The sequence below is a fragment of the Aythya fuligula genome, chromosome 11 (assembly GCF_009819795.1).
Source record: "Aythya fuligula isolate bAytFul2 chromosome 11, bAytFul2.pri, whole genome shotgun sequence".
Classification (NCBI taxonomy): domain Eukaryota; kingdom Metazoa; phylum Chordata; class Aves; order Anseriformes; family Anatidae; genus Aythya; species Aythya fuligula.
The window spans coordinates 11,821,558-11,893,646 of NC_045569.1; the positions used below are offsets into that span (position 1 = coordinate 11,821,558).

The following is a 72,089-nucleotide window of genomic DNA, read 5'->3' on the forward strand; positions in this document are numbered from 1 at the left end:
CAGAAGGGAAGCTGCATATCAACCAGTGATCAGAGCTCAGGTGTTTAGGTGTTTTACACAACTGTCTGCCTGTTTGATTTGTAGATTTGATCCAGTCTGGAATAATTCAAGTAACACATGATAATTATCCATAGCAATATTTTATTCACCTAATGCAGATTGCCTTATTCTAGTTCTGTTCCTCACATTACTCTCATCTTCTGCTGTTTCTCTAAGAACTAGCCTCGCAACAAAAATCTTTCTTTTTCCTTCTAACTTGTTGCAGTCCACTTAATTCCTTATAGATCACGCTACTTCAGAGTACTACTCATGCAGGTTAATCAGCTTTTTACCTGTTGTTTTGCTGTGGGAATCGTTATCTTATGCTCTGACATCTAACTTTTATTCTGCAGCCCCACTTCATTTCTCAGAGGAATTGTTTTGTGTGTTTTTTTTTTTTTTTTCTTTTTTTTTTTTTTTTTTCTTTCCCCTAAATGTGTGGTGATTTCCTTACGTATTTCCAGTACCGAAGCAGGAAATGTTTACTGGCCTTACTTCTACATGCAGAGAGAGATTCACTGAACGTCTCTGTGTAAGCTGCAGTAACCATGATTTTGTGAAAAGGCTAATGAAACACAATCTTTTATACTGCACCCAGATCTTCTTCTTGGATCCATATGTTTGAAAACAACAGGGAGGAATAGCCATTGCTGGTAAATCTTTGTATTTCCCCCTCAAAGTCATGCAGCACCTGAAATTGGGTTGTGCAAAGCAATGTTCAGCCCTGCTATTAAATGGGCATTGATGATGCCGTGCTACAAACACTGAGTGTGACAGCTGGTGATACAGACTGCTTACACATTTTGGAATAGTATTTTCATAGTAGTCCTTTAAACTCCTAATATAAAAAAGTAACTACTTTTGGAACTGGATCTTTTCATGTTTATTGGGAACTTTATTCTCTCTGTAGGAATATAAAATCCAATTATCTCTCCTCTGCTATCCCCTTTTAGAAGTCATTGTAATTGTTTTTAAAAAACACCTGTTTTTGGAATCTGCATCACTCTCCATTGCTACTTTTCCACAGTGCAACTCTTTTCTTGGACTACATCCATAGCTTGCTATCCTAAACTTAGGTGCTTAACCTGAAGTTCCCACTGTTTGAACAATTTTCCATTCAAAAGCTCATTTCCTGCTATCAAAGCCTGGTTATCAGGCCAAATCAATAGTAATTATAGTTTTTACTATTGCATAGCCAACTGACTGAAATCTTTTCCAGTCAGAATTTTTGAAGAAGGCTGTTTGCATTTCGTTGCAACCCCTCCAAGCAGCAACTGAAAGGAGGCTGCATTTCAGCCTTTTTGATTTTTTTTTAAAATTGGTGATCAAATGGATCACCTTTGCAATAGATTTTCACCAAGCCTCCTGTGTATCAGTGCTGCAGAACACTACTGAGTAGCTAGGGCAGGTAACAGGTATCAGGTTAGCTCATTTTAGAGAAAATTCTTTGTTCACGGGAAGTTTTAAAAATTCTTCTTAGATTGCTCTGGATTGCCCTGCTGAACTCTGCCGGCTATATATTCAACTTCACGAGCCTTATATAAAAGATCCTGCTGCCTATCCTAAGCTTCAGGTAAAGCATTGACTGTGGAGCGTAGAGTGTTATGAAGTGATTTGTTACCTGGTGCAAAGATGAAGCCATGGGTTGCCACAGATGACAACACCAATAAGGGAAGTATTTGTTCATGGCAAGTTAACCAGAATTCCATATTACCCACTAAACAGCCTTATAGGGTACCAACTCTTCATGGTGATAAGTTTAACTTTGATTCAAATCAGTTACCTAGAGTTACACATCCTAATTACTGAGGATTCTATTAATATATTCCATGAAATAGACCACATACTTTTTAGAATAATTGCCTTTCCTTAGATGGGCAAAGCAGACTTTCAGTCTGGAATAACGGAGCAAGGGGTGCAGTAGAACTAGATTCCTTAAGCTCGCGTTGTGCTTCTGTCACCAGTGACACTCCTTGAGGTAGGATGCTTCTTACAAACCCTATTTACATAAATATTACAGAGAAGGGAATGTTTTCCTTTAGTTACGTAATATTTGCAAGGTTGCCATTCTTTTGCAACCCTGGCTACTGCATAGGGGCAGGGCCTGAAGAAATAAGAGGATTCACTAGTGGGACAATGACCTGTTCTTTCTGGAAAAGGGGGTGGCTTGGGTATATCTCATATTGCAAAACTGAAAGCACCATGGAGCTTGAGAAATGGACACCCATATTATATTGGATAATGAGTTAGGACAAGTCATACTTATTAGATTGGTCCCAAGATGGTAAGCAGTAGGAGGAAGGAAAATATGTCCTGGGACAAAGAGAATTTGGAACAGGTAAAGAGGCAACAGCCATCAATACTAGTGGAGGCCTCGAGATAGCTAGATCTGGTGAACAGCATCCATGTGTGACACTCTTCTCACAAAAAGCTTATAACTACAGAAAGGCCTGGGAATCATTGCTCTGAGGAGTTTAGTTGTGAATAATCTCAAATCTTCAGTCAGCAGCTGGCTAGTTTTTAAATGCATCTCCCTCATATTGCAAAGCAACTAATATTTGTGTTTAAAATGCAGATGCTGGCATACATGTTCTACTCTGTGCCATACTATGTGATTGCTCTGTATGGACTACTGGTACCTGGTTGTTCCTGGATGCCTGATTTAACCCTTATACATGCTGGAGGACTAGCTCAGGTATTTCTTCGTAAAATGTTTACTTTTGAATTACTGGTTAATAAGTAGAGAACTATGGAATGAATAAGGGGACCAGAACTTGATCTTGCCATGCTGGTTTTACACCATTGTAACACAGATCACCTTTTAGATCTGTGAAGAACTAATTTAAGGGAGTGGAGAATCAAACTTATTTTTTTTTATCAGTCTGCATTCTTGCTCTAGTAGACTTTTCTCTTTCTGCAATATCTTTTCATTGGACTCATTTAAACCTTATTAAATGCCATTAATTCTTTAGCTGACACCATGAAGGAAGGCTGTTTCACAGCTGAATAGTGGACCACATAAAAGAGAAAAAAACAACAATGAACAACAAAACATAATGTTTCCATAATATGTGCTGGCCAGCTAGGTGATCTGGGAAAAACAAAACAAAACAAACAAACAAACACACACAAATGGAACAAGAATCTAACAGTCACACGACAGAGATATTATCAGTTGAGGATGGTGAGGTAACTCTGGGAACCTCCTGGTCCACAAGCCGCAGTAACATTAAGATATGCTCCTGTTGCCAAAGGCATATGCATGATCACACCTAACTCATTCTGTTCTGATTCTCTTGAACATTTCCAGTTAATTGCTAGATGGTGCTGATGGTTATAAGAACACTGACCAAAACAGCAACAAAAGTTGACAAGCACTAGTAAACTACCTCTCATGTCACACAGATAAACACTGAACAGTTGAGACTGTGACAAGAATTGATTTGTACTGTATGTAGGGTGTGAAATGTGCTGAGTATTCAGACAATGCAGAAAATACGCACATAATCCTGTAAGAATGATGAAAACATAGGGACACGGAATAAAGGCAGTTAAAGTATTGCTATTAGACAAACACAAACCACTACTTTGTTCCCTATGCATGAGATAGCATTCACAGATACTAACCATAATTCAGTTTAACTGTCCAGTAAAGATGGGGAGAGTTTATTTTCTATTTGTGAGCAATGATTACAGAGATTAACTTTTTTTTTTTTTTTTTTTAATTATAAAGGATCTTGAATCACCAAATTATATTGAAACAGAATCTGGCAAACATTACTGAAGAATTTTAGATGCTCAAAGGTATCATAAGTGTTATACAACCGTGTTCGGCCCAAATCTAATCTAAAAAAAGCACAAGGTAGCTAAAGTGGGCAAGTCAGTGTCAGGAACCTCTCTCTACTGACAGATTACTCATGTTTCATGAATTCCCCAGGCAGTAAGGAAAGAAACTGCTCCTTCAAGGATTATTTAGCACTTCATGAAATAAACCAGAAGTCAAAGCATGCTGACTGTCACAACCATACAAGTTTACCAAAATCTCAGACCCCCCAGAGACTGGAGGTGTTTCAACAAGGTTGTTTATGAGAAACAAATGTTTCTCATAACATATGCTGACTTTTTTTATTTTTAAGTGGCACTTTATACTCAAAATTTCCCATTTTCATCTTTGAAGCTTATCCCAGGCACAAGCACAAATTCTGTAGGTTGACAAAAGCTAATTAAGTGAACTGTATATTGCACACTCCCCCTAATTAATTTTATCCCAATTCAAAGACATTTTGTATAGTTTTTGTGGTTTTGACTGTAATGTACTGCACAATGAACTTCAGTCATCCCACAACTGAGAATGATTTACTTGATTTGCCTTTGTGCAACTTAGGAAGAAAAACATGTGATAATGGTTTGAGGGCTCTTTTTAAAAGCTGTTTTGTTGTTGTTTTTATTTGGAGCATAAAACACATTTCCAGGTTTGTCTACTGTCAAAACAGTTGCAATTGGTAATTAAAATAAATGTAGTACTGAAACACATTTTGCTTTCTGCTATGCGTAAAGGTCCAGAAAAGGTAAACATCTAAAGATGAAAATGGAGCATTGACCCCTGGGAATAAACACTGCTCCTACAGATGGGGGATGTTGGGATTTTAGTTATTTTTATTTCTATCATTATGAAATACATACTTTTGTTTTGGCAAAAACAAGTCTGAAAATGGCATGTGATGCATCCAAACCCTTTACAGGTGCCTAGCCCTTCATACACAATAAGAAATATTCCGCTCTATTTATTGTTTCTAGAATTACACATAGCTCTCAGCTTGGATTATTTGGTTACTGACATTCAGACTCCAAGAACAGGTTGTGACTCTTCTCAGACTTTCTGAAGCTGCAGGAAGAGCTCTTTAAATGCCACATGACTGAAGTACCAGGAGCTTTGATTATAAGGAAGAGTTAAAGTAGCCTCTGTGAACTTGATAAAATTGGCATTCACCTATGCAAGTGAGCCACACGAGAAGTGATTAAGAGCCATGCCCCCGCTACCCACAATCACCTCTGTCTCACTAGCTCTCCATGGCCTTCTTCCCTACGCTGAGATGCAGAAACTTTTTCTTTACTCCTTCTCCACATAAGTGTTTTCCTTAATCCGGCAATTTTTGGTGGCTAGTTTCTGCAGTGCCTCTGATCTACAAAAGAACCTAAACCCAAGGAACTTATTTCTCTAGGTTACTGTCTTCCCACTCCATTTGATGTCTTTCCTTAGGCTCTTAAGACCTGGTCCAAACCCTTACAAAATCAGTTATGATTTTTTCTGATTTTAATCAGACAAAGAAGGCACAGAGTGAAGACTCCTAACCTTTTTTCCCAGGTTCTTCTTCTCTGGCTGGAGGACTTTCTTGATTGCAGAGTAACAAATACTATGATTAGTCTACTAGCAAAAAATAATGTTAAAACAAAAATGCCAAACAAAGAAATCTCCACTATTTCATACAAACAAGAAACTTAATGAGTACTAGGTATATGCAAATTGCAGCTGTCAAGTTGAGCAGTGCCACATCCAGCACCAGGCACCTTCCCGTTGCTGTGGAATGGCCTCGTGAGCAGACTGGTCGAGGCTTTGAGGCCAGTGAAGGCTGTATGTTAATCAGATAAGGCTACCTGAGAAGTTAACCTGCTGCGTCTTATCTGGTTGATTCCTCAGCCAAGGTTTGGAGTTTTGTCAAAATTAACCACTTAAAGAGGGTTCAGTAACAGAAAGCTTAGTCACTGAGAGGCTCAGATCACAGCAAAGTAACAGAGCAGACTCAAGGTTGTTCCCACTTACTGAAATGCCAGCCTAGTGCACAATAGGCAGCACAGTGATATGGAATCACCACCAGCTCCTACCTTTCTAGAAATTAAGGATTTGGTAGGAGTCTGCCTGGCACTTGAAAGAACAGGATTAGGATATTGGTGAATGAGAGACCTGCTTTAAAACACACCCACCCTGCCCTCAAGGGGAACAAATAGAAAAACAACAAACAAAAAAAACCCTAGAAGCTGACTACATTCATGGAAAGGAAATATGTTAAATTAAAAACACAACAGTTCTGTGAAGGCAGATCAAACTTCAATAAATACAAACTGATTTTAACAGACCTAAATATTCTCCCTGGTAATGAGAAGAAAAACATGTTATATAGAAAAACATGTCTAGTAAATAACAACTTCATTTTATGGTGCATCATTAGCTAGTGAGAATCTTCATAGGCTACAAATAGAATACACAATAACAGTCAAGTGTTTCTGCTTTTTCTTTTGATAGCTCACTAACATGCCACAATTCTTATAAGAGACAAAAAAAAACACAAAATAAGGCTTAGATCTTCAAAGGCATCTAGGAGGCTTTGGAGTTCTGGGTTTCAGAAGCTCTCTCTTACAGCTCTTTATGACAAGGTTCTTGAACTTATTATGCTGGACACAGCTGCAGAGATAAACAGGAGAGCCTTGCAGCCCTCCACAAAGAAGCACACAGCTCAGCATTTTGCGCACCCCAGAAGTTCTAAGACACCACAGGGAGGGTCTTAGCGCTTAGGTAAAAATTAGACAGCCCCAAACTTCCTACACAAAGCCTGGTGGTGGCAGCTGGGTATTTTCTTAGGAAACTGTTACCTTGTATAATGGGAGGTCTCTGCTCCTGAGTGCTGGCTGCTTGTGCTGTGTTCCCAAGGTAAGGAAAGGCAGCAGGTATCTGAGCAAGAGCACCCAGCTGCCAAAGGCAGTTCCCATCTGAGACAGGTGAGAACAAACGGGCTGCAAGAAGTGGCTGAATTATTCAGCTGATATAAAAAGGCTGCTGATAGTGTGCCCCTGAACATCTGTTTACTGTGTAATAGCTATTTACAGAAACTTGCTAAGTGGCACTCTGCTGAAGTGTGTTTGTGTTTGATTTCTTTGATTACCCTGTTTCCTGACTCTGCTTTGCTAGATCAGTGCTCCCTGTTAAGTGGAGGTGGTTATAATCTCCTGAAAACCAATTTCCTTTTCTGTTTTGAAGTATGGTCTCGGCCTAACCTTTTGCCAGAGGGGTGTGTATTAAAACACCTGCACTGTGTTTCACTTTCTAACTGTGAAGAGAATTGTGTTCTCTGTGAGTCCAAAATAGCTCGGGCTGAAGCCAGAACAGAGGGCGTGATTTGGCCATAGTGTACTCCTCTGTTACTGAAATGCTGGTGTCCCTTTCTCCTGCTCTGCTTAAGATCAAATTGATGTTTATCTTCTCAGATCTCCCCCACTGCAAACTAACTAAATAAATAAAATTGGACACATGATAGTTAATGTGAACGAGCTGTTGCTTGAAATAGCAGGTAACAGATGGAGACAAAAGACAGCAACTATCCTGACACTTCTATCTTTAAATGTTTGTTTATGCTAAAAATATGCTTCAGCTCAGCAAGCCTGCCTTTGCATATAACCTTCACCGTAAACGTAACCTGTACCTCAGAACCACCCCCAGCCCAAAGGCCAAATTTTACCAACATTTTCTGAAATCATCAGGAGTTCTGGGATTTGTATTTGTAAAACTGGGATTAAGAGTTAAACAAACAAACACCAAACCCAAAACAAACATAAAAGAAACTAACATAGCTTCCAAGTTTTTATTTTCTGACTTTATTTAGAGTCAGCGTCTGTCTGCTTACCGTTGATGCCAAACACAATGTTCCTAGGTAGGTGGGTGCAAGTCCTACCCCCCTTCTGGGCTGAGACTTAGCAGAGACCTCTACAGTGAGTAAGCTCCAGTGGCCATCTGCCTGGGGAAGGATCATGGGCGCTGTTGCATGAATAATCAGCCATAAGCCAAGGGTGAAACCCTACACCTGATGTAAAGATCAGTGCCACCATGCGCATAAAGTACTCCTCCTACCGTGACACTGACAGATCCATTTACGGCTCTTGTACCAAGATATGAATGACCTTAGTTCAGATTTTGTTTTTGTTTACTGCTGTGCTGTTTACTGCTGTATGAAAGAATTCAGGAATAAATGGGTTGGCTTGGAAAACGTCACTGGAGATGCATACTTGCATGCAGATTATGCTGTCTTTCCAAAATATACATCAACTTTACCTTTTTTTTAATATATACATTATATACACACCACAGGCTCAATTTTCCCATATTGGTGCTTCTCTTCATGCTCGAACTCCTTACATCTACAGAGTCCCTGAAGAAGCAAAACAGTTTTTTCTGGTATTGAACATAATGTATGGGATTCTTCCCCAGCTGTTGGCTTACAGGTGTGTCAACATGCCAGAGTTTTTTATGAAAACAAAACAAGAAGAAAAAACGGAATAGCACAACAGTTTTCGGCTCCTCTTTTTGGCTGTGTATATAATTGGGCTTGGAAGTAACTGAACTGCTCAGATGGAACCCAAATGATGTGTGTAAGATGTGTAAAATTGCACAATTGTGTAAAGATGCATGATCTGTTTTGTTTATCCTACTCAAAAAGGGAAAATAAAGACAACTGCCTTCAATATCACTTCTCAACATTCTGACTTAATGCTGTGGTGGGGTTGGTAGTTCCCATATAGTTCATGCATTTTTAAAGCAAGCTTCCTTGACATCTTCAGAAATCCTGCATGGAGTTAAATAATTACGATGTCAGTGTTTTGCCTCTACACACTATCAGTGTTAGCAATCCCTATGCAAAGCTACTGTACAACATGAAGGTCAAGATTTTGAAATGTCAAAAAGTAACGTACATAACTCTGTAACATGCACACGTTTTATTTGTCAAAAAGTATGTCTTGTGGGTCAGCCTCGTTAAAAATCCCAAGAAATCTTTTAAGAAGCAATCAACTGTTATGGTAAGACTCCATATGCAAATCATATAATTTTGTTAATACTTTAAAGGATTCACCTCTGCAAGGACTACTCATATGCTGGAAGTTAAGCATGTGCTTACCTGCATTTCTGCACTGGGCACGGAGTGCTCACTGCTGTGAACAATCAGGCCTGACAAAACAGCATGCGTTTCCCAAGAGGTTCTGCTGCTGTGCTTCTCTGTGCAGCTACTTTTGCTAATGGTGTTAGGTCACGAACAAGTAGCAGCATACACAGAGACCTCGCTTTGTGTGGTTTATGTTTCCATTTGTAATTACAACTATTTATACGACTTCTATGTGTATTTACACTAAAAGCAGTACACTTAGTGCCTTTCTTGCAGATGAAATTAGCTGATACATTTTAGCTGCAAACACTTTATTTTGGGACACTGAATTTTGGGTGTTTTGATTTAGAGAATTTCAATTTTCTTTTTAAATCTAATCAGTAACAAGAAAGCATCAGCTCATGCGCATGCATGTTGCACTCTATACAAGGGGACTGTCAGAGCAGCAAGAAATTCATGCTTTGATGCTCTCCAGCTCAACACTGAGGTGTAGCCACAGCAGTGCTCAGAGGAGAGAACCCATGGTGTTATACCTCCAGCCAAAGGGATAGGTCCAAAATAACCACAACACATCTCAGTCAATGGTTCTTGGTAAAAAAGAACTTAAGCAAGGGTTTCCTTCAAGCACCCTCCCTGGTGTGGACTCCTTCCACATATGTTAGAATTTGGGCCAGCTCCAACCCTGTACATCCTCCCAAGAAACCCCCCGAGCTATCGGGCTGTAACAGGACATGCTGTCTCACAGATATTTGAGCCTCTGATGTTACTTCTAATGTTTTTAAAGAAACTTTGAATACATTCAAGGTGAATTTAATAACCTCCTGTTATCCAGAAAAGGCAAAGTACAGAAAAAATAAAGATCTCACCTGCACTTGTATCTATTATGGTCAACTCATGTTAACAGAATGTTTTGCTTTAATACTTGACTTACATTAATACCTCACATTATTACACGTATGAAGCCAAATATGACGCTAACTTAGTTGCTTACAACCTCAAACCTTACTCCCAATACACATTCCAATAAATTTATTCTGTAAAAACAATACATTTTTTTGTTTTCTTTTTGTTTCATTTTATGTTTTTTTGTTGTGTTTTTTTTTTTTTTTTTTAGTTTTTTACAGTAAACTCGTCAACTACAAACCTTGAATACGCAAAAGATGTTCCAAGGACAAGCATAACAAGGATTGATAAAACCAGACTAAATATGTTTCCACAATAAAAGCTGGCATAAAAATAAATAAAAATCTCTATTATCACAATAGCAACAATAATGTACACAGAATAATGGATTTGGAATGCTTACTTACTAGTCTAGTTCTATTTCCAAAAGGAAAAAAAAGCCAGAATGACAGCATCCTTTTTTAAGCCTTTCATTAATTAAAATTGATGTTTTCTTTTGGTTTCCCATAGGGTTCTATATCACAGTAAGCTTAAAAATGGAAAGCATCCAAATGAATGATTTCAAATTGTGTTGGCATTGGAAAAAATCCTTGTATTAATCTAAAGAAACACAAAAAGACTTTCACTAACTTCACATATAGGAACTAAGTCAGATAGTGTACATTACATCATGATTTTGAGAAGTATTAAGAGTATAACTAGCTAGGTACTTCTAATAAGGAAAGGTATTTTATTACATTATTGAACTTTGTGGTGATCTCAACTGAAAAAGATTTTTTCTTTTATGTTGTAAACTCATCAAAAATCAAGAAAGTATGGATTACAGGGAAATTTAAAATTATGTTTGTAGGTGGAAGAGATTGTAGTATTGTATGAAAGGGACTCGTTTCTACTTGTTTTTTAAAAATGCTGATTTAGAATGATACAATTTGGAGTTACACCTTTTCTGTTTAGAAAAGGAATCTAAACATGTTCAAGTATGCGATATCTTCATAAACCTCAGCCACTGGTAAAGGGCAACTTCATGCAACCAAATAATATGAAAATTGTAAAGTAACCCTTAGAAAAAAGGGTAAAATGTCATTTCTGCAAACACAACAGATAGGAATGTGAATAATGTGCATACAAACTGGGATGCTGCTGATGATACTAATGAACAGATGTGGTGACTCATATCAAATCCAAGAATATTAGACAACCAAACATGGAACCTTCTTGTGTTTTCCCTTAATATTCAGCAGTCATTATGTTGGTTAAGTCTGAAAGAGAAAAAGAAAAAAAAAAATCACATTTAATGTAAGAAAAAGCACACTGCAACAAACTTGAATATAATTAATGCCTTATTATTCTACTTCAAAGTCACAGGTACAAGCAGTTGCCTGGTCTGTTTAAACAGAACTTTTTTTCTAGAGAAAACTGCTTATGTTACATCAACTAAACATACCACTCCAAGATATTAAAGAGCACAGTTTAAGAGTAAACATTTAGAGCTCTATTCAACTAAGTAACTCAAGTCATGTATGTGAGTTGTTTTTTGGCTTCCTCAGTCACTTAATTGTAAATCTTGTAGGACACTTCACACGCACAACCGAATCTCGCATTTTCCCACTTGGCTAGATCACTGATATCGACAGGCTTCAAGCAAAAGCTCTGGCACTGAAGACCTTGTGATGAGAACACTCTTGTTCAAACAAACGAACACTTAACAAGCAAAAGGAAAGGTAAACAGTTTTCATAGCTAAGATGTCTGAACGTTACTTCTGAAAATGAAATAGTTTGGCTTGAGTTCACTGTAAGGTGATGACAGAAAAGGAAGAAGCTCCCCCTTTATGACCAAGTCAAGGTCAGCTCCTGCTTCCACTGACATCGATTAGAATGGGATCAGACTGTCCTCATGGCAAGTGTCTCCCAGTCTCAGTTTCTTCACATTAAACAGAGGCAGCCAGACACCTACAGGCGCATGGACCCACTACTTTTGCCGAACAATGTGAGGTCGCACAATGCCACGTGACTACCCAGCCCCGACCAAGATCTCCCTTCTCCTTTGTAAAGAACCCAGGATGTGAATGCTGGTCTGCCCACACCCTGATGGCTGGAAAAAAATACAACACACAAGCAGCATGAAGGCACTGGTAATGTATCTGGTGTCGTTCAAGAAACAAAGCCAACATCAAGGAATAAGGGGTGGAAGGGGGACAGGTTGAATCCACTGGGGGTGACGGAATTTTCATTTTACACGGGATCTGGAAGAAAATATGCAAAGAAGGCATCTTAACAGCCCTGCACAAGCAGTTTGCTGCCTAAGTTCTCTGGCCCTCATGCCTGCTGCATGTGATGCCACGACTAGAACAGGCCGCACTCCTCTGCCCAAGAGGATCAGTGCATACCAGCACCCACTTAGCAGCCTGGGGTCCCAATCTGGCTGCTGCACCTCTGAACTAAGGGCTCTGCTCAGTCTGGCTTTTCTGTCCTACAACAAGGGGGTTGCAAACTAGTGCAGCACAAAAAGTAATGGAAACCTGCACCTTCCATGTGGGAGGTCCCGGTACATCCTGACTAACGACACATGATAAGGGGTTACTTATTAAAAAATGCTTATGCGTGTAATGATGTCTTACAAGAAACTGCCCGAGCCATGCCTCCCATCAAGAAGTGCAGCGGTGGAGTTCATCCACAGCACCACGCTTCCACTGACCTCCTCTACCCTGTTTAAGAGTCGGTGAGATGAGTATTACAGATGCTTTGGAGACATGGCTTGGAAGGGTTCACTGCCACTTCTGTTCCCCTCAGAGGGAGGTGCAGACACCCATTAAGGCAACTATAAATGATTAAGCAATCGAGCCATGCCTTTGACTCCAGTTCTTAATGGCAGCTGCTAGGCAGCTCTGACAGGCAGGATGGGTGTTCAAACAGCCGGTCCCTGCAGCATCCCTCTCAGACCCCATAAGGAGAGCCATCCTTTCAGAGTATTAAAGCTTTGCACTTATTAACAACAAGGCCCCTCTGGGCTACTGCCAGCAGACTGGGTAAGCACCCTGCTCACGTGGCACACTGCGAATGCTAATAGCTGCACTACCCTGCCTCACAGATGTGTCTGTAGAGCCACAGCACAGCACAGGAGGGAGAACAAAGAGCCAGGTATGCAAATCATCCTCTAGCACTTCAGCAATTTGCAGGAGGCTCTTCCACCACAACACAGGTTTTGTCTTCCACACGTGCTCCCAGCTGTCGAAGAAGCCAGCAGAGCTCTGCTCCCCACACACACGCAGCCCCTGGGATGAGAACCTGGGCCTCTCGAGGCTGCTTCATCTGCCCGGGCAGCATGCGCTGCCAGCTCCCTCATCGGCCGCTGAACAAGGATGCGGCGCAGCCGAGCAGTTTCCATGGTCTCCATGGTTTCGCTTCTCTTCAGAAGCAGATCACATCACATCATCTTTGTTTGAGCACACCACTCAGCTTTACTGTAAGGCAGGGTACAATGTGTGCTGCACTGGCCAGCGCTGCTGCACACAGAAGAAACAGCACAAAATCTGGGTGATGCAAGTGAAAGATTGCAGTCAGCCATAAAATGGAGCTTGGAGCTGTAACAGAAGGACTGGGAGTACAGAGAGCAGGGAATAAAGCTAAACCTCCGTATTGCCTTGTTTTTTCTGGCACTGAAAATTCCTTCCATGACAGTACCTGGCAACTCAGCCACCTTGTACTTTAGGTCTCGTTGGATGAGCAGAAGGATAATTATTTACTTGCTCTTTACAGTTGTTGTTATTCCATGCTGTTTTGAGATCAAAATGGTTACAGAATCCAATGTAGACAGAGATGCAAATAGTGTATTTCATCTATACCAGCTGCTTCAGACATTTATGTTCCCCCTGAATTACGTCTCATTGCCTTACTGAGCAGTGCTGTTCTGAGCTGCGTTAAGGCAGCAGACAACGCACCTCTTTATGCCAGTTGAGAGTATGTCACTAGGTAGTTTTTACACCAAAATTCTTATTGTGCATTTTTACAAATGTTTTTTTGGAGAGGTGAATTTTAATTTACCTAATTCCTGGAAAAAAAATCAGACAGAAACACATATTCTATTTTAGTTCTCTGGACGAATGCCAACATAATGCTTTTACGTAGAATAGAGCCCTAAATGCTATGCTTCTCATGTTGGTGAAACCCCAAAACTGTTATGCAGTCTAGCCAATGTAATTCTTGAGAAATAAAGAAGGAAAAGCTAAGGAACCAAACATCTCAAAACCGCATCAGAAACGAACCTGTATTTCTCTGGCCAGTATGGCTGTAACACTTTTCTTTTACAGCAGTAACTGCAATTGTTGCTACCCCACAAACATCACAACAAAAAATATGTCTTGGACACAGGCTGTTTTAAATATGTTCTCCCAATTGCAATAGTATCAGATGGCAGTAATCTTGGACCAGATTTTGATCCCCTTATTCATGCTGGCAAGCAGTTGCCTCCACAAATAGATCCACTGACTCCCATGTTAACTGATTGTCAGTGTGAGTAAAAAGATCAGAGTCCTTTACTCTACTTCAATATCCTGGCTGTAACAGGACCAAAAAAATGTATTTAATTTCCAACAAATCCAGTACTTTTCTTAGACTCAGTAGTATCATTCACCTCCTGAAAGGCAACCATGTGCCCCCTCACACAAATGAAAGGCAGGCTCACACGAACAGAATGCCTCGCTTACCAAGCCAGTGTCTGGACTAGTAACTAAAATAACAAATACTGAAAGATAAACTTGCCCCATACCCTAAGTGCTGGCCTTAACATTCAAATACTTCCTTATAAGTTAGAGACTACAGTCAGCTTTCAAATGTCATTTTACGGGTATCCAGAGCATTGAAAGTAAAAAGCGATTTAGGTATTCAGTTACAACGTTTCAGAGTTATGCCAGCCAAGAACCAAACACACAAGTCACAAGAGATTTAAATGTGGAATGTAAATCTGCTGCCATGAATTCACTGATTTATGAGCTAATTCTGCACCATAGAAAGTAAACAATACAGAGCCATGAATACCTTTCCACAGGAGTATTCCGTTTATGTGGTATTTTGAGACAGGCAAGACAATTTAATATTTAACAGCAGAGGACTGCCATGGGGGGTCTGTGACTTGATTTGAGCAAGCTGTGGGATGGTACGTCTTAGTTAACATATTATTAGTTAATTAATATTAGATAATAAAACCCTGAGGTTCAGGCTTTATATCTTTTTAGCAAGGGAATCAGCTAAACAAAAGCAATGAGGGAAAGAAACTGAGAACCAGGTAGTGGTGGCACGATGCAATTTTAAGTTGTTTGAGTCTGAGGAAGCTCACGTCTTTTATGATGAGAGTATTTGCAGTACTCAAGAATGGTAGAGAAACTAAGATAAGAAAAGGTAAGAAAAAAAGCAGTTTTGTCAACCCCAGGGATAAAAAAAAATCATGAGTTGAGCCCTTGAAAAGTATGAAATTGGCTGAAAAAAATCATCATAGCTTTGGAAGTACTTTTATTTGCTCTGGGTTTTGAGTCTTTAGGAAGCCATCACTTCACATTTCTAAGCTTTCCTCTACCACCTGGAGGTTAGAAATTTCATTAAAAAAGTAGAGGTGAAGATGCTCCTGCAATCATTTGACTTCAGCAGTTAACCCTTCATGAAGATCCCCATAATGCTGAGGTTAAGAGCGTGATTAAAAGACAAGGTACCCTCTGACACGGAAAGGGGAGATGTGCCTTTAGCTTGCAATGTGGGGATTATAAAACATAACCACTACATCATTATTATTAAGAGAAAAACTCGTGTCTTTTAGCCAGCTGTGCCTGGTCAGGCACTGGGAGGTGCAGAGCAGCCCTGGGGAGCACTATGCGGGGTGCCTGAGCTCACAGCCATGGCCCCTCACAGCTTCCACCGTGAGGCCTCTTCCAAGTGGCCGGTCACAGCAGCAAAACCAGTACAGGAGGAGACACGCCTGTCCTTGAGATCTGGGCTCCGAGCTCTTGCTTTTCTTTCCTCTTTGCCTTCACAGCAGCTCTCAACGAGCAACCTTGAAACAAGCTCTCTTCTGGTGCCAGTCTCACACAGCCCCCTGATGCCTTTGGGACCGGGGGCGCGGCCTGCACCCACAACCATCTCGGTGTGCTCTTGGCGCCATCTTATGGCCGAACGGCCCGAGCCCGCCCGGCCTCACAGCGCTGGGTGCGAGGGGGAAGCCCATTTTCTTCACACTGGGCATTATCCGTAGTGTGCTTTCCTCACAGCCTACACGATTTTAAAGACAGTTTTAAAGGATTTCACTTACGACCGTGTCCTCTATTTGACCTGGATGTGGTTCGGATTAGTGGGTGTGAACAACAAGGAGAGCACCCCAACTCCGAAGGCGTGCGTTGGCCTTTTCCACCTTCCTTTCCACCGGAGACAAGTCCGAGTGTGTGGGCCGGAGGAGCTCAGGGCCCCTGGCAGAACCAGAAAGCAACTAGCCATGAGCTACGTGACTGCCTGCCTGTGTAATGCAAACTGAAAAAAAAATCCTGATTCCTCTTTCCCCAAGTGCCTTGTGCCTGATGAAGGATACTTTCTAAACAGACACCTGGTCTGGCTTTGAGGACATGGAGACATGGAGTGTCTCCTCGTGGTCCTGAGAGAGAACTGCACTGCAAATGCAGAAGAGGTTTTACACGCGAAATGCTGAGTCTGCAGCAGAAATGGGCCCAAGGTAAAATATTTGGATCAGGATGTGAATTCCTGCAAACATGGCAGTACTTTGATCTTCAGTTGCCCTTAAAACCACCTCTTCTTGTACCTGCTACTAAAACTTCACCTTTCCCATAATATCAAAAGCATCAGAGATCTGGTTAAAGACTGGTCATTCATGCGTGATGTTGAGCCTGAACGCTGGGGTTGCAGAAGTCAGAGCAGAGTCAACTCCTCACGTGGGTACAATGTTTACTGTGAATATTTCTGCAGAGTTCGTGCTGGCAGGCAGGGCACAGAGACTGTTGACTGCATTTCAGCACAGGGGCTGTGAGATATCTGCAGTCCTGAAAACGCTGCAGAGCAGCACGGCATTTAGCACGCTGGGCTCCTAAACCAGCAGCTACAAGCATGTCACATACAGAAGAAAGAGCTATAAGAATATCACCAGCCACAGAGCCAACACTGTGGGACTTTTTAGCCACTTAATCTGTGACTGACCTAACTCAGTAAGCATTTGGTCCTTACAAGAACATGCCTGAAGTTCACAGACATCCCCTGTCATCGCTACAAACATGGGAAACAAAGCAGGCCCTCCTGAACCTCAGGGCACCTTCCTCAGGCCTCCTGCCACCTCAGACAGAGCTCATGGCCAGTTTTTTCATACCAATGAAAAAAAATCTCTGAGGATATTGAAGTGTCACAGGGTTAACTAACCAGAACATGCCTGTCCTGGTTTCAGTTAGGACAGAGTTAATTTTCTTCCTAGTAGCTGGTAGGGTGCTATGTTTTGGCTTAGGATGAGAAGAGTGCTGATAACATGCTGATGTTTTAATTGTTGCAGAGCAGTGCTTACACCAAGCCAAGGATGTTTCAGCTTCTCATTCTATCCTGCCAACGGGCAGGCTGGGGGTGCAGCAAGAGCTGGAAGGGGACAGACCCAGAGCAGCTGACCCAAACTAGCCAAAGGGGTATTCCATACCATCTGACGTCATGCTGAACAATATATAGGGGTGGCTAGCTGGGGGAGGAGGGCCGGACTGCTTGGGGTTAGGCTGGGCACCAGTCAGCAGATGGTGAGCAATTGCACTGTGCATCACTTGTTTCGTACACATTATTATTCCTAGTACTATTATCATCATTGTTATTATTATTATTTTTCTGTCTTAATAAACTCAACTCACAGGCTCCACTTTCCCGTTTCTCTCCCCCATCCCAGAGAGGGAGGGGGGAGGGTGGTGTTTAGCTGCCGGCTGGGTTAAACCACAACAATGACCAACACACACACTGTGCACTCACAACATACATCAGCCCCAAACTCTCAGGTTATGTGGGTGAGGTGTTGGGAAGGTGTAGCTGGGTGCAGTGGCTCCTTGCACCTGTCTGTGGCTCAGGCCAGCAGCTCCTTCGGAGTGAACGAGAGGGTCCAGGCCCCAGAAGCCACACACCAATGTCTTCATAACGCCAAGAGCCACAAAACAGACACTCAGTACCTCAGAGAGACAAGGGGACAGGAAGCTCTGGGGAAAGTCTTAAGCACGAGATGACAACAGCTCCCCAGAGGTTGTGTTTTGTGAGAAAGGGTTGAGGCTGAGCACGCAGCTGGGTGCTAAGGCACCTCGGCAATGTCAGATGAGAGCCTGTGCTGGCTGGCTCCCTCCTACACCTGGGAATTCATGTCACTCAGCAGCTCCTGTGACAGCCCAGCCCAGCTGCTGGCCACATGGTAGGGCCCTGGCATGGGTACCAGAAAGGAACTGGTTCTGAGAGGAGCTGTAAGTGCTGGAGCACAGAGGCTTGTGTTGCTCTGAAGGCACAGAAATAGTACTGGTTGTTAAAGGAGGCTGACAGTTAACCAATTCCCATGCCAATACCCTGCTTAGCAGCCTTCCTTTCTGTTGCTGTGGTCACAAAATAATACTGACACAAGCACACGACTGACACAAACACACAGACTATCTGAAACTGCATACAATTATATATGCACTATCTATATGATCATATATATGTACTTTTATACCATTATATACAGCAAACCCTTTCCTTGGAAGACCCTATCCTAAGCCAGGATCTGCCCTAAAACCCAAAGTATACAGACTCTGTAAGGCACACAGGAAACCTCATGAACTCTAAAGAAATCAGTGGGATTTACACAGGTTTCAAACAAGTGTGAAAGGATAAGCAGGTTCCCACTGTTTAGTGAGCCAAAATGCATTGTGCAAACAGTCTGCTTCTGCTCTCACATCAGTTTTGTATCATTCCAGCTCATGGTTTTCAAAAGTTACTCTCAGCTGACATCCATGCAAGTGTTGGAACAAAACAGTGCTTGTAGTATCTTTCCTCATTCAGTCATTTCCCTAGAGCAAAATCTGTACCAGGGGAGAACATGGAACAGAAACCCCATGTTTCTGTTCTAGACACATTCTGAGCACTTAAACACAATATGGAAAGATCTGCATGTGGTATACACACTGCAGCACAATACCTTTCACCCCAACTTCAGAGCCCAGTGGTAGCAAAGTGCATGTGAAGTGAATTATATTAATGAAAGATTACCCCTTCACTGGTTTTCTGCAAATCTGAAGAAGTGTTTCTTGTGTCGTTGCCTGCGTCCCCAGCATCAGAGCTGCTCTTATTTTCTTCCTCTTTGCAGTCCTTATCATCTTCATCTCCAGGAGATTTCCGTGACTGCTTGGAGGATTTCTAAAATGATTGACAACAAAGTTATAAAGCAAAAACAAAGCTTCAGCCATAGAAAGACATTTTTGTAACATATCTGCAATGCTGCCTGATCATGTGCTTCATTGTTCAAGGTGAATACTGGGTAGGAAATGCAGGGTGAAAAGCATTTCTCAGATTAAGTAGCTGGAGCAAAAGCAGATATTCTGTGTTCAACACAGGCTGGCAGCACAGTTGACTGTAAGACAGACACAGTAATAGGAGGTGGGTATTAGTGTTGGGTCACCTGTAGGTTTTGCTAGTTAATGAAACAGATGGTGCCAGCTTGACAAAAGTTTTGATTAAACACAGAGATGTAAAATGAGAATAACATTAGCAGAACTGCTTTCCATAGTTTTTTTAGTGCTGTCAGCTTTAATATATTAACATTAAAGCCATGTGGAACCAATATATCTTTCCTGCTCCCTTTATGTTATGCAATTCTACAGTACAAAAGGATAAATTGTGGCATTAAGCCACCATTTTCCTAATCCTCTGTTTGCCCAGAGTCTTCTGGAAAGAAGATGGTAGACCAGACCTGAATTTCTAATGTAAAACACACAAAGAGGGTGAAATTACTTAAAACATTTTGTTCAGTAGATGAACCACAAAAACTCTTGCTCCCCCCCCCTAAATTAAGCCTGGATTAGATTGTCTACTTGCTCCTTTTCATTTCATTTATTTTTCACTTTCAGAAGAATAACATGAATGTGAAGGAGTGTGACTGCCACACCTTCCACCATTTTTTAAGCAAAGGACAGACCTGGAGGTGTGCACAGAGCTGGAGAAGTGACTATAATGTCACTCCCTACCACCCAGGTGACAAGAGGAATGTATTTGATACCCAAATTGCCATGTACACAGGTGATTACGTTGACCAGCCATTATAAGGCAGTCTGAGACCCACTACTCTTAGCTTTCTTATCTATGTGGTTACTTAGATATTCACAGGGTAGGCAGACACTGTAATGTAAGTCTGTTATCTACTAATTAAGTACCCTACTCCCTGATTACAGAATTAGCTCTTTCTCTCTCCTGTTCTGTATCCTGTACTGAAGTGTTTTAAGCACAGCTACAGCAGGAGGAACTGAGCACATCTGACCCTACCCTACCATTTATTACGGCATCTTGGGCACTCACGCTGGGGATGGGAGAGGTAATCTTGAATTCTCGCAGACAGGGACCAACCCTGAACTCATGTCTCACAGGAGACACACTTCTAAAGCATTTTTATTGTTCTTTATGGGGAAATACCTATTTGAGCTTATCAAATTTCTCATTTTCTTGAAGATCTGAGAACCTTGAGGCTAACTTTGCATGGATTTTCTTTACAGATCTTCTGAACTCCTTCCCATTCTTATGCCTTCTCAAAGTGTGGGCACAAGAACAGGGCAGAGTATTTCAACTGCTGTCTCACCAAGGCTGTCTACACCATCAAGGGCCCGTTTGAACACCATCATTACAGTACTGGAATCAAAACACTAAAGAAGGAAGGACAGATAGCCACAAGGTACACAGTGACTTGGTTATTAATGGGTAACATATATATGGGTAACAATAGAAAAACTCAGAAGATAACCTTTGAAGTGTAGGATTTTTTTCGTTTTGAGCCTGCTTTTTCATTCTTTCTTTTGCCTTTTCCATCCTCTTCTACCCGATCACCTTCCTCCTCACTACTGGCATCTGCTGTATTTCCTCCTTCTCCCTCAGTTTCTGATGAGCTCTGTTGCTGAATTGCCTTTAAAGTAACAATAATGATAATAATAATAATATAAACAACAAAAATATCACTAAAAGCTACCGCTTAATTTTTGTTCTGTATTTACAGAGAAACACTGGGAATAGAGAGCTTGCACTTTAAATGTTCTAGACAGGAGGAGCCCCGGTTATTCTTACAATTACCAAGAGAAAGGGCTGTAAAGGTAATTTTCTCAGTCACCATGTGAAAACAGTTATCAGATGCAGATCCTGGGATAGTATGTTCTGAAGGACTTAAACAGATACAGAAGATCTGATAACAGAAGTGCATTTGCTAGAGAACCAAGGGTTGTTCAGTGGAGAGATCTGGCATGTAGCTTTTTGGGCAAAACTATGGAAACTTCTAGACTTTGGCTGCATTTAGGACAGACTTATTCAGGAGAAAAGATGGCTGTTACAAACTCCCTCAAAGGGCAAGACCTTTGTGTTAGGAAAAAGCAAACACTGACCAAAAGGCTGAGAGCTCTTTGACAGTTCATCTCCCACAGACTATTCACTAGATTTTTTTTTTAAATCCGCAAGTGTATGCAAAACATCTGTAGGGCTGAAAATGTAAAACAGGAACAGAGAGGGGCAGCAGCTTGTCTGCAGGTGGTCCGTATCTTTGGTTTGTAAGGTTTTGTGCTAATAATGTAATAGGTGTTCGCCGTCTTTTCGAGGTGATTTCTATCTTCAAAGGACCACACTTTTTTAATGAGCTAAGTTCTCTGGTTTTATACAGCCCACCGACTACATTGACTACTCTTCTCCCTCCCCAGCTGCACTCACTTTTTGCTCCTGATATCCAACAGGGAGAGCTGTTGTACAACAGCTATTATCTGGTAACAGCAGCCTAAACCTCCACCTTCTCACCCCTCACTACTTTGTCAGTGGCATTCTGTGTTATACATACCAATGTAAAAATCAAAAGTGCAGTGACCTTAAGGTCTGTGTAAAATACACTGAACTTGATATAAAAATAAACAACAGAAAGAAGAAGTCATGTTTATAGTGGAGTAAACAAAACCTTCCATTTTTAATTCAGTTAAATCTGCTGCAGAACTTTCCACTTCGCCACCCCAGAATATCACAGAAAGCAAAGGGCCCTGCAGTATGATTAAAGTTCAATTTGTCACCCAGCGCAGGACCACAGTTGTCTTTATACTATATGATTACACTCTAATCACCAGCTGAGAAACTTTCTAGCTCCACCAAAACCAGGACCTTCCATCATCACTCATACAATGTTTACATAGATAAGAAGTCTTCAAAGAAAATAAGAAAGATAAGGAGGAATAGAAGAGAAACTCATTTACCTGATATCCAGTAAACTTTACTCCAGGGTTGTTTTCTATTTCCCACAGGCCTTCATTAAATCCTTTTCGTTTGTTCGACTTCCCAAACTTATCTTTATATTCTTTATATGGGAAAAGGTCTTTGGGCCCCAGGAACGCACTGCATTTTAACAAAGGTAGCATTCAAAAAAAAGGACTCAAATTCCTTTTCTTCAAATTAAAAACATTAACAGTGCAAATGTTTTCCCTATTCTTCTGCTCATTCCATCATTGTGTTTTTCATTTTTATTTATTTATTTATTTATTTACCACTGGCTTTGAGTTACTGCTGTGAGTCTGATTTTATGGATTGGCTCGCCATTCCAATGTTTGATGTTGCAAAACCATGCTGTGTCTCTCTAGAAACAACTAAAACGAGTCTCATTTATTATATTAACTACTGCTGGGAACTGGCACTTGAACAGTTTATGAAAGGGATTATATGACGTAATTGCCTGCAACAGCAAGGGACCAAACTTCCAATCCTATGTGTTACAAATCCAGAAAGGCCTAAAAATAATACCATATGAAAAGCCAAAGCATTTAAGGAATGCCTAGAACCCATGAGCAAAAAACTTATCCCTTGTACCACTACACAGAAAAAGCAGGGGCACTCAGTATTATTTATACTGTAAGCCTGGGAGTGTCTTCCATGGATCAAGTCCCCCACATACTAGATTCTGTGCAAACACAATAAAAATGTTCTCTTTCCCAAAACTCTTATAATTTCATATAAGACAAGAAACAATGGGTGAGTATAGACAGATGAGTAATACAAGGAAACAATGAGACACACACGGTGCTTGTGGCCAAATTGGTTTTTAGACAGCACAGCAAAGGAGGGATTTTGTGCTCTGCTGCTGCATGTCAGCTACGCACTGCACCAACTAATTTCAAGCACAGGCACCACAATGCAGGGAAAAATAATAATAACAAAAAAGACCGGTCATTTATCCTCCTTTTACATAATTTACAGTAAAGTTCTATGTTCTTATGTAAAACTGAAGAAAGTATAATTTACTTTTCACTGGCTATCTATATCTGGTGTGTTTACTGTTCTCTGTATCACAGTACTGGGATGCCTAATCATACGTTAAATTAAAAACAGTGAAGGCAAAAAAAACACAACACAACAATACTTCATTCCCACATGGAAGATTCCATGTCACCAATGGCCAGAGCTGAGCATGTCACATTGTCCCTCACTATAATCACCACCCTACTTTCCTGATGATCTCTGCAATTGAAGTTAACTCTGTGGTCTCTACTGTCACAGGATCTCAGAGCTCCACCTCTCTAAATGCATTTATTCTCGTAACATAATTGTGAGATAGGAAGTTGCCCGTTCTTGCACATGGGCTTCTGCAGGCACAGAGATCTGCCCAAGATCAACAAGAACAGTTCTAACACAAACAACAAAGGAAAACCTCATGAAATTTACCAGGACCTACCTTAATTTAGCTCAACAGTAAAGTATGGAAATGTTTCTACAGTCTTTTATGTATGGTAAACACTGAAAAAGCGTCCACTTCTTTGAAATACATTCATTGCCACTGGGAGAGTGTAACAGTTTCTACTACTCTGCTATAAAACTCATAAACTGCAATCTACAGTTCATTTTTAGCAGTTATGCTTCTTAAATTATTAAGGTAGTAAGTATGAAATGCTTTCCTGTGTCAGATGTTATAGTCAGATCACAGGCTAATAAAATCCAAAACAGAAGAGATTAGCAGTCTGTGATTCATTCATTTCAGAATAATAGTGGTCAGTTTTCTTTTTCTCAAAATGTTTCTAAGAAAAATGTTTTCATTAAGAAAAAATGAAATTACATTTTGGTTTCTGATTTTGAGGCATCATAAGTTTATTTTAGCTTATCCTTATTCTTTTTAGACTATTACACGACGATGACAGTAGCAGTGGATCACAATATATCAAAATATCAGATTGTTTCATTACAGCAACAGTAGGAAAAATTTTAACTAGAAGAGAGACTATTTTGATCTTGATGAAGCAGAAGCTGTCCTTAAAGATTTTAAAAACGAAACATAATGCATGAGCTATGGGCCTTATTATACTGTGGAAAAACATTAAAATTCAAAAACAATAATTTGTGAATAAAACTTCAAACCTCTGAAACTGAATTTAAAATGTCATCAGAATTTCATTTTTTCATGTTTCCATTTCTTAAGGAATTCTAGAAAACATGTTGCCTGCAAGTGGGGAAGGAAAAGCTTTAAAATGTAAACATTTCACACAAAATTGAATGGAAATTGTGATAAAAAAAACAAAACAAAATTTAAAATTTAAAATAGACTAGAGGCTGGTTAAATTGTAATGTTGAAAGTCTGTACTTTGTAGCAATTACTATGAGACCTAACTTACCCTCTCTGTTCTAATCCCTTCTCTCCCTACGAGGTCAGCCAGCTCTGTTCTTCCATCACTTCTGAAAGCTCTATCCTACAATATCCCCAGCACAAATCTCAAAGGAATGCATACATTGCAAAGCTATGTGAGGCTTGCGTGAGACTCCGGGGTCTGCTTCCTTTCATTTTACCAACCACTAAGCGAGTTCTCACACAGGACAAGAACCCAAATGTGCCCAGATACAACAGAGACAGCCTGGTCTCCGCTATCATGTACACCCAAGTATAAAAGTTTTGTCCCTGCATCTCAGTTCACATGATCCTGTAACAAATTTATGGCAACACTTTACAAGAAACACAGAAACTGATTATTAATTATCCTTAGACCATGGTATAACATCCACACAGCAGCATCCATGCCTACTTTCAGGTTTCACTCTTGTATGTTAACACAAATAAGCCAGGCTCGTAGGACCTCTCTCTAGTCTCCCAGTGGCTTCAGGTAGGATTTGTTACAATAAAATCTGTGGAGATGACATCAGCTGAAGTGGAGGAAGACATTTCACAGATCGTGTTCATTCACTTACGTTTCATGAGTCCCAAAAAAGAAGATGGGGTATTTATTTGCTGGAGGCTTCACGGCTCCTTCAGGGAGTTCATCAATCTGTAAGACAGAAACGGACACAGGATTACTACAGATGTGGTGCCCCTCATCCCAGAATCCCTGCCAAGCCACTGGAGTGCTGGAACAGGTACCCTGCATCCCTGGGGGGAGCCCCATGTGCAGGGGTGGGAAAGGGAGACGGCTGCTGGTTTTCAGGCAGGCCGGTCAGCATACTTAGTATCAACAAATGTCAGCATATGACAGAAACACTTCAGGGAGACACCAGAAGACCAACGAGCAGACAAAAAGTTTTGTTGATTTCATTCCATGGCCATTATAACACATGAAGGCAATAAAATTGAGCCCGCTTAATTTAAGTGTTAAACTTGGATACTGCCTCATCAGAGGCACCGAAGCCCAGAGGGTAACGCTGTCTGTCTCACATGGCCACCTAAATAACTTCTGTAATAAATGGGGAACAGATGGCATCTTTGAGACTCCAGAGCAGGAAAACCAGACCAGCTCACACTGGTGCTTCCTGGTGGTCGTGGTGTTACCCAATGTAAAATGTGTAACGCACACCAGGAGGAAGGTCTGGCACTCTCCTTCCCCCGGCGTGTCCTAACAAGTGCTTTAGGCCACCATTCCCCCGTGTGCTCCACCTCTTCTTTCAAGTTTTCTTCCTGTCCTCGTATTTCTCAAGATACAGATACACAGCAGCTAAGGGAGGAGTGGCAAGGATGCTCTCCTGAGAAACAGCAAGGAATTGGGACTGGGACAGTGCCCCCGGCTCAGCAGTGCTTGGACTCTGGACTTGTGCCTTTGAGCAAGGGCACTGATCACAAGGCCCAGGCAGGCCCAGGGCTCGGTCTTGTCCATACCCATTTCAGTCTTCTGTGACACAGTAACAGAGCCCAGGTGCCTGCTCACACCAACCAGAAACACAGAGCAGCTTTAAATAAGATCTGAATACCTGCCTTACCAAAAATGGCACTTTGGAGCATACGTGGGCGTCTAAAACTAAGTGTCCAGGGAACTCTCTGACTAAGAAAAGAGAGCCTAACGAATCCAGACAGCTACAGGGCAACACCAGAGAGCAGGTGAATGGCTTGCTGCCTCTCAGGGAACTCGGTCTCAACATAAGCACATCGAATCCTGCCAAATGTCACTGGAATTGAAAGCTAGGTGCTGACATACCAGTGCTATAAGAAATCTGCTCTTCAGAGCAGCAAGGAGAGGCAACCTGCATGTTTTCACTCAGGAGGCCAGGCCCACATGTGCTTTCCTTCTCTCTTCCTGCCGAAGGACCCCAAACACTGAATTCTTGTTGATTAATAAACACCAGATTGTTTTCAAAGGATGTTCTCTTTCACTGTAAAGCATCTGCTGGCTATGTAGCTCTCAAAGGAGCATGAGCTCTGATACCAATTCGAGCCCTTTTGGACTTGCTGAAAGGACGCTAGTAGGGGACAGAGAAACCAGAGCAACGTTTGGAGCACCACAGGCTTCCTTTCTGCAAAAGGAATGGGTGCTATCTTTTAGGCCTAGGTGGAGTATTCTCAGAGTTATGCCTAAATCAGGGGCTGTACAAGCACTCCCAGACCATCCCCTGTCCCTTTCCTGAGGCACCACCCAGGAGCGCAGCAGCTGCCACCCAGCAGTGGGTGTTGGGGCCCTGTCACCGTGCTGGCACGGGCTGCAGGAGACGATCCATGCCTTGTGGGCGCAGCAGACACACACCTTTCATGTAACAAAGCCAATGAATTAATCAATAAAAGGAGAATTTATATGCATATAGCAGATACACACTGGTGGATGATGGAGGCTTGCATTTGGTTTTAGTTCAGCTGTGTGTAAGCAGGAACAGGAACAACACCACGGGCTGTTTGGGGTCCTCTTCATCACCAGGAGTATACAGGGGAAAGAGAGCCAAAGATATTTTTCCAGAACTCATTATTTTCTGACATTCGCTATTTGTTTTTAAGTAAGTGCCCATAATGTGATTATTGGCTCAGTAATTCACGGTTTAAATACAGGTATTAGACTGTAACGGTGAAAGAAAGTATGAAGGGGAAAACACTCCAGCTCACTTTACAAGCTGATAGCAAATCAGGGAGATAATGTGTCCCATTCTGCAACACAACATATGCTTGCTTAAAGCTGGAAGTATCTACATTTTGGACCAACAAAGGCTATGCTGGCAGTTTACCAAGTACTGGGGTAATACACCTCAACTGTCTGAATGCCATAGCTGTCTTCCCCTTCGTTATGACAAGGATGATGTCCAAAGAGAGACGAGATCCGAGAAAAATGTGGACTCCTGTGACTGAGACAAACAACGTCTGCTGGGACTAGACTGAGAATCTCATTTGGTTGCTTGAAATATGGAGCCAGCTCTGGGCTGCATTACAGAACAGCGCAGTCCAGTTACTGTCTCAGCCCTTTAAGAATTTCTCATGAAATAAAGCTAACAGCTGTAAATGATCAGTAATGCAGAGGAATGAAGACATGCTTAGCAGGGAATGCTGACCAGAAGGGAATGGGGATCTTAGATCGCACAACGTGCTGCTCTTCGAAGCGGTGAGGATCTTCTCCTAAGCAATGTCCCAAGCGCAGCTAAGCCCCATGTCATATTCCCAGCAATGCCGACCGCTAGCTAAGGAGCAGCACCAAACACAGTAAAGGTCAGCACAGGCATCTCTCATGCAGCTCACCTGCTCCCCATTTTGTGGCATATTTCTTTATTCATCCGAGTATCCCCCTTGACTATGTATCATTGCAGGAAAGCATAAAAAAGCTTTTCATAGCTTTTGAAAGTTGGCATAGAGGTACAAACACATGCAGTATAAATCTGCACTAAACAGCTCAAGGATGGGCTGATAATGCTCCCACTCTAACACCGCACTGTGCAGCTGAGGTCAAGACTTTCCTGCCTTTGCTGATTTTGCTGCGAGCTCCCCAGCTCTCAGGCTTATGTCTTTAGTATTATAATGAGGTCAAAATACGAAGCGACAGTGTTACAGCAATTCAAATCTGTGGCAAGAACCCTAGGGAATTTAGGGAAGAACGAGACCCTCTCTGCCATTAGGAAGGATCCCTTCTCTTTTTGCTTGTTCCACCAGAATCCCTGCATCAGAGACCAGGAGAAGCGAGCTTTGCACACCCCATCCATTCCCAGCAAAACCACTTTAGCCCTCCATGAACGCCGAGGCTCTAAGTGCTTATTTAGCTGCAGAACAACCCCAGCACTCCTTGATGATTGCTGCTGTTTTGTAGTAATGGAAAGCAAGCAGTACAAGCAACCATACTGCAGCCCCCTGCTGCTGTACTCGGTCACAAATTATTCCCATCCTACAATATGTTTTGGTTAAATATGCTGAAGATTTGGATCTGATATTTTTTCCCCATATCAGCAAGATCAAAGGCAGAGAGGGAGGGAGGGAGGGAGAGAAAGGGAGCGGGCGCGTGAGCACAAGAGCGAGGAAAGCATCACCGCTTCGAACCAGGAACAAAAGAGATAAGTGCACCCATACTAGGGCACAGTGTTGTAGTCACAGAAACCTCACTAATGACTAAAGCATCTGTCTATCGGAGAGCCAGACTGCTACTGCATTTTGCTCCTGGAAGGAAACAAACAGATTCTAAAGTGCCCGTTATAACCTGCAATCAAACAGGAGATTCATCCCCTCCTGAAGCAGAGCAGACAGTGGGCTGGAGCTTGCTGCCACAGAAATCAGGGAGAGCAGCGCATGGCGTGCAAATCTGATATGTGCATCAGCAACATCATGGGCAGCCGCTTCAATTATGGCTAAAATTAAAGCAGGTGGTTTCAGATTTCGAGTTTTATCCCCTTTACTCCCATTGCTGTCATCTGCTTAATGAATAACAATTGCTTTCTTTTTGCACAACCTCAGCAGAGCTGCACTTCCCAGCATTTGTTTGCCAACCAAGCAGCAGAGCTTTAAAGACGTAACTGTGCTTTTTTTTTTTCTTTCTTTCTATTTTTTTTTTCTTTCAGTAAACAAATGCCAGGCTTCTAGGGTCAGGAATGCTGAACAGAAAATTCAGCCTGGACCTCTCAAACCAGAGCAGGGCTTTATCAAACGGTGTTGCTAGGGACTACCGATGGGGAAGCAAGAAATCTGCCTACTTACATTGCAGTTTACAGGCTAGCATGTAAAAAGCAGCATGAATATTTTGCTCGCAGTGCTGCTGAGCAATTGCTGACTTCTCAGGTAGTGTCTCCAACTGGTTCTCCCGGGCTGGATTTGGCAGCCCTGGTACTGCAGCCCCTTCCTCCCATAGCGGCTGTGCTGAGGCGAGGGAGCCTGCGGAGCGAGGGTGGGTCAGGCTGGGGCTGCAGATCTGTAGCCCTGCAAGGAAGGCAGCGCAGAGCTGCCCTCCGAGAACAACGGGGGCTCCCAGGAGCACAAATCATCCCCCTGCCTGCCTGTGGGATCAGGCAGCGTTTTCCAGGCAGGCGGAGGAGCTCCCTGGGAGGGCTGGTGCAGAAGCAGAGGAGGCTGCACTCCCTCCTGGGTGTTCTGCTCTGCAGAGCTCTACATTCCCTGCAAAATGGGAAACATGTCTCTCGGAGACACGCAGAGAGGAATGGCAGCCTAGTCTCTGTTTGTCTACGGCGAGCAGCTTTCTGCAGAGGTTTACGTTACCGCAGCAGTCACGACAAGGGCAGCGCTGCCCGCCGCAGCTGAAGGGCATCCCGGATGCGTCCATCTCCTTCCACTTGGAGGGACAGCAGGTGTCATGTTGTATGGCTGGCACACAACCTCCATGCTGTGGGTATGCTGCTGTTCAGAAGCAGCACTTCCAGGCTATCAGGGTGGCTTTTGGACCACAGCAGCTCCCAGACCTTGCTCCATTTTGCTCCACCACAATTCTACACTGACAAAACCCCACATATCGTGCAAAAATACCTATCAGCTTCACATGCACGGACAAGAAAGCTTTACTTCAGCATGCAGAGATGCTTATGTGGGCACTGAAACCACAAGAACAAGTCCTTTTATTTTGCAAAAGGAGGGAATTAAAACTGCAGCACAGTAATCACTGATTGTTTTGACATACTGTAAATGCCTTTGATTGGCAAAAGCACACAGAAGCATTGCAGAGATCTGTATCTCCCCCTGAAATCCCTGGAGTCACTGCACAGCAGTCAAGCAAAGGCCTATAGTATTTTTTGCTGGAAAGTGGTTCAAGTTGCTTATTATTGCCCAACACATGCAAGCAGCTTGATCTTCTGCAGTTAGCTTATTAGCACAGCTCTAAATGGATAAAAGCAATACTCTTCAAAATACATTATTACAATAGGGTATTTTGCTTCTCTGTAACGTGTCATTTTTATTCACGTGGACTTAATACACTTTTTAATAGCTAGTGCTACTGGGAGTTAGCAGTATGGCAGCATCTTTCCTAAACCATTGTTTAAAATACAGCTCTGCAAAAATGTGAAATACTAATTTTTTTCCCCAGAGGATCCTAAAATGAAAAAAAAAATATCCAACCTTCTCCAACCTAAAAACTGTGACTCAAATTCCGTAGTACTTATATTTTACAACAATCCAACTAAAGCTGGTTGGAGACTGCAGAATTTCACTCTCATTTATCAGGACTACGAGATATTTGAAGCAGAGCACAACTCTTTCCCTGATGTACATCATACACGAGAACTCCTGGTGTGGAATGCTGGCATATGCACTTTTTCACCCATTAAAAAAGATAACTCTGTGAAGGGTGAGACTAGAAGCAGAATCCAACTTAATAAGGTAGAATTGCACAGCTACAAAAGTAAAAATTAAAAAAGTCTCTGGGCATGGAAGAGTGCCACCAGCAAAAACAAAAAGCAAAATAAGATTAAAAACAGCAGAGCATACTTTTGAGCACTGCTGAAAATGGCTGAAGGGTATCCTGCAGACAGCCAGAAATGACAATATAAAGACATCAATCCTTTTTTTCTGTGCATGCTCGGGACCTCGTCGAGATAGAAGACAATGAAGGGTTAGTTGGAGTCCAAACAATGCTGGCAGGCAATGTCTCACTAGGAAAGATCAGCAGTCCTGCAGCTGAGTTCAGCCCCTTTACATCCCTAATTAGCAGCATATTTTTTAAGACATAAAGTTGAAATACACTTTCTGCAGAGCTGCTTTCATCTTCAGTATGAAAATGGGGCCGAGGCTTAGTTCTGCATGACTAGTATCTATATGCATGACTTTGTAGATAACCAGCCTACTCATGTGATTCGAGCCCTCCGCCAGCGTGCATGGCTGGGACAGAAAGATGCCAGACGAGGGGACGGGGGAGCTGCCTCTGCCACTGGCCTCTGGGCTGCCCTTGGCCACATCACTGCACCTCCTTCACTCTCATTTTACAAATGGGGACGATGGTACAGTTCTTCCTATAAAGCAGATGAAGCCCAGAGATGAAAAGCTAGGCATTACTCCTAACAAACACTTTCAGCTTTGTTGGATGAAGATTTCAGGTTATCAAGCTGCAACCCTCCCAGTCAGTGACCACACACCAAAGTTGGACTGTTGCACAACTGCTCCATTTTCTCCAAATGAAATGTTTCCCTGCCACTTTCAGTGAAGCAATAGTGCTACTATTAGGATATGTTTTTTTTCCAGGCTGTAAGGATAGGATGTGATCACACTATTTTCAGTCAAACTCTCACCTGCAGTAACTTAGGAACACGCCAGCTCATTTTGCCACATCAGACAAAAGAAGAAAGACCAGAGATATTAAGTTTCCTCATGTTTTGTGATAAACAAGCCGTCCATCCGAAGATGGACAGACCAGTAGCCCATATGCTGAGAGACAGCTTGCAATGCAAGCTTAACCGCAACACTAGACAACGGGGAATCCACATAAAGGCAAGCCAGAGAAAAATAATCTTCTTAAGTTTCATGGCTCACAAAATTACTTTTTTATTTGTGGATAGGTGGTGAGAGGTTGTTCCTTTTCAACAAATACTGCCAGCCCTGAGGCATTTTGTGTTTACTTCTTTAAGTAAATTATTCCTCAGGTATCAAAATACTGTTTGCAATGTACATCCACTTGAGCAAACCACAGTGAGCCCACTAACACCAAATTAAAGCATTTTCTGATGACAAAATTTGGTTATCCTTCTTTATCATCTTACTACAAATATTTTTGTCTTGAAATATTAAAGGTGTGCAAGAAATGCACATACAAAAATGTGTTTGGAAGACATACAGCAAATAAACACTGATTAAACAGTCAAGACATCAACACATGAGAAATTCTGGGGACTGCACATGCACAAACACCATATTTCTCTCTTGCCACTCTCTTCTTGTAAGAAGGGACACTAAAATCATGCCATTTCCTCCCCCCCAAAGTACCTGGATGAATCCTGCCACCTGTCATATCAGCTCTGTTAGAAAGAGTGGATGAATGGTACAAGAATGCGAGAGACTGTTGCATATTTTTGGGCCTTCCACATTTTACACTGGAATTTTACTCTTTCATTGATGGTTTTTGTTTTAAGGAAAAATGTTTTATCATGTGATAGGATGTTTTGGCCAGTCAACTTGATCAAAACCTTTTCAGTCGGGTGCAGCCTGCCTTGGGCACTGACATTTGGTCAAATCCACACAACCAGTTTTTATACTCAAGGCTCATCTGCTTCACATATCCGAAGATCCATTCTGTGCTGCTCAAGCTGTTATTAAAAGAAGTGTTGCTGGTTCTTATGCTCATATTGACACACTTAAAGCCAAAAGGTAAGCAAATTTCTGGAAGACTGCAATCTCCAGACTTGGCTGGCTTAATTTACCATTTCTCTTCCAATGCAATTTACTTCCCTAAAAAGTCAGTTAAAAAAACTGGAACGGCACAAAACTTCCAGGCTGAAGAACACCAAGAACTGCTCTGCAGGATTTGGAACAGCTTCCCACAAAGTACACAAACCTTGTTGACACAATAGCTTGCAGCTAGAATTGTTGTAAGGAAATCTGACTGATGGAGATTGCAGGGGCAAACCTTCAGTTTATGAAGGGTGGACACAAAGATCCAAGGTGCAGAAGGGAACGACCGCTTCACTTGCTGCTTCACTTGCTGCACCTAGAAGGCTCCTGCTAGGGAGGTTCCAAGGTTGACACTTTGGAGTGCTGCAACCATTAACCTGGGCCTTTGGGAACAGAAAAACCTCCTGCTTGTGTCCTCTGTGACCTGTTTTGTTAGCCTTACTTGCAGCTAAGGATTACATCAGGGGACCAAAATGCTCCTTACCACTGAACAAGTGCATTCAGACTGTGACTCCTCAGCAGCACAAAGGTCTAAATCCAGATTTTGGCGCTATGGGATGAGTAATAATCACCAAATATCATCAGCACCCAGGCCAATTATTTTGTTGTGACGCAAATCACATGTACAACAACATGTGCTCCGTCTAGGGAGAACGAGAAACCATGAAATCTAATTGCAGAGCCAATGAAATAGAGTGACTTGCAATAATTTTTCATTCAAAGTCAGGATTTCCTGTTTACTCCACTGACAAACTGCAAATTCGTACCTGCAGAAGAGCTCGGCATTTGTAGGAAGCCTTGGGTTGCTGTAAGCTGAACAACTGTCTGTGAATAATTGCTGTCATTACCCCCCAAGTCTTAGCCCCATCTATGGTGCAAGCCAACTGATGAAACTAGCAGCCTGTTTTGCTAACTAACATGCAACTTCTGCCTGGATCAGCTGGTTCACTGCAACAACAGTACTTTTTTTTTTGAAGAAGAAGAGATTCATGCAGTCACAGTGGTCTCTGTGCAGCAGTCAGGCCCAAACTTGGTATTTTTACTGGGCTTGCTTAGATTCTGCTGTCATTACAGTGTCAAATACCTTCTCTGCAAAGTCCCTCAGTCTAGGTTAAACTCTCAGGAATTTTAATCTGTCTGCCTAGAGAGAGTTAGGAATGAACTTTTCCAAGCCAAGTCATACTCCTTCCCACCTGCCTGTTTTTTCAGCTTCCAAAACCTCAGAATGACAGTTTTCATTTAGCCTTCATTTAGATTCAACCAAAAACATAATGTTGCTTATATTTACTTAGATACTCCCTAAAAAATTAACAACCTTGTTTATCAAAATGAACATTTTTCTCAAAACAAAACAAAACAATCCTCAAGCAGCAACCTACAGGAATGAAACTCTTTGCATTAAAATATTTGAAGCATTCCCATATGTACATATGGACCTAGGAACTTAAATCCTAATTGCTAATCCAGATTAGAAAAAAATCACTCAAACAAAAACATGACAGACAAAAAGACACACTTTTTTGGAGCTGTAAGTGGCATTAACCTCAGAGACAAGTGGGATATATCAGTATGGTAGTGACCAGACTTGTAGGGTGGCATGCCCATTATTATAAAAAATATGCTTACTTAACAATTTCACATCAGAAACCGTAAATGTAAGTTTTAAGCATGCAAGTGCTCTGTTTGATTTAGATTTTAATCTCTACTTATTAATTATGGGCTTGAATTTGCCTACATGTTTACATACTTGTAGGTTTAAGACTTACTTTGGAACATCCTCTCTTTCTATCCACTAAATTAACTTGAATTTGTGTATGAGGTATGTGTCAGTATTTTGTGTTACCTTTAAATAACTTGCCAGAATATGGTGTTTCCACGAACATGAGTTACCTACAAAAGCCAGTGACTCAGGAGCAGTTGTATTACAGAAGTTACAAAACTTACTCCAGAAATCTGCTTTCTTCCAAAAGCTTCTGATTTTCTCTTACTTTCCTTCTCCAAACACCACCAGGGCTTCTGGCCATTACTCTGTCTCATTTCTGTAACTGACTTTGAGGGGCAACCAGAGGATTAATTTTAAAGGAGCAGTGATTTTTAAAGGATACAGGCTGTCAGGGGCAAATTGCATGTGTGGAACGGTAATAGCTGTTTTCCCGCATACATTAATACTAAATTTTTAAAACACCCTTTACCTCCGTATTGGGAATAGCATCCATACTGAGCAAGGAATCTTAGCACTCTCCATTGGCAGCTCAGCAAAAAAAAGTCCATGTTTTACATCAGGTTACCATTTTGTTTTAGAAAGCAGCTGTAAAGAAACAGCGTGTTGTTCTGACTCATCTTGCACAAATAACTAGGAAAAGGCAATTACACAGAGAACTTGGTTAAGGAGACACATATCTGGAACTGGGGAGGACATTAGGGAAGACTAAACACACAGATTTATCCTGGGATCCAGGTACTGTGTTTACATACACCTCATACGAATCAATGAAATCCAGTCATAAGGCTTTCAGGCCGGTATTCAACATTTTAATTTTAGTTATCACTTCCTTTTACTTCTTAAAGCACTGGTGGTGGCACATGACATGCCCAAATCATCTTTCACAGACAAAGAGTTTTAGCTCATGCTGCTCATGCTTTTAATCCTGAAGATCCCCAGCTCAATCTCACAGGAACCGCACATGATGGCAGCCCTTTTCAATAAAATCTGTCATGCAGACAGCACACTTTTGGCTGTAGAGATGACTCTGCCACCCCTGGTACTACACCAGGTCAAGCATATTGCTGACTTTTGACAAAGAAGTAAACTAACATCTTCATCTAGCAGCAAATGTTTTGAAAAAGTAAAAGCTTCTTGTTAAAAAATTGCTCCCCTTGCTCCCACATCTACTGAAGAAGATGGCGTTCTTCTTAACATGTTGCCACTAAAATCTTTATTATTATGGGCTTCTAAAAACGTAACAGCTAGGAGCTGATCCTGGAAGCAGAGCTGGGCACGCAGTTGGCACCATAAACAAAGTCTTTGCCTTTGTGTGATCAGATCCCGTGCAGCACAATAGCACAGCAATTACACACAGGTGAATCCACTCATTTGTAAGGCAGGAGATGGCACAAAGCATCTTGCAGAAGACGAGGAGAAAGCACTCACAGCGTTATAATGCTGAAGAGCCCTGTCTGACAACTGTGTCTCCTCTAATCTGCGTTCACCTTTTAACATGGAATCCTTGCCGTTTTACCAGAAGCACCAATTCAAAAAAAACCTGCTCAGAAAACCAACCTGCTCCCTTAACAGCAATGAAAAGCTCCAAAGCAGCGTCTCTCAAACAAACACAGAGAAAACAAAACATTAATAGACAGGACAGGCTTATTACCGGTGATAAATCATCGCAGACATTAAAATTCTAGCCACGAGGCTTAATAACTTTATGCTACCTTCTTCTAAAGGCTGTGATATGAATACTGACTGTGACAAAGAAAAATAAAGTTTGCAGAAGAGGAAGATTTTGAAAAATAACTCCTGATAAAAAGCAGCAAAAGCGAGTACCTGAAAATGTGAACATATGTGAGTCACCTGATCCAGACACCATACGAAAAGAATTATCTGTTGAGTTCGCTGCACCGCTAATATCTTTCAAAAGCCCTGGTATTTGGAGAGGCACCGCGGTATGGAATGTCATCTTTTATTTTTTAACTTTTTTAAGATGAATGCCTGCCTTCTCCCTCAGGCTACGGTCCTACTTTGTGTTTCTACAGGCAGGGCACCACATATGTAAACGGTTTTACTGAAATCAAGGAATCTTTATGCAGTTAAACTCGTTCCCTTGCTTTGGGACATGGTCTTTAGAGAGCAAACTGATGGGAAAGGCATCGTCTTCCTTCCGCTCTGCTGTAAGAAGCAGGGCAGTAAGCCTCCAGCCCTGCAGCTAGATCTGCTCGGGCACAAAACACTCGGGACCCCCAGCAGGAGCCTGCGGGTGGGTAGGGGGACGCAGTGCTATCAGTACGGTGCTAACATCCCAGGGACCTCCACCTCACAAACACCTCCACAGTAATGGAATAACCCTGAAGGAGCGCTCCTCACTGCATCCCAGATAACTGTGCTTCAAGAAATCTTTGCAGAAATACAAATGTACGTTGGCTCAGATGGCAAGAAGGATATCTGGGCTGAAACCCAACGAGCAAGCTATTAGTTTAAGCAAACGATGACAAAAGACGCCACCACAGCATGGCACAGTGCCTGGCACGAGACGCCTTGCTTGGGTTGTATTCCTCGTCCGGATCTGCCTCACCTAACGCCTGCCGTGCTCTGGAAGAGGCACCGCAGGACAGGACGCCAGGAGCCTCTGCAAGCATTGAGCCCAAGGTACTCTCCTGTGCTCCTGTGAGTGTGTGGATAAACATGCAGTCACTCCGCTGAAACCAGCAACGGCAAAACGGATATGACAAATGACTCACAGAGCCCTAGGTCTGTGAGAAATACGAGCTGCGAGTAACCCAAAATTTAGCTTGCAAAAGGAAAAAGCTAACACATCTGGGAAAAAACGGATTGGCAACGTAAGAGGGAGAAAGCTGGAAGCAGCGATACTACAGGAAGCCAACGGTGGACCACAAGTCGCACTCGAACAGCCAATGTGCTGCAAAGGTCGAGGCAATGTGCAGAAATCCCTGCATGCAAACATACGTCCTGCCAGGGGGCTGGCAGACAGCCCTCACGTGGTGTGACTGCACCCAGGGAAACCGCTCGGCCCCGCGCGGGACCGTCGTGAGGGCTGCTCACCAGTTGCAGGAAGCTCGTGAAAATGCACACACGTTTACGTCAGCGCAGCACGAAACCAATCAATGGGGCTGGAGGGCTTGATTTACATACAGTGATTAATAATAAATGGTCTCCCAAGGAAGAAAGGCCACGCACAGGCAGCCTCGCCTCTGGAGGTGCAAAGCCCACCCCTCTGTGCCTGCTGGTCGGGGACCCCTCAGCCATTGCCCTCGGGTGGCCTCTGCATCAGCAGTGGGACCCGAAGGCAAAACCTCTCAAGAAGGGGAAGGATGCAAGGCTTCTTTTGGGGCAGAGCTCTGCCTTCTGGCATCATCTTCCACTGCTCTGTCAGGACAGCAAACCTGTGACATGTGCTAATTTAAATGCCACTTGATCGGGGCTTTCTTCCCTTCCTGCCCATGGAAGACACTGATATGTGCCATAGGAAAGACAAACTATAAGGGCCCGGCGGTGAAAGTTTTCCCAAAGGGATAGGTGGAGGAGGAGCTGAAGAGCTGCCTCCTGGTTACCGAACAATAGGTTAGGGACTTGGGCAACAGCCAGGGGCTGAAACCTGGATTCCTGGTTTGTCTGTTTTCCTCAGGCTAAGCAGACACCCGCTAAGGGAGACACCCTGTCCTCCGGAATACAGACGGGGTTGGCTCACAGCACCCCTTGCATGGAGGCTCAAACATTGTGCTATGTAAGATTCACAGTGCTGAGAGAAAATGGCAAAAAAAAAAGCTGCCTGAATCCAATGAGTTTCTATGCAGAATGCATAAGCACATCAGGGGAAGGACCGTAACCCCACGACTGTTCTTTGCAACCACGGCATTTGCTCCTCCATTTGCACTTTCCTGCTTCTCCCACCTAGATTGCATCTCCAGTCTACATGCTACAAATCTCTGTAAGGTCACTCCCTGAACTATTATCAAGTTTCAATATATACTTTATTTATACATTTTATAATCCAATTTGATATGGGATTGATTCCCAGACATGGTTTGCATTACTGTGCAGTTGTGCCTTGAGCTCTCCCAGACTTATAGTTTCTTCTACTCACTGCCTCTGCGTGGGTTTACTTCTGCCACATGTGGCTTCACAGGTAGGTGCTTTCCGAGCCTGACAAGTACAAAGTTATTGACTCTTAAGACTTACACGCTGTTTTCTAGCTGACATCAGTGACACCAGCGATCCTGCAAGGTCCCTACACAGTCTGGAATCTTTTCCCTCCTCCTTAGCCCTACTTACTCTGCTGGATGTAGGATGCTTTGTTAACCGATCGTCTTAAAGAAATTCTTTGGCATATGACATTCCTTGCTCTGTTTTTCCTCTTTTGTTACATGATGCCTTCTATTCAAACAGCCAAACTAGAGCTGGCAAACGGCCTCTCTAGGTTTTTTACACTTTGCTGCAAGGCAAAATAAACAGTTGTTTCCAGTTTGCATTTTCAGGGCTACAGATGTATGCTAATTATCCTTTCAGTCTGCTGACGGAAAACTGAAAGAGATTTAAATGTATTTTTCTAAGGCAGACACCAAACTCTCTGGACACCTGTCCCTTCTAACTCTGGGCTTTGTGCTTCTCAGAGCACAGTACAATCTCTCCTCCTTTTATGTTGACTCTAAAGACACTTTCAGATTTCAGCAGGGGTTTACAAAAGGCTGGGAGATGGGGATTAAACCTTGCTGAAATTCAAGAACTTTATGTCTTTTCAGAGCAGCAGTGATGTGCAAGGTACTACTTGGATTGACCTGGGACCATTTGAAGGATGGGGAACTTCAGAACAGGTCAACAGGAACAATATCATAACATGGGAAGTTCATTCTTTTGTTATGATGCTGTAGTATTTAATCAACTATCTTACCTTCCTTTTGTTTTCTGGAACAATAAAATGAGATAAAATGGAATAGCCAGGTCTTATATATTGTTTTGGTAAAAATATATATTATCAAGACTGTCTTGTCAAACAGTCCAAGTAGAAGAATGAAGAACTGGAAATGAAAGTGCAATTTATTTCCAATTTCTGTATCAGGTTTAGAACTGGCTGTTACACAGAAGAACGAAACAATCTCAGAAGTGCGAAGCCAGTAATGCAGCGACCTTCCCCAGAGGAGGAAGCAAGGATCCATTTCCTTCTTTAAGTTTTAAAAGCTTTACTTCATGATACTCACTTGTCTGCCAAATATTTCTTGGAATCTTTTAAATAACTGTTTATTCTATTTGTTCCTACTGTGCTTCGGCCAAACTACCGGGCCCTTCTCTGCTGATGCTGCCTCTACTGGAGTCCAGAATCAAGTGGTGTGCTGCCACAGCACCGTGTTACTCCTATGTTTGAAGCATCCCTCGTGTCCACCCCGGTGTGTACACACGCACAGAACAGCTACGTGCAGGCACACACGTACACGGATACCCGTGGTATCTAGAGGTACGAGTCACAGATGACATGGGCAGACTTGAAAAGCACCAAGGTACCTAAAGATAGAGCAAAGCACTGACGTTCAGCTAACTCCTGACACCTTTAGAAAGCTGGCTCCACATCCTCTTCCTGCCTGCTCCACACAGGCTACTTTCCAGTGTTTGTTGCTATATTTATCACTTGAATTACAGTATTACTGCGAGGCCTCGGGCAGACTCCTTCTCCTTATGCCTCCCAAGCATACAGTGGGAAGGTCTTAACTGCTCAGACAACACCACTGCAAACAGTTCATATGTGAAAGATCTCTACATTGTCATCACTTTTCCAGCGTTATCAGGAAATCATTTCATCTATCCTCAGATGACAATTGCAGATACTTACTGACAGCAATCACTTGCTTGTAACATTTTTATTACCCTAAATGCAGGAAAACTATCATCAATTCAATATTAGGATGGAGAAATCAGGAAATGAAGAGTTAAAACTGAAAACTCAGCCTTTGTTTTGCTGCCTATGCTTCACTCCAGCTGGGTCTCCTAACAGGTCCTTTAACACAATAACAAACAGAAGAGATCTGTCAATTAATACATGTAATGGAAGCTAACAGTAAGAACATGCAGATTAATTTGACAGGCTACAGATTTGACTGAAAGGGGCACCTTCCCTTCAGACAAAGCATGTATCTATGCAGTGATGTCCATGAGGTTACTTGATGAGATCTGTTTGGTAGCTTTGGAATGGCAAGAAAAACATCTAACACAAAGCCTGCACGGAACGGGTATGAAAATCTTTACATGCTTACTGCCTCAAAACTTCTGAGTCAACCGTCTTCCTTCTGGGTTGGCTTCATTTGGGCTTGTAAAACATGATGCTGCAGGAGAAAATATATTCCTCTATTGTCATTTACACAAAAAGAACAGACTTGCACATGTGGGGATAGTTATTTAAACTAATTAAAAAAGAGAGATTAAGAAAACTTATTTTAAAGAAGCTTTCCCAAATATTCCTGTCCGCGATATCATCAAACATAGAACACCTTGGCCCCAAAATGGTTCATTTGCCAAGCAAGAACAACTGGAAAGGTTTTAGTATAAGTTATGATTCAATTTTCTGTATAAAAACTCCATTTTAAGCTACAAACCTCAGATGAAATCTGTTTTCAAGTCACACTTACAGCAGAACACAAGAGCAGGGATAAAGAACATCAGCTGCTGAGGTTCCTCACCTTCCAAACAATAGGAGAATTCACACTTCACTCCTTGTTATTTTTGTTTTAGGAAATGAAGGAAACAGTACTCAATGAGCTGGTGAAGTCACTGGAAAGGCACTCACACCTTCTCTAAATATGACCAGATATTTGCAAATAAAAGTTTAAGCTCAAGTTATCTAAGCAACATGTTTCAACCTGGTGCAGAAGGCTTAGAGAGCAAAAAGCAATTCCATAAAGAACGCCCGGCCTTAAATGTCTCTTTTCAGATGCACCTCCACAGAATTCATGGGAGTGCTGCGTGAAGCAGCCAACAACCTCAGAATTAGTTCCTTGGTTATGACAGACCTTCGCAGCGATCAGCACATCATGTCTCATCTCTGAGACCTGCCTGAAAAATTGCTTGCAGATCTCTAAGGAGTGATGTATGAGTGAGGTACATAATTAAAGAGGGAGAGAGCAGGAAGAAGCTCAGAATTGGTAAAGGAGAAGTCACAGGAGACTCATATTTAGTAACACAGCAAAAGTGATGTCATAAAACAGAGCAACCAAAAGGGGAAAAAGGAGAAAAGCACATGGTGAAGGACTGGACAGGTCCCAAATGGCCAAGGAGAAAAACTCAAAAGATTGCAGACTGGGTTTTGGCAGAAAAACACAGAGAAAGATCTGTTGTCTATTTCAGATGGACCCTTTGAAGTTTTCTGGATCTAATCTGATTTTTGTCTGTCATTCTTTGCCAAAAAAGATAAACCCTGCCAGGGAAAACCTACCTTCCCTTATCCTTATACTAATAAGAAAACAAATGGTCTGTTTTAAATATCAAACACTTAAAATGTAGAGTCGAGTCTTTCTTCTATGATGTGTTTGAGAGTTTAATATTTCCAATCTGCCATACTTGCAATTATAACTGACCAAAGTTGGTCCTGGTTGTCAGAGCACAGACCTTGGTCCTACGCTGAGAGCTTCACCAAAATCAACCCACAAAGCTTCATCCACTTCACTGACCTGGAGAATAAAGGTTTATTTACTAAAATGCCTGTGTGTTAAGTGTCCAAAATATATTTTTACATTTTTTTTTCTCACACTGAAAATCTTCTGGAATTCTGTCACTCTGTAGCAATAATTACTTTTAATATTCTTTAATACTGTACTGAACTGCAACACTATAGTATTACTAGCCTTATCTTTTTATGCTTTAGTCTACCAAAGTCTGTAAACATGAGCTTAGTTTTAAGCCCTTCCCTTGGATTATTTCAGCTCTTACACTAAGGTACCTAACTTTCACATCTTGCTGTAGGGGGGTGGCACAGTCAAGCTATACTGAAGACTCACTCAGCTAAAACTTATCATGCAATCATCCTTACATTTATGACGCCGAGCCTGCTGCAGACATTAGCTCCCGTTAAAATGGCAGCGTTTACTATGTATCACTACAAGCAATAAACTCAGAATTTCATACCCATATAAAACTCCAATATATTAAAGTGTCTCAAATGCCACTCTGTCATTGCTATCGGCAGATGCTTTGTAACAGTGATGTTCACACACAAGGACTGTCAGGTACCTAGCAAACCTGGCGTTCAGGTAGGTGTTAGTTCAAAGCAGAAATAAGGACACTGGACAAAAGGAACACAAGAGCAGGAGTCTGGAAAACAGGAAATTTATACTCACAAGACACTAAATGCACCTTCAAAGCAGCTGGCGTGACACTGTCACTTTAAAGGATGTGTTCTCCCAGCACGAAATGCTCTACCCAGCTTTAGACATCCATGTGTTTTCCATTAACATGCCCTGCTTTACCTGCTTGGATCTGTTTTGTATTGTCCCAAATCAACTTAAACATCCCCACACAAACTATCTGGGTTTACCCAAACCTAGTTCTTGTCTCCCCGTCTGCATGAGCCTAGATTTCTGTTCAACAATGGCATCAACCATTTACCTGGGCATGCTCTTATTTTATTGAGGTCATTCCAGATTTTTTCCTCCTCTCTCTACCGCTGCATTAACAGCTTCCTTCCTATTTTTAAATCAGTAGCTAATTTCAGCAACTAAGTGCTTATTGTTTTTTCAGGGTCGTTCATAAAGCAAACACCATTATTGATCCTTCTGAATCTACCACCAGTCTTCCCTTTTTATCTCATCTGAGTGACCATTCAAGGGGCTATTTCTCAATAAACCAGGACACCTATCCTAGATTAGCTGGGTATCTGAAGAAAGAGATCTTTCTGTCCATGTGTACTAACACAACTCCTATCGCGGTAGTAGCCAAGCAACTCCTAAGTGTTAGTGCTTTTGTTTCCACAACACCTTTTTAAAGGGAAAAGTGCTGTTACTTGTCCTATAAAAACAGGGAACTAAGACACAGAGGGATTTAGTGCTTCAAAGGCAAAGACCATTCACAAAATGTACAATGAATTGGATCTTTTTTTTCCTATATTTTTACCACAGCAGCCTTCCTTCTCTTTCTGCATGTACTCTGGATACACAATTGCTCATCAGTTGGACTACAGCAACTGATGACCCGGCCAGTTGGCATTTATTCCACATTTTTGATCAGGTGCACATAAACAAAAACCAACAGCTTGTTAAAGTAAACTGCTGCCAGTATTTTATCTGCTCTTACTATTAAGCTCCAATTCTTGGGGCCTAAACTCAAAATCTACTCACGGTCCTCCAGTTAAGCTAAAGGAAATTTTGGCTTTGCCCCAGAAAACACGATACCAAAATGCAAAGCAGCCCTCCCAGGTGGTGAGACCCAAGTGACATCTTTCACGTACGAAGTATCTAAAAGCATCTTTTGAAGACAGTGCATTTATTCACCAATTCTACTTTATCAGGCTATGTAAAGATAACATTTACTGGCCATTACCATTTTGGCTAAGTGTGGCAAATTCGATCCTTTTCAAATTAATGTTAGACTGACTCATAAAGAAACCTGAAATGCAGTTTGACTGCCATAACGCACCATCAATTATTAGATAAAATTTTTCACCGGTCCCTCTGTGTATCAATCATTGCTATCTGGCCACTTCCTTTAAGGTTTCTCTCTCTTCTCCCAGAGTGATGAAAATCAGCCTGGTTCTTGCTGATCATTAGACCAACCTAACTCCAAGCTAATGGTCTAGGACTAGAGATTGATCTAGGGCAGATCTTCTGCTGGATACAGGTGCAGTGTTGTGCCACGTTGGCCAGCTGGGCCCACGGGTGTTGTACCTACTGAAAGACGAGAGGAACTGAGGCAGATCTGCACTAAGGCAGCTGTGCTGCTTCTGAGATCTGAGCGAGATTTTCTGTATGACAGTGCCCGTGCACACGGAAACACGCGGTTGAATCAGAGCCAAGCCAGTAATGCCTGTGCACTTCATTACAGGGTAGGCAGTCCTCCTGCCCTGCTTTAACACTTCTCAGCTTTATTAAACACAGTTTAAGAAGCCTGTCCCTGCACAGCAAATTCCTGCCAAAGGTCCCAGACATGCAAAGCGCCATGTGGTAGGACAATAACATTGCTATTTAAATGTATTGTTAGTTGTATTATTAAGCTAGTATATTAGCATGAAACATGTCGACTTTCACATGAGGATACAAAGACCAAACGTGCTAATTGCATAATGAATGAAGAAGTAGGTAGCTAACACTCAAGGATTTGGAAACAAGCTAATCCCCTGGATAAAAGGCATTCAATTAATCAGAATATCAGACTTGACTCAACTCAAACAATTCTTTTCTCCTCACAGGTATAGCATAATGTTTTCTGGGAAACAAAATGAAGATCAGTGTCCTCACCACGTTTGTCTTTCAGTTAAGGAAGTGCAAATCAGGCAAAACCTGGCAACGAAGATGAGGTGAAGTCCTAGTAAAGACAGTACGAAGAGTATTTCTCACAAGAAAGGCAGCTTCAGGCAGACACCAGCCTGATCTAACACAAAGTTGTATGTAGCTGCTCCACGTGCTGCAGGAGCACGATGGAATTGTGCCTGTTGATGTTTAGGTGAACTAAAACCCAACACCAACACCCCCCAGCCTGCCTGCTCAATTCCTGCCTGATGGTTGACTCTGGGCTCTCAACAGTTTCTACCTCGGCTTGCTAAGTCATGTTAAAACTAGAGACTGCTTTGTCTTCTCTTGAACTTTACATCCTGTTAGTCTGCACAAAGGAAGTAAGTTCTGTTAATAGCACACCTATTTTTTCCTAATGAAGATGTACTCTCTTGGAGATTATTGTCATTCACAAACCTATTTAGACACCTAGTCAAAGGCTATGACCAGCTGCGTAGCATACAGTGATTTTTTTTTAAAAGGAAAAAGAAGTCATTAAAACAAAAGGGCCTGTTATGCTTCTAGGTAAACAAACGGGAGTTTTGCAGAGGCTCAAAAAGGAAAGAGATTAACATGCTTCCATGTAGTTATGGTCTCAACTGTTCCCATTAAAATTTTCACAGTAAATTAAACCATAACAGAGGTAAGAAAGAAGTCAATTTTCAGTGGATCATGCTATTCTGCTGACATAAATCGCCATTTTTAGGTATATATCCAGCAACCTGGATAATGATAGAATAACAAAACCACAACCCAGTGTTGATTAAGTTTGTCCTTTAGCATGCTAATTTTAGTCTGCTCTGCCAAAATAATTGAATGCATCACCTTATTTACATGCTTCTAGTTATTTAGAACCCTCTCACTGTTTCTTTACCAACCTTTGCTTAAGCCTGTGGTGTTGGCCTTCACTCCTTGCAGAGTATCTGCTGTTCAACACCACCGCTGGGGCTTCCTCAGCTACACTCAGAGAGCCTTTCCATTCGCTGCCCACCACTTACACTCATCTCCCCGGGCTCTCTCCTGAAGGGTAATGCTAGATCTCTGTCTATCTTGATCCTGCCCTTCTCTGTTTTCGTACACATTGCACACAACGCTCCATTACCTTCATGCTCTTACAGGTTAGGAACGCCAGCAACTTTCCTTGACTAGGACATCAAGCGCCATGGAATTGTCCCAGAAAGGTTGGAGAAGACAACAAATAGACTCCCACTGTTCGATGCCTACTAATGAGTTCACACAACGCGTGTTACGCAATGAGTTTACACAATGGTGACCAAAAAGGAGGGAAGGGACAGGCCCTGCAAGCGTGCCATGGTACCAGACCCCCCTGGAGAAAGCTCTGCTCCGCATTATTGAGGCTGCACCAAACGCGGATGTTTAAATACAATGGGGCGCTTATGCGACTGCCAAATGCCCGCGATGCTCTTCCACCTCACTTCCATCACAGCGGCGTAAAATGAAAGATGACAAAGGGCTACGAGGGAAACTCAGCGAGGTGCGAGACAGCACCAAGACAGAGGCAGAGCCGGAGGCCCGGCGTGCGGCGGGGCAGCCGGGGGGCCGCAGGGCGCGATGCCGCCCTCCTCAGCCACCTGCCCGCCGCGGGCCGTGCCCCCCGAGCCCACCGCACCCCTCAGGGCGCCGCCAGCCCGGCCCAGGCCTCGGCCCCTTCCCCTCGCGTGTCCCCCGGACCCCGACCCAGGCCGGGCCCGAGGCCTCGGCCCCGTCCCCGCGCCAGGCCGGAGCCGGGCCCGGGGCGGCGGCGGGGGCCCCCCCCCCAGCCCCACGGGGGATCCGGGGGGCCGGGGCGAGGGAGGGCGTATAATAAACAGCATCGCTGTCACGCAGGCAGGGCTGCCGGCTCCCAAAGCCTCCTCCCCGCGATAACAATCCAGGTACAGCCCGCGCTCGCCCCCCTCCCTCCCTCCTTCCCTCTCTCTCTCTCTCCCTCCTCCTCCTCCTCCCTCCTCCTCCTCCTCCTCCTCCTCCCGGGGGGCCGGGGGAGAAATCTGCAGATCAAAGAAAAGATGCACAATAATAGCGGGGTGGGCTCGCATCGCGGCCCCCCCGCCCGCCGGGGGCCGGGGCCGGGGCCTCCGGCTGAGCCTCGCCGCGGCCCGGCCGCTGCCAGCCCCGCGGGAGGGCGAGGGGGGCGGCGGCGGCGGCGGGCCGGGGGTGGGGGACCGGGGGGGGGGGGTGTCGGTGCCGGGCTCCCCCCGCCGCGGTACTCACCCGGGCCGGCCAGTGCGGGTACCCCTTCATTTTGGCGAACACCAGGTCTCCAGCCTTGTATTCTCGGGGCCGCGGACGAGCCATCGGGAGCCGCCGCGGGAGCCTCCGTTCGTGTCCCCCCCCTCCCTCCCTCCCTCCCTCCCGCACCCCCCGCCCCGCACACGCCGCCCGGGGGCAGCCGGGCGAAGCCCCCGCGGGGTGCGATGCGCCCGGGCACGGGGCCGGGCCGCGGGCAATCCCCGATCCCTCTCCTCCTCCTCCTCCTCCTCCTCCTCCTCCACCTCCTCCTCCTCCTCCTCCGGCGGCAGCGGCGGCGGCGGCGGGAGGAGATGGGGTGTGTGTGTGTGTGTGTGTGTGTGTGAGTGTGTGAGTGTGAGCGCGAGTGTGTACGCGGGGGAGGAGGGGGAGGCCTTGGACACAACCCCAGCAGCCCCCGCTAGCAGGGAGCCGGCTGGCGGCGGGGCTCCTGGCCGGGCGGGGGCGGCCGGGGAGCCCTCACCCCGCGGCGGCGCTGCCCGCGGCCCCCCCCGTGCGGAGCCGCCTCACGCCGCCCGCTCCATCCCCGCCGCAGCCGCCGCGGCCCCGGGAAGATGGAGCCGCTGCCTCCGAATTATTCCTCGGGCAGCGACCGAAAACAGGATCTTCTTATCCCCTCCCGCCTCTCCCCCCCCCCCTCCTGCGCTTTCCCTTCCTGTTATTTTCTAGGTACACAGATCGGTTTCTGTGAAAAGAGGAGAGCAGAGAGCGGCTCCCGGCCCTTCCTTCCCCAGCTGAAGCGTGACATGGTTCTTTATGCGCGCCTGACATGGAGGCCGGGCGAAGAGGAGGCGCCGGCTGCGCCCTGCGGCTTTCTGCAGCCGGGCCCCGCGTTCCCTCCGGCCTGCGGGGCCCCGACACCAAGGCCCAGACCCGGCCTGGGTCGGATCTTGGGGTGCCCCGGCCCCCCGAGCACACCCCGCCGCCAGGCTGCGGCTGCACCCGCTGCCACAGGACCCCTGGGCTCACCCCGGCCCTTTTCATGAGGCAGAACGCCCGCCAGTGCAGGCCCCAGAGCAAAGGCCTGGGTCCGGGGCATGTTGCTGGGTCTTACCAATGCCTGCACCCACACTCCCTCCACCATCAGCCCCTCCATGTCCATTAGCACCCTAAAACACATTAAAAAAAATAATCACAATAATAACAGTCCGCAGCACCAGGAAGACCTGGAGCTGCAAGCTCCTTAAATTCACAACAAGGGCTTGCCCACAGAGGATGTCAGGGGCTTGACTCATGCCAGACGATGCCAATTTTTAAAAGCCTGTACCTCTGTGGAAGGAAACCATTGAGAACTCACAATTCCCAAACCCAGATACTGCTATTTTTACCATAATGCTACCAGTTAAGTTGTAATGTTCATAAATCAATTGTTATTGACATTTATTATACTGAAGTATTGTCTAGAGGAGCAAAAGATGAAAAAGTACCTGCAACCTAGGTCATAAGCAGAAAAGTATGGAAAGGTTTTTCCATAGGTTTGGCTGAGCTTGTAGCATGCAAGATGCCAGCTATCACCTTTGGGTTTTGGGAGATGGCTCTGTCTGGGTGCTTATCCACATCCCAAGGAAAGCACCTGGCAGCAGGTGGATGGAGGAGGAAGGAGTGGCTGAAAGCCACAGGGTCACATCTAGGGAAGGAAGTAAGTGGGCCACAACAAGCACTGCCAGCCAGTGGGGTTGGTAATGCAGAGAAAGGAGACAAGCAAACACCTCTTCTAGCACCTGTTTTGGGGCTGGAACAGGACCAAGAAGACTCTCACTGTTTATGGTGTCCCCATGACAGGACTGTGGTACCCAAACTCTGCTGTTGGCAGTGCATGAGTAAACAAAGTTTGTCACTTTGGGTCATAAAACAGGGTATAGGCTTCTCTGCTGGGGGAAGAACTGCTGTAAAATCATTAACTCAGGTATCAGTAGCAGACTAACAATGGAAAAAAAAATCCAAGAAGCTGCATAAACTCTCAGGTGATTAGGCTGCACTCTGCTCAGTAGTTATCTGTGCTTGAACTACCCAGATCAGTGACAGGGTTGCCAGAGCAGCCACCTTCAGTAGAGACATGTGGCCAAACAATTCACTTTCACTTTCACAACAGATAGGATTTCGCATCCTTTTAAATTCATACCTCCCTTCAGTTTAAAGTCTCTTCAGAACAAATAAAATACAAAATATCTGAGTACAGGAATTGTGGACTCTGATCTGAGTTTGTTTGGAATAATTCTGTGTATTGCATCTTACTTCTCATATTGTATTATCTTCCCAAACCACCTTTATCTCCAGAGTACTTACTTGAGAGGTGGATCTGATTTATTTTTCCTATTTACATTATTTGCTTTTCATTTACTGGTATTAATAGCTCTTTCTAGTAATTTATTTAATGATCTTAAATCAGAAAGGAGCAGAAAGTATGTCTACTTCTTCCACTGTATTGCAAATGTCAGAATAGCAGAATTCAAAGTGGCTAGATTCTGAACTGAATCATCTCATCAAAATGTTCATTTTTTTAAATTCTGTCTGTCTTAGCACTGCTGTCTGCAGAGGATGCAGTGAGTGAATAATATTTCTAGTCTGCAGCGAAGGTAATCACACAGTAGAGCTCTAAAGAAAACTCACCCCATAGACATGCAAGGTTGCAGCTCTCTTTTTCTCTTGTGTACAGGCTGCAGTGGGTAAAAGAGCTGCCAAGGTAAGAACTCTGCTCGGCTTTGGCCAGCTGAAAATTCCTAAATACACTTTGCAAACAGTCCCATCATCAAGCTGTGGTTAAGCTGCTGGGAAAGGATGGAAGAAGCAACAAGTTTCCCTGCTGATAAATTAAAAAGGAAATCAAATGCTCCACACATTAACAACACAGAAAACTACCTCAGTGCAAACAACAAAGGAATTTCTTAGTGTGAGTGCATAACCCTATCAGCCACTCAGTACAGCAGACAAAAGCAAAGACCTTCTGCACAGGAACAGTTCTGCTACTTCACCTGTACACCGTTCCTCCCCTGTTATGAAGGATAACAGGGTATCTACCTCTTCTGCACAGAAGTGGGAAAGAGGGTTTCTTCCAAATACTTCAAGAGCAGTTGCAGATCATAAATGTGAGTGGAGGGATGCTGGAGCTTGCTAATATATATAGGCTACATATGTATAAGCCAGGTCCTAAACCTACAGAAGTCAAGAGCTGGGCCTGCTTTAGGCCCAGACAAAGGAGCAGCAGGTCCCAGAGGCACCAACACTGTGTCCTCACTGGGCAAGGGAGACCTGCAGCACGGATGGCTCCCTCCTCCCACCAAAGCTCCCCAGAGCGACGCAACCAAGTTTCCTCTCACTTCTCAGCCTGTCAGACAGGTGTTTCCTGAGCAAGGTGGTATATAAAAGTATGAACAGGGGAAGAGGGGGAAGGCTGAGGCCCAGCAGGACCTTGCAGAGAGGTGGCAGGGCCAGGAGTGTGGTCAGTCATGAAACCATGAGTCACCCTGGACAGATGGTGTCTGAGGTAACTATCTTGAAGCTACCGCCACACTGCTGAATTTTGCTTTCCCAGTAATTCCCAGGAAACAGTATTCTTGAGTATCCTATTGAGAAACTTGAAGCCAGTCCTGATTATTTCCCCCTGTTCATCTGAAGAAAATAGCCACATATCTGGCTGGAAATTTTCACAGAGAAAGAATACCACCGATTCAACAGAGTGGTCAAATCCATCAGTCAATCCTTAAGAAAGGCCTATGTGGACAAAAAAGGCTTAATTCCAAATGCACCCTTTGAAGTCATGAATACAGTTATAAACACACATAAATTTTGCAAGAAATATTCCATGATCATATACTTGTTGGACATTTGTATGCTATCCTGTCTATGGACCTTATTCACCTTGCTATCTCATGCTAGCCATTTTGTGACATGCTGCCTATATTGTGTATTATGTTACATATGTGTAATATGTTATTATTCGTATTATTATTTGTACACATTATAATTATATAAATACAATAATAATATTATATATTATTATTGATATTATTTATGTTTGCCTCTGAAATTCTGTCCCTGGCCAGCCTATAACTTTTGTTTTCTCCACCCAAATCCCTTCTAAGATCAGGCTATAAATGCTCTGCAGCATGGCCATTTGTATGATCAACTTTACTGTAAGACATTGAAAAAAATATTTATTTTGAATATTTCTTTTTTGACTTGTCTATCTATGGTTGATACAATTTTCTTTCCTTCTGCATTTCCTTTTCCTGTATGTAAAAATGTGTCAGTGATGATTACAATGATTAGTATTTTGCTTATGTATGTAGTAAGCTAGTGCTTATTTTATTTTAATATTTTAATAGGAAATCGTTCTGAGTCACAACTGAGCCATTCCCCCATGCAACACGTCTGAGAGCACCGTCTGCAGTCCCAGAACTACTTGAGGTCAGCAGAAAAATGCCATAATCTTATATGTCCATCCCAACATGCATAGAAAGGCACTTACCATGCTCATTAGGATATTCTTAATTACTGGAGATAAGAAGCTCACCAGGGGATCTCAAACCTTCTCTGTAATAAGCTTAGAAGGGAGAAGGGTGTGTATCTTATCTGGAGCTGGTTATATATATCCAGTTCCCTGAATCTTCTTATGTTATACACTGGAGCAATCTCCTAATCATATTAAATTAGACAATCTTCAAGGTGATTGCTTTAGATGCTACAGAGGTGTGAATGCATATCCTAGAGGCAAAAAAGATTGGAGTACTTCAGTTAAAATTAACTTCTTGTGTGGTTGGGAGCCTTCCATTATTACCTGGAAATGTTTGTACAGGTTGGAAATGTTATTAGCAAGTATGCATTGCTGTTGCTCCTTGTGCTCTATAGGTGTCTCAAATGAAGCTACAACAAACAAAAGATGCCTACAGTGAATGCTGCTTAACAATTTCCAATTCAAACTTTTGCTTTCAGTTACTTAGATATTTTTCAGAATTTAACCATTGAAATTTTCCATGATGATTGTGTGGCTAAAAATCAAATCTCTTCTGACAATGATGATAGAAGAAAACTGTAAAAATACCAAATTGCCAGTTACCTTTTGCTGTCCTATAAGTACCCATAGAAATGTAGCCAAGTTGCAAGATTCTGAAAAGCATTCATATGCACACAATAGAGGTTGATAAACAACTCTCAGATGTTCTGTCTGGACTAAACATGCTCTAGGCTATGGTGAATGTGATTCAGCTCATGAGTGGAGATGACTGTGGAAGCAATGCTCGTGAGAGGAAAAAAATGGCTGTTTCCATCCTAGTACCCAGACAGTGTATCAGAGGGGCATGACCAACTCTCCATGCTGAGAGAGAACTGGGAGAAGTTGGAAGGGGAGCAGGAGATAAAGCCTGGGAAAGGCATGAGAAAAGCAGAGAGGGATTAGGAGATGGACAAAAGCAGCCACATGTGGAAGAACACAAAGATTTCAGAATATCTTAGAATATATCAAACAAATCCACACATTACCTATCAAAATTCTGTGGCCCAATATGCCTCATTTGTTGCCTGTAACTTTTCCATACAGAGACTTCATTGAAAGGGTTGGAACAGGCACTGAGGCATTGGAACAGGCTGCCCAGGGAAGTAGTTGAGTCACCATCCCTGGAGGCATTCAGAAGACATGTAGCTGTGGTGCTTAGGGACATGGTTTAGTGGTGGACTTGGCAGTGCTACATTAACAGTTGGACTTCGTGACCTCAGAGGTCGTTTCCAACCAAAGTGATTCTGTGATTGCAATGATCTATTACTGTGCTGCCAGTTAACTCATCAGCTCAAATGGAAGCTTTGACACTGCACTCAAAGGTATCAGGCTCTCTATGACCTGCTTGAGTCAGGTAACCAGACTGAGCATTTCTATGAGGGTAGAAACAAACAAAAATCCATAATAAGATTATTAAAGATTGTATCACAAACCATCCAAGACAGCAGAATTAAAGTTGCACCAGCAGCTTGGGCCTGAGTATTTCCCAACATATAACTGCCTGCCTATGAAACTTTGCTGTTCTTTGGGTTTTCTCTTGTGGCATGTGAGATCTTTTAGCAGCTGTTTGTTAACAAACACTCATCAAAATCTAGTACTTTCATTAATAGACAATAAACATAATTATCTGTGGTAAGAAGATTATCTTGTTGGACAGAAATTACACAGTTTTCTTTTTACTTTGCTGTTCCCATACTTTAAAGTGTTTGGTAGAGACATCATTCATTACAATGAAACTAATGACTTCTCATCTCCATTTAATATACTAATCTATAAAGTGTCTCCTAGAAAGGCTAGGTGACAAACTTGATCTCTAAAGCTATAAAGCCATAATACCTAGGAAAGAAAACCTGCAACAGACATTTCTCCTCCCAAGACATATTTTAAGTGTGTCACCTAAAGCCTTAGAAATTTATTTGGTGAGAAATATTGTTAGAGTTGGCATGAACAATAAATTTAGTGCCAGATTCATGACACTTACCCCATCATGGTTTTCCCTCATAAATACCAGAGGAGAACAGATTTCTCTCACATGCCCTCTTGTATTCATCAAAGTAGCTTTTGGAATGTGACTTAATGAGTAATTACATCTCAACATGGACAGCAGAACATATATATTTAAGGAGCTTTGTAACTTCACTTTTATGTCACCTGAATGACAGTACCAGAAGGTGAGGAGCAGAAAGAAATGATGTATCTTGCATGACAGCTCTTGAGATTGTCAGTGTTCTGTACCACAAAACCTGTCAGGAGCAGTAGTTTGATGTTGCGATTTACCTGTTGCTCTGGAATTTATTGTTCCAGAACCCAAGCTCTGAATTTCATAATACAGTGGGATGCATAGATGTTATCATGGGAAAAATAATGAATTAATTCAGTCAGGTGTTTCTTCCTGGATAGCCTGGCATCAACATGAGTTTAATAGAATCCAAAGTGCTACTGCAATGTCATCCCATCTCAGCTGAAATCATTATAAAATCCCTCAGCATTTTTCCTATGATGCCACATCTCAAACTTTTTTACATCATTATCCTCTGCTCCCACAGTCAATGTGACCATCCTCTTGGTGTCTCAAATCTATAAAATGTGTCTTATCCTCAGCTCCCTCCACATCCATGCAACTTAGGTTGCATTCAAATCTTACATTTCTTTTTCTGTGAGCAGTTTTCTTCTCTGTGAAGGCACTTTACTTCAAGTATCACTGCTACGTATTCTTTTTTTGGTCTCTTCCATCCTCATACCCTGTTTTTCCAGTCAATGCAAAGCAATGTTCTTTCTTACCGTGTTCTACACATTGGCTTCACTGGACCAAGCATCCTGCTGCTTCTTTCTCACCTTTCCACCCTCATTCTGCACCTCTTGGATGCTACTAGTGCTCAAGGGGGCCTGGGAGTAAGAACTAGAAAATCACTTGATTGAAGGTATCGAGGGCAGTCTGCAGAGGCTGAGTGGCTATGGTGATGCTTAGAGTGAAGACCATGTTGGCTATCTTCAGTGACAGGTGCCAGGATGAAAATGGAGGGCTTGGGGCAGTTTATATGGATGTCACTGCACCTGATGGGCTGCAGGGGAAAGAATTAAGTCATCACTGGCCAGACAGAAAATGTGGCATGTTATTTTCTTTCGTTTTCTGATTCCCAACAAAGAAGAACTCAGGTCCTTGGACAACCACTCCTTTCCTCTCCAGGGAGTGAAGGGAAGCTGGAAGGGAGGGACTGAAGCTGCCAAACCTACCACCACACTTGGTCTGAAACGCTCTCTCTTCAGCCTTCTGGTGTACTCTGAAAGATCAGCACACCACCCTGAGCAACACAAGAACTGGTTCCAGCTGGCTCCCCTGCGAACTCCTTAAAAGCACATTTCTTCACACATTCCACATACCCACTACCTCCAGATCATGTTTCTTGCAGTGGCCTGCAAGACTGCCCCTTCCTACTTACATCTTGTCATGTGGCAGCCACATGTTGATTGTTTCCCCGTTAGCCATGCCAAAGTTAATATCCTGCTCACCTATTTGTCTCTCAGAGCTCTCCAGCCTGTGCTCTCTGCTTGGGACATGTCCCTCATATGCTGCTTCTCAAAAAACACTACCTCATTTCTTTTTAATCCCTCTCCCAGAACTCCATCCCTCTTGGACACTCAGGACAGCTGATTAGGTCTCCCACATCTCTAATGAGGGAGGGTTGGTGTAGGAATGTAAAGAACCTGGAACTGAAGTGGCATATAGGATAATAAGAAGAGGTCGTGGATAGGATGTGGGGGAGGAAGGGAAGTTAGCATGCTTAATGACAATTAAGATTCTAACGTGTAATTAGCATGACTTTGCCCAGCACTTCAGTGATCCCTTTGTTGTATAATGTATTCCTTTCCCCATAGTCTGACTTTGTTTTCCTCAACACTGCCCTCTTCAAAGAAGGCACAGTTTTCTTCTTCTGAGTTTGGAAAGTTATGTGTTTATAAATAATAAATAGAATAATAATAAATCAAGCTACTGTGCTTGCTAGCAAACAGCCAATATGCACTAGGTCTCTTTGAAGTCAAAGGGGCTGTTTCTGCTACTGCTTATGCCACTTTCTCTACTTTGGATACAGAGAAGTTGTTCCCGGTTCATATCACTGAGAAATGACTTGCTAAAATGTAAAATCTTAATAAATTCCAAACACAATAGAAATACTACTAAATGATAAATACTCATCCTAACAGATTTATATATAAAATATTATAAGACAAGAAAATCATTTGCTTCTAGAGAAGCGACAATATTTCTCTATACCACATAATGCCTTGGTAAGGAAATGGCTTGCTTCTGGCCACTTGTTTATTTTCTTTAGCTTTCACTTTTGTTTACATGGACGCTATGTTATCGAACATAAATACTGGTTCAAACCTCCCCACTGTAGTTCAGAGAACTCCAATGTTTCAGAATAAACAGAAAAATGATACCCATCTTCACTGAGTAGCAGCAAGGGGCTTAGTATATTGCTGGAAGACAAGCATAAAATATTTAGGCTGGTTAGTATTAAGAAAGTCAAAGAGAATATTATGAGATGAAGCAGCCAAACAGAATTGGCAATGATAGTCTCATAATGGAAAGGTATTTATAGGGTGTTGCTCCCATTGGACAGGATGCTCCTGTCTTACTCAGGCAAACCTCCCACTGAAACTTTCAAAGGGCATATTGCCTGCCTAGAGATGAGCAGGGACTTGAGGACTGACTGATATCCAAATCTTCTGCCCATTCATGTAATGTGTTAACTGGTTGCATTGCACGGTCTTGCACTTGCAGTTCTGCAACTTCACGGGGTCTGAGTGCTTCCAATACCAGGCAGATGCTGCTCCTAGGAAGGTCAAAGTCAGTCTTTGTTGCCCACAGAGGAGAAAAAGTTCAATCATTCACAGTTGCTTTTTGTCATCCCGTGATCAACAGTGAATTTCTGGAGCTAACAGAGGAACAGTAGAAAGAAGTAGAAAGAATTGGTACCTCTGGTTAGGCACCACAGCCCTTTAGTTCAAACTGTGCTGCTCTGCAAGCCTCAGTTTAAGCAGAGAGCTTACCTCTCTTTAGGTCTAGCTCTGGATGTATGTGGTATTTTAGACCTTGACACAGGAGAAAATCCACTCTACCATACACCTGTATGAAGAGTAAGTCTCAGGCAGCAATGGTATGAGATGGCAATGGGCTTCAATTTGCTCCTTTGTCCGCTACCAGCCTCCCAGGATGGTTCTTACTTCACACTGGTAGCATAGGGAACTCATAGTACAGAGACCCCAGAACGCAGCATGAAAGGATTCAAGCTACTGTGAAGTGCTTACCTGGATAACAATAACATCCACATAACATTAATGGTAACGCGGGATGTGAACAATCAAGATGCAGGTCGGTAATATGAACCAGTAACAGCAGGTTATTGTATAATTGAAAACCATCAGCTGTTTTGTGTCTAGTACTGGCCATTATATAGACTTGGTGCACACTGTTTGCTTGTTTGCTTCAGAAATGGGACTCTAAATGAACAGGCAAAAGGTGATTCCTTTTTGTGTTCAGTTCCCAAAGTCATTAAAGTGACAATGGGTACACAAATTAAAGTAAGGACTTCATTTCTCAGCAAATACATAGTTTATAATAATAGCAATTTAATAATAATTGGCTTTGTAACAAAGGTCACTAGGCCAGATGCTCTCGGTGTAACTTTGCTGACACCAATATAAGGAATAATTTGGCCAGGGTGTACCCAGCCCTCTGTTGCACAAGGCAACAAAAGGAAGCATGCTCACACAAACCTGCAAGTGTAAAACTGCATGGTTCTGCCCATTTACAGACTATTATTGAAAAGCTAGATTAAATTTATACTAAATGTTACTTCAGCTATATATAGATATATAATGTAAAATTCTATTCAGTGGAATACATGCACATGAAGCTGATATAAACCTTCACACCCCCAAAATGTTACCTATACATTCCTTTATTTCATTGTGTATGAACTCATTCTCTCTCTGACACACATGCATGTGTGTGAACACACACACATGACAATGAACCTACCTGGTCTTACTGATCCTGAGAATCCCTGAGGGGCTGGGTGGAGGTCTAAATAGCCATGTCATGCCATTGTGCTGCCATATGTTTGTCTTTTCTACACTAACATTTGCCAGGAAATCTATCATTGTCAATACAGCACCGTCCTGTGACATGAGAATAAAATGTTTATGTGCAGTCTCTGTCAGCGTTTTTTAGAGATGGAAGTATCAGTGGGAACAAGGGTACTGCTGCACCCTCTTTTTAACTACCTTGATTTTTTGGCCACAGCTGTGATCCTTTTTGATCCACAGTGTCTTTTTTCTGTCAGTAACCACTCTGGTTTGGATTATTTCTGTCTTTTTTTTTTTTTTTTTCTTTCTCTGAGTGAAGTGCCCCACAAGCTCTTTTATTTGAAGATTTTGCTTCAAACGCTTAAAAAATAGGGCTCTGAGCACCTAAATGCTTGTCTCCAGATTCATGGGATGTAGTTCATTCATGTCAAAGGCTGCTGCCCCACTATGCAGCATGCTCAGCTCCAGTCTCCCACTGAATGGACAGTACTATCGGGAGCTGCTGCTGCAGTAATGAGCAGAAGCCAAGTCAGAACATGCACAGTTGTTATTACTGTAATCGATGGGAATCTGGGTTATGCTGTGAAACTCCTAAGGCCTGGAGCTTTATTTCTGCTGTCTATCCATATAGTGACTGAATCACTCTGATGTCCTACATAAAGCTCAAAAAAATAAATGACTGAACAAAGTTTATGTTGTAGTTGAGACACCTCCATATGAAAAAAAATCTAAGGGTTCTCACTTGAAAAGTCTGAAGATCTTATCTCTTGATGTTGTGTCACCATACATCTGAATATGCCCATGCAATGTCAACAACTGAATCTCTGCTGGATTCAATGGAGTCTTCCCTTTCTGGGCTAACATCTCTTCTGGGGATGGATTTGATTTTAAAATGTTAATTTATTCCATCTTTAAGGTTGATTAGTCCCAAGACTGAGCTTATTTTTCTGGTTAGTCTGAAATCTTCATCTAGGAGAAGGTGTCAATATGGTGACAAAACTAGTTTCACTTCTAATCTGTAAAACCTACAGAAATCACACAACTCATTTCTATATTGTTGCACACACATATGCACTCTTGACACATGGCGTTTGCTATTTGGATAGAAAGCTTTTTTTTTTTTTTACATTTTGGTGGGTTTTGCACTAGAAGTCAGGGAGGCCCAGCCAGGGGCTCCTGCACTATATAAAAGGATACCGCAGGGCTGCTTTAGTGTAAAAGTAAAAACAGATGACACCATGAAAAAAGGGCCACTTGCTTGCCAAAACGTCTACAATTTCAAAATTCATCTATACATTTTTTTCATATTAATTTTTGTGATTATTTATAACATAAAAATGCTTTTAAACTGGCTTTCAAAGCAGACTTTCCAAAAACAGTCTTGCTTTCCATTGTACTTCTAATCAGTTTATTTCTAGTGCAAAAGGAAAATGATGTCTTTCTCTAAAATTAGCTTGTTTACAGAAATACATGTACTAGGACTACTGCTTTCCTTACAATGCTAATGCTGTGCACGACAGGTAAAAATAGTAATAAAAACAATGCACATTTTAAAGGATTCAGTGGGCTACCTTTTCTTTCCAGCTGCAACCTCAGTTGCTTCATCAGGGTTGAGAGCAAGTAAATTTTTGTCCAGTACGTGAGCCTCTGTGAAACAATGCAGTCAATTTGCAGCTTTGTAACTTCCATCCTAAACTGGCCATGTTTATTATTATCATTATCATTATTATTTATTTATTTATTTATTTATTTATTTATTTATTGTGAATGTTTCTTGTTGTTTGTATTAAAACCTGTTCAGATTTTTTTTCAGTTTAGGTCACTAGACCTTTTAGAATATTTTTTGGATGACATGGAAGGCAAGCGCTCAGTATGTCTTACTTGTATTCATGCTTCTCCTTCTACTTTAAAATAGCCACCAGAGTGCTTAAGTAACATAAAATGTCAATGCAGATAAGCAATACAAAGCTAAGCTCACACAGTGTCTGGGTATGTTGTGGTGGAATGCATGGAATTATCAGAAATTCTCTCCTTGCTCTGCACATGTCTAGCACCTAGGGCAGCAGAGCCCATATCTTTGGGAAGTGTTTGTCAAAACCTAGGTACATACAGGTTATGTACATACATTACAGCCTACATCTGAGAAATGAACAACAATGCAGGCCCAATATCATAGCAAAGGCTATCACAATGTTAGTTTTATTTATGATCAGCCATAAATAATGTAACTTGAGTGATGTATTTGTTCTTGCATGTCAGGGAGGCCAATCAGTGTAAGTGTGACCATGTACTTAAGGTCATATATTCTGTATATTTTAAATGTTCCAATTGCCATTTATTCTATTTATCACAAAAATTATGCTCTTACTGTAGATCAAGGAAAAGTTAATTTGATAGGAAGAAGGTATCAGAGGATCCTCTGTCCCTTAAACATCACTGAAATGGTAGGTCAATGGGCTCTTTGTGTGAGGCAAAGATTAAAAAACAGGTGGTTTCTTCAAAAAATCAGAAGCCAAGCAGCCCAGGAATTTCTAAGCTATATCTAGGAGAAGTGTGAGAAGCGGTTTGTCAAAGTAAAAGAAACAGATCCAAATAAGAATATGTGGAAGATGAAAACTCGCTGAGAAGGAATTTTGAACAAGCGGTTATACATACAGGCTGGGCTCTGGGGAGAGGTGCTGGGTGAAAAAGCTTTAGGCCGCAATCATCTGATTTCTTCTTTAATCAGAAAATCTGTGACTGTATATTCTGTTAAATAAAGAGAAATGTGTGAACTGAACATGTCCAAAAGAGTTCAGTGTGGGCTATTTGGATCAGTAGGAGCAGGAATGTGTTTGTATGAAAATTAACTGGAAGAAACATTAGCAGACAGAGCCATAAAAATACTGTAAAACCAGGATTTCTAAAATGCGCTTTGGTCTGAGGATAAACCAAGAAAGTTTTGGCAAATTCTTCTAAGAAAAATGTGAAGTCCACTGGGAAGCTTATATTAAAAGTTAACACCCCAGCCCCTCCAAGAAGTCTGTCAGCCTGTCACTCACACTGAGGACTTTACTACCATTCCTCAGACACATGGCCACCAGCTACACTCTGCTTAGCTCTGTGCAGGGAAAGCTGCTCTTACAAATGGTTGGGGAGACAGCCCTAAAATGTGTTCTACTACATATATAGAAGTATTATATGGCTGGTGGAGATGCTCTGAGCAAAATCAAAAACTCAAAGTCAGGTAGGAATCTTGTCATTAACTAATTAACTTTGCATGAGAGCCATTTTATGGCATAATTTACTTCAAAATGCATTGATTGTAGTGTTTATAACTGTGCTATCCTTGATAAGACTGACAGATCAAAGATGCTTCTAGACTGTGGCAGTTTATTTATTTATTTGCTTTGTGAGCTTTCATCCTATTGTCAAGAGACAAACCTGGAACTCTTCAGAATTATGGCCAGACACTTGCTGAATCTTGGGCATTTTAAGGGTTTGCTGTTTCTGGTGCTGTCCCAGAGCAAAACTGGTTTCCTTTTCAGAACCGGGATACCAATGCCCCTAACAGCTAACACATTTTGCTACCTGCTGGGAAAAACTATTGGGTCAAGTCCTGCTTTAGCTTTACACAAGCTGCTCTGGGATGGGAAGCTGGCAGTGTACTGTTAGGTGTACCAGTGCTTCCAGAAGCACCGCCACTATTAATAAAATAGAATATCAACAAGGAGGCTTCTGCAAGACAGACCAGCACAGGGATGGTGGCTTCAACACTTTACTAGTCATTTGTTGATGTAATTAATGGCGCTGAAGCTACTTAGCACATGTTGGTGCTACTACCATGGGGTAGTTGCCAGAACGATGTGTTCAGCCGGGCTCTCTTCTCCCTGGGGTGCCCTGCATTAGCCAAACTTACGTCTCTCTGCATGTTGGCCTGCGCCATGGACACAGTGCTGTTTGCCAAGACACTGCTGGGTGAGATGGACTGCTTTTGCCCAGAGGCAGTACAAAAGTGCTGCCATTGTTGTACTCATGTACAGATCCAAATTAGATCTTTCATTTTCTTTAAAGAGAGACATTCAACTCTCACAGAAAGGCCAGAGGGAAGGCCATATGGAGAATATTTATGCTGCCATTAATGTAGCCTTTCCCAGGCCTCTGACCTTTCCCACCAGGAGGGTTTTTCAAACTTTGTTCTAATTGTTAATACAAATCTGTGTTTCCCTGAAGTACTGAACATTTTCCAGCAGAGGTCTCTGCCTACTAATAATAAAGGTTTGGCCTGACTGCTTAGACGCAGCAGGGGTCAAAAATCCTTATACATCAGTTAGGCTTTGTCCCTTGGCAGGATTAAGTAACAAAACCAAGACTTTGTGAATGTGAGTGCCTAGCTTTGAAATCATCATCTGTTTCACAGAGTGGTGATGCCCGTCTATTACATACACCGAGATTCTCGAGAAAGGTTTCCTTTATGTAAGATATTTAAAGTAAGTCTACTGAGGTTTATATAGCAGATGTAGCCTATCCACCCAAAACATGTTTCAAAGAATTTAAGAATTAAGAGCCCCTCGTTGTTAAGTACATCAGAGAATTATTGAACTGTAAATATCACACGTCTTCTGGATCCAAAACAAACAAGCCCATTCCAAGGGAAGGAAAGAAACTCCTTTCTTCCCAGAGCGTAATGTGGTGTAGATCTCTAGCTTGAGATCTAACTACAATCAATTGCAACTGCTCCAAGAGACATTTAGCTTTCAAGCTATAATCTTTTTGCTTTTCATCCATCTCTAATACAAGTTTAGAGATAATTCTCTGGTTATGAGAAAATGATTCATTTTTATGCCTACATATCTTTAATTTTATTTTCTAATTTACTTCACTGAGTGAGATGAACTGATAAAATGCAAGGTGTTAACAATAGGGATTAAACTTTTCTACCTTTAGGTCTGGTTTCAGATCACTCTGTGCACCATCCTAATTCACCAAGAAACTTCAAGAAGTCTCAAAGAAAGACTCTTTTGAAGCTCAAACAATATAACTGGGGTGGGGCAAGTTCCCTTCCCTCACCTCAGGAAAGAGCTTCACCCTCCTCTGTGCCAAGCCGTTTGCTGGTAATACTGCTAATGGTTGTTCATCTTGAAACCTCCTATCCAGACATTGTTTTTTAAACTGTGACGTTAGAGGTGCATGTTCCCTTCACATCCAGCTTTCCAAAAATCACATTTCCATATTACAAACTAAAGTAAGGCCAGCAACCAGGGCAACACATCTGTGTTGCCACCAGCAGCTTCTGTAGAGAAGACCAGCAGACAGAATCACTGGAGTATTTGCAAGCCCATAACACAAGAGCCACAGCTTCCCTTAGCACAGAAAAGCAACTTATTCAGAGTGACACCAATGTAACCATACTGGAGTTAAGGTGGTGTTTTATGGACGTGATCACCAGCCAGATTCCAAGAGCACCATAATTTGTTCAGTTTCGCTTCAGTCTCTCCTATTTGTGCATAGCTAGCTGAAGGTGTTTGTACTGAATGCATAGACTGATACCATGCTCACTTGCTCAGTGTCCTCTGCTATAGCAAGCCCTTTGAGACAAAGTGAAGGAGAGGAACTGCCTGTGATTTAGCACAAGGAATTTTAATCAAACAGCAAGAAGTTCCACCGTGTTTCAAAACTAAATGTTCTAGTCAAATCAATGACTGCACCTGTCTTCTGCTTATAATTCACTACTATGGTACTCTCATAGATATTCTTGCAGTCCTTTGAAAATCTCACTTCCACCTCAGTAGTTCTTTGATTTGCAAACTGTGGGTACAATTTGATTCATGATTCACTCCCCCTTTCCCAGCAAATACCTTCATTCTACCCAAAGCTGATCCTTATTCTCTCAGTATTGTCTCTGATAAAGATTGTATATTGACTTTTTGGGGAACTCACCGCAAACTGATCTTTCCCGATCCCTTGTATTTAGCTGAAAAACTGTGGTATGATTATGATAACAGGGAGATGAGAGGCAGACCTGACTAACCTCTGGATATCAGGGTTCAATTACAGCTCCAGTGCTTTGCAGTTAGATGCTTTCGTCCCACAGAACTGCTGCAAGTCTGGATGACATTGGAGATATAACTCCCTCCTCTTTCTACTTTGCCAAGTAAATCACTGAAACACTGAAAAGCACAAACAATCTTATAGCTGACAGATTCTGGAAAAGGCTGCAGGGCAGTCAGGATTGCCTGGGAAAAAGAAAAGGATTTAATTTGGAAGTAATAACAATATCAAGATTACTTTTAAGGAGACTGTCCCTCCCTTTCTCTAAAGACAAAGTCAGCTATGCTCTCCTTTATCCCAAGAATGATAAAGACTGTTTTGTTAACACCTCTGAAGCTCTGCAGCTACCACACAAGTGCCACTATGATGTGGAACAGTACATACAAGGAATGACCATATTCCTCCTTCTAACTGTTTTTCTTTCTTAGCTTTCCTTAAATGTTCTGTGTTGTCCCAAAATGTTTCCATGAGCCCAGATCTTGAGATCACGAAAACTCGGAAAGTTTACACTAGGAAGAAATCAAATGTATGCCGAGGAAATGAACTTAGGATATCAATTAAAATGAATGGGCCATGAACCCAGCAGATAACGATGAATAACAGATTCAAAAAAGAGGGTTTGCAGGTCCTTTTTCCTGGCACATGTGCCTTGTAGAAAAATTCTAGTAGAGCTGCTCAGAACCTTACCACACATCTTCCCCTAACATTTGTCCTTCTGCTTTATATATGCTGTATCGAAACTTTCAAAGGTGTCCTTTTATTGAGAAAGCTCATAATTGGCTTGGAATAAAATGAATTAATTTCCCCCTACATTTTGACCTCAACAGAGATGTACATTTATTATGTGAGAGCATAATCTGGGATTAAGAGAAAACAGAAGCAAAGTGCACAAATTATACAGGATTCTCAGTTTTAAACTTGGAATGCGGTACAAACTTTAACATAGAACAAGAAAACAACAGAGAACAAGTGTTCAACAACAGAAGAACATCACTGAACAATGTAGAGAAAGGATGAAATCATGAAATCACAATTCTTCAGTCACAGTTTTTAGAGCCATGAACATCTTAGCAATATTTCAATACCTGCAAGAGAAGAGAATTTGTATGTATTCCACCTATCAAATATTCAGCATAATCTTGCCAAAACTTAGCTGTTTTACACAACTAAGTGCTATTAATTCAGTTACCTGCAGGTGTGAATTCAAGGCTTTCAATGGAGTAGACACTATAATTTCACCATCAATTGTCCTTTCCATGCTTAATAAAGTTGTACAGAAAGTATTCATTTTTTAAAATATACTTCTGCTGTATAGTGTTACCGAAAGGCAGTACTTTAAAATGAGAGCCACCCTTTCAGGGCAAAAGGCCTAAGGAGTTATGTAAGAAGGCTGTGATTTAACAATGTGATTAATCTTTTCTTATACCACAGTTCACATAACAAGGACCTCATAATACAGTACTTGAGAATGGATCCCTGGTATCAGGAAGCATTTGCAACATCGGGCCTGTTGTTCACGCAATAAGCAACAGATGAAAAAACCCATACATTAACAACACTTGGAATTATAATGTATTGTGTTTCAGGGTGGATGGATGGAAGAACACAACGCTGAATAGTTGAGTGTTTCCAAACTCCATTTACTGTAACATGCCAGTAACATTAATTTCTCTGTGCTTGGGTCCTTTCCCTCACATTTCTAATTCTCTTTCAGCACTAGATTCTGTATGAATTCTCAGGACTGAGGAAGAAAAACAACACACATTTGCTTTTTTCTTTTCATTTACCAAATCATATTTCTGAATTTTTTTTGCATTGGTGGAAAGAAACCACATTGGTGCCAGGTTGGAAAAGTGGGATGAAAAAAGTCAATTGCTGTGCAATGCAGAAAACAAACAAACAAACAAACAAACACACTGAAAACACCTATACTGTTTTGACACATTTTAAGCCATGCAGCTTGTAATGAAAATAACACTGGGTGCATGCCCCTAGATGCCTTAAGACACTAGTCTTAACCAGGATAGATGCAGGGTCATGCACCCGGATCCAGGAACTTGGAATATCCTCCAGCTTAGACATAGCTTCTATAAAACACATACCTGTCTGGAATATCCAGCTACCCCTACTTATTTCTTCCATACAGTAACCTTCTTCTGCTAATACAGCAGCATACAATTATTTTAAACAAGCAGGAAAAGAACAAACAATGCATTGAAATTCTACCTGTGGCCCAGCCTCAGCCCCGTGACTTTAGGGAGGCTGCAAGGCCAAAACGCTGGGGAAGGAGCTCTCTCCTTCCACTGTATGCTTCACTTTAAAGTATTTTCTGTACACAGAATTAAACATTTTTATCTTTATTTGAAATGCCCTGAGACTCTCCTTTGATGTTATGTCAGGAAAGAGGTACACTCTTTGCTGTTCACAGAATTTGTGCAATTTTGGGATATTTTCAAAGGTGCAGTATTAGTTTTCCGCTTGCATCCATGTTGAAGTTTCTTTTTTGGAAAGCAGAAATACACCTGAGAGTGAACTGTGATTTAATATAAAGACAGAAATTGCAAATACAAAAGGAGAAACTGAATGATACCTTCAAAAGCATCAGTGCTGTCCTAACTGAAACCAGGACAGAGGTATTCCAGATTTCAAGAGCAGGGCGTCAAGTAGGGTGATATTTCTGGTCTGCTCTGCTCAGCCACGTTCTGCAGAGACTTCTGGGATAGATTGCGCTCACTTTGGCTTGCAGGATTCTTTGTGGTATTTATATTAGGCAGTGCAAAAGTTGTTGATGTAATGTCATGATGGTGGTCTCCCCTAACACAACATGTAATTAATGTGATGAAAAACACAGCTTTTCAAAGAAACTTTGGCATGCTTTTATAGAAGGGTATGCAGACTTCTTGAGTTTGCAGTACATATCTGAATGCAAATACGCATGCTTGATTTCCCCTGAGTGTTGTGTGAGCTGTTATTATTACTGACCTGGAAATTATTCTCCTTTCCCTGTTTGACTATTGTTTTTGTCTGGGTTATATGCATCCCTGAAACCAGATGTGCAACACTTGATATATTTCCATTACTTAACATTATCATGTATATTTATTATCTCAAAGCTGTACAATTTGAAGCAGTAACACTTGGTTTTCGCTGCATATTTCACAGTTGTGGTCTGCTACAATGACCAACAGACCTCCCAAGACAAAATATTGTAAGGAATTGTATTGTAAAGAATCTACGGCAGCTTAGGCACCACCTGGCATATCACTGCTACGGCACTGCTCTTGAATCAAGAGAAAAGACTAAAGAAGAGAAAAGAAAGTTCAGATTTTATTTTTCTCAAGTGTGCCTGTGCAGACTTTACAAAGGTGTCCACCATGTGGTGGAACCAGAATCACCTCCAGTTGTTAGCAATAAGGCAGCTGATGGGGCCAGTTCTGATTCCATCCAGAAGAGAGCAGCAGCATATCCCCGTGCTGAACGTGTCCTCGCGGAACAGACTCAGAAAATGACCCCAAATAATCACCCACTCCCTGCAGTAATAGCCTGACATGTAAAACAAAGTAAATGCCAGTTTAATGACAAGCTGATTTCTTTCAGTCACACAGAGGAGGGTAATACAAAGGGGGTGGGAGCTGACATCAAACATTGGCTGCTGCTCTTCAGCTCTGAGAACAGAGTAATTCACTTTTTATTGCCTTTTTGCTTTAAACAAAAAGACCGGTGATGTAGGAAATGATTGCTTATGAATAGCGAAGATTTTTTATAAACAAGGAATTAAAGTGAGGGAGTATAATATCATCCAAAATACTACCTTTGCAATAATCTCCTGTAAGAACACAGAAGGGATTTTATGGAGCTGAATTCTTACATAGCCTGTGATATCACCACGTGCATCCAAGCCTTTATTAGCTCAGTTACCCTCACAGTTTCCCTGGGAGGTCACTACTCTGACTGAGGCACAAAATGCCTTTGTAGATCTGCACCAAATTGCTGAAAATCAAACAGAAAGTTTGAGTTGTGGCTGGAGCTTTCCTGCAGGTCTCCTGAGCTCCCAAGCAGCTCAGTTACCTGTAGATAGCCCTTCCCCTCCTCGCTGTGAGGAACACATCCTCAGAGCATATGTACCAGGCTCACTTTATGTTTGCTCAAAGGGCACTGTCAAGGGAGCAGAGAGTGCGTAATGCAGTGCTGGCAGCTCAGTGCAAGTGGTGGCTTTTTTTTTTTTTTTTTTTTTTTCCTGTACAGCTGAGCTGCATGGTCAGAGCACGGGGAAAACTCACATCTCTTTACCATGAAGAGTGTTGCAAAGATATGGCTGAGAAACTGAGACGGCTTTCCATCTGTCCCCTTACAAGAACTCTCTTCTGACATGAGAAAGTACAGGAAAAAGGAGGGAGAAAAGTCTTGCTCTTAAATGCAACAAGGAGAAGAGTAGGAACATAGAAAACGAACTGGAGAATACAGAAGTTTTCCCTTTCATCTTCAACATGCAGATCTTTCTCCATTCTTGCTTCATCTCCTGCACTATCAGGACCTGCTCCCTGGTGGTGGCTGTTCATGCTCCGCATACTTTCCAGTGTGGGTTCTCCTCCATCCGGTTATTGCTTCCTTGGACAAAGATCTCCTCTCCTTCTGCCACAAATAATACTTGAGAAGAAATCCCTTGTAAAATATTCTCTCTCTGTGAATGGAGATAACACACACAGCTACGCAGATGGCACCCTCATCATCATGTGCTCTGTGCACTCCTTCAGCCTGTGGGACCACTGCTGGGATTATTCTCCATGTCACACCCCCTACTTTCAATCCCAGCTGCTGCTCTTCTTCATTCTCCTTTGTGCTAGATAAGGCTGAGAAAAAGCTAAAGGAGCCTGCAGATTTTTGTAAAACTCTGCAGCAGTGAGAGAAACCCCAGAAAGGAAGGAGCTGAAGAAATAGCTGAGGGGTAAGGATGGGTGCAGCAGAAGTTTGAGCTACTGCACCCCTTGTATACAGGGGGTAAAGATGTGTTTTTTTTTTTTTTTGGTTTGTTTTGTTTTGTTTTGTTTTTTTGCTAAAGCAGGGGGGCGCTGAGCACTGGGGGAGTAAGCTAACTAGAGGATTTCACTCAAAAGAGTTTTTCCTGCATACACCTAGGAAGGCGGAGAGACTCGTAGTTTATAGGACATTAGTGAAAGTTAGAAGCTCTGCACAGTGACTTTCTGAAGAAAGGCAAGTCCTCCTGTTGTAGATATTATTAACAAGAACTTCATTACTCTGCACATGGCAGTATTAAGCCAGTTGTTAGTTTGGAGCACGCTTTAGTCAGGCTATTCACAGCCGGAGAAGCCTGCATATACCTCTCACTTGCACATGGCCTCTCAGTGCTCAGGAATCCAATGTAAGGTTTATATCATCCCACACAGAGGTGCAGATGTCTGCTTCCCAGAGCAGCAATAATGTGTCTCCTCGCTAGTAAGTTATGTTGTTTTCCTAGTGTCTCCTCTGAAGTCACTCTGGCTGCTCCTGACTCTTCCACATCTCTGTGTGCCATGCACTCACACAGTTTGTTCTCTTTCAGAATTTTTGGCTGGAGACTATTTGAATGTGTTAAGATACATCTGTCCGGATTTTGAACTTGCCTAAACTGGCAGAGCTCACCCAGAGTTAGTGTTTTGCATTTACAAAGATCTGTCTCATGCTATCTTACCAGTGGGGATAATACTTTTTGTAAGACTGTTTTTACATTGGTCATGCAGAAATACAGCTTCAAACTAGTCATTTATAGGGGAGATGAGGGCACAGAAACTAGTAAAACTTATTTGGTCTTTCAAAGCATTATATTTTGACCTGCTTCAATAAGCTAACAATTACAAACTAGTATAAGCAGCCAACAGGAGCCTACTTACACACGTAACTTACAGTCCTTGTTGAGACCTGACTCTGGTTTTATATGCCCTGCTCTACTGAATTCACAGAAATTATTCCCAACTTGTATTACCATAAATGAGAGCGGAATTAGGTTTAACATGAATATGCAGCCCTATGCATATGCAATTATATATTGATATATGTGTGCATAATTTATCTATGCATAGAGCACATACATATATTGTCGTTCTTATCAGCAGATTCAGATAAGATAAATATTTTTCTAGAAATGGGCTTGTATAATAACTATAATTAAAAATAATAATTTTGAAATTAAAATAAGAACTCAGGTTGGAATCTGTCTGATTAGTTTTACTACAGTGTAAGTTGCTCATTACAGACCTTAAAAATCACACTGCTTGCAACTCATGGGTCCTCTTTTTAAAAATAAAAAAAAATATGGAAGCCAATACTGACCCATTTCATTTTATTACTGTGACTTAATTGATGTTAGGACTAGCTGCTCCCGAATCTTGAATGGGTACAGAGAGGAGGTGAAAAAAATCTAGAATGGTTCAGTTCATTCTTGACAATCATCTTACTGGTAGCTGGGTTTATGGCTTTAGGTTTGAATGAAAAGGGCAGGCTGGGCTCCAGGACTTGAGAGAAATACTAGTCTACAGTAAGAGATGTGCAGACAGGGAATGAGTAAGAAGTGTGTTATAAATCTTAAGAACTTACAGTATGATTCAGCCTCAAAATGTCAACAAGGAAGCTTAAAAAGTATTAAATTCATCTCTCACTGATATCATCATATGATGGGAAAGCCTTGGGCTTTTTCTAGGACAGGGTAGCCCTAGGACCTCTTCTTCAAGCAGCATATCAACATGTTTTCCCCAAAAGCGGTAACAGTTCTGCAGCCCTACCACACCCTGACAGTTTCTCAGATCTATGAATATCTGCTGCTAAGCGTACAGTCTTCAAGGATTGCCTATAAAGCTACCTACATTTGTAAACTTCCAAAGAGTGAAAGAATGGTATGGGTGGGAACTATCAATAACAGCAATAAGCAACAGCATTACAGAAATCCTTACACTGAATGAGCAGAAACTATAAAACAAGAAGATTAGTGATCAAAGATTTATAAGATTAAAGCAAAGAATCGGCTCACACTTGAGAAGACGTGTCTGGATTGGCCTTAATTTAAGGTGCAAAAAAAAGGTTCAAAAGTTGTAGAAGGATGCCAATATATGATATTCCTTACAATTCAAACTAATGAGAGTTTTGCTAGAGCCTTTGGCAAGCACAAGTATTTGTGGCAACACACGCATCTGCAGGCAATAATGGCATGTAATTCACAGTCAGCTTTACCAGCTTAGGAGTGTAGTTACAGAAACACAATACAAATGGCCACAAGAGCTTCTATGAAGCTCTAAACTAGTTCAGAACTGAACAGAGTACTCACCAGAGATGGATCATCACTTTGCGACATTACCTTTTCCTGTATCTGTTTATTGAACACACATGAAAGCTGAAGGGTGCTCACGGGGAGCCGAGCTGACAGGGTGAGAGCTTAAGAGGGTGATGTTTCAACAATACATTTGCAAGTTAGCAACTTTGCGTAATCCAAGGAGTGCCAAAAGGCATGGGGGGCCGGGGTTAGGGGGCTGAAGGAAATTAAAAGCTTGTCTACTGTCAGAAACATGCTTATGAGGAAATACCACTATCCAGCAAAGACTTCAAAATGCTTTCCAAGCGATTCAAAGCTGAAATGATCACTTTACACACACTTTATATATAAAGAGGTAAGGCTTGAGGTTGCCTTCCTCTCCCCTAAAATCGGGGGAGCTGGCAGTAACTGCTGCTCTGAACAAAACCTAGAGCCTGGCTTTCTCTACAAGAACTCTTTGATCCAGCCTCCCTTCTCTCATTGCATTGTCGTCTCCTTCCCAATCCAGATTCAAACTCTCATTTCAGTTTTGAAATAAAACCTCACTTGCGGGCTGAATGGAACCCTTATGGGCTGTATCTCAAACTCGAAAGGTGTTTTTATTTTAGC

General features: G+C 42.3%; 2 protein-coding genes across 6 annotated transcripts in view; one reads left to right on the forward strand and one right to left on the reverse strand.

Moving 5' to 3' along the window:
• TM6SF1 (transmembrane 6 superfamily member 1) overlaps nt 1-8,555 on the forward strand; it is a 20,859-nt gene extending 12,304 nt beyond the window's left edge. The window contains exons 8-10 of one of the 5 annotated variants that reach the window (XM_032195100.1): nt 1,520-1,612; nt 2,615-2,734; nt 8,177-8,555. In XM_032195100.1, the coding sequence (XP_032050991.1) occupies nt 1,520-1,612; nt 2,615-2,734; nt 8,177-8,368 (405 nt within the window). In that variant the 3' untranslated portion in view covers nt 8,369-8,555. Of the gene's footprint in view, nt 1-1,519; nt 1,613-2,614; nt 2,735-3,772; nt 4,466-7,742; nt 8,076-8,176 lie in introns of those variants that run through there. The other 4 variants (XM_032195102.1, XM_032195103.1, XM_032195101.1 and 1 more) reach the window with 4 other exon arrangements.
• Nucleotides 8,556-10,060: 1,505 nt separating this feature from the next.
• On the reverse strand, nt 10,061-47,642 carry HDGFL3 (HDGF like 3). The gene is made up of 6 exons (XM_032195105.1): nt 47,530-47,642; nt 25,296-25,372; nt 22,328-22,466; nt 20,854-21,012; nt 19,113-19,259; nt 10,061-11,128 (listed from the first exon to the last, which is right to left on the reverse strand). The coding sequence occupies exons 1-6, from the start codon at nt 47,611-47,613 to the stop codon at nt 11,123-11,125; spliced, it is 612 nt and encodes a 203-aa protein (XP_032050996.1). The 5' UTR covers nt 47,614-47,642; the 3' UTR covers nt 10,061-11,122.
• Nucleotides 47,643-72,089: the final 24,447 nt, after the last annotated feature.

Bases quoted from the DNA above. Each gene is read 5' to 3' on its own strand.
- HDGFL3 (XM_032195105.1), bottom strand. From the start codon at position 47,613: ATGGCTCGTCCGCGGCCCCGAGAATACAAGGCTGGAGACCTGGTGTTC. The intron at 22,467-25,295 runs GTAAGTGAATGA...GTTAAAATGCAG, and splicing joins TTTTTTGGGACTCATGAAAC to TGCGTTCCTGGGGCCCAAAG. The intron at 19,260-20,853 runs GTTATCTTCTGA...CAATCATTTTAG, and splicing joins AAAAATCCTACACTTCAAAG to AAATCCTCCAAGCAGTCACG.